We start from the raw sequence: 72,089 nt of genomic DNA, 5'->3' as shown, positions 1-72,089 counted from the left end.
AATCATGGAGACTTGAGTTCAAATTCTGCTTCAGATACTTCATAGTAGCATGACCTGTATAAGTCACTTGACAGATTACTATGATTTTAAAAGGTGTAACATAGAGATAATTTATAGAATGTATGCCTCAGAGTTATTGTGAGGATGAAATGAAATGATATTTTCAAAGTGTTTAGTATAGTGCTGGCATAGGATATAGTACACAGTTGGTTCTTGTTCTTAATTATCAAAGATCAAAATGCCATCACCATATCAAATACAAGTTGCCACTTGTCTGTCTGTGCCTGATCCGACCCAATATGAGCTCAGAAGGTAGTACCACAGGTTGGACAGAAGTAGTCCATGTGAACACCTGGCATAGGTACTCTAAACTTACGTGCTTCCTTTGACCTTCTTCAATTCTGCCTTCCTCATACAATGTAGCACCCTCACTGGTGAGGGCATGCTATGTTGGGTCAACCAGTGCCAGTGTCTCCCAACCTGTAAATCAATTCTAAATTTCTTCAGTGAGACCTTCAGAGTCTTGTGAGCACTTTTCCTGTGTGAGTTCTGCATAGAATAGCCTTTTTCACAAAACTACATCTGGCATTCTAACAACATGACCAGTCCATTGTAGTTGCACTCTCTGTAGTAAGGTTGGAATGCTGGGCAGTTTAGCTCAAGAAAGGACCCCAGTGCCTGGTATCTTCTTCTTCCAGGTGATCTTCAGAATCTTCCTAAGACAATTTAAATGGAAGCAATTCAATTTCCTGTACTATGGTGCTGCTAGACTGTCCAGGTTTCACAAGTTTATAGCAATGAGCTCAGCACAATGGTTCTATAGACCTTCAGTTTGGTAGTCAGTCTATTATCTCTGTTCTCCCACACTTTGGGAGCCTCCCAAATACTGAGGCTAGCTCTGGCAATGTGAGTGTCACCATCAATATCGATGTGTACCTCCTTGAAAAGGGCACTACCAAGGTAAGTGAACTTGTTCACAGGACTCAAAACTTTTCCATTTGCTGTCATCAATGGCTCCACATATGGATGATGTGGTGCTGACTGATGGAGCACCTGTGTTTTCTTGGTGTTCCTTGTTAGACCAAAATGAACACAAGCAGACGAGAATTACTCCACAGTCCATTGTGTCTCCACTTCAGAAACTGCAAGAAGTGCACAATCACTTGCAAACAAAGGTCACATGCCAGCACTCCCTCCACTTTGGTCTTGGCTTGTAGCCTTTTCAAGTTGACAAATTTATTGTAGTTCAGTAGCTGACCTTGAAATCATGGTCATCTTCAGGGAAGGAGTTTGATAGCATGGTTGAAAACATCATGCTAAAAAGTGTGGGAGCAAGGGCATATTCTTGTTTCACTCCATTGCAATTACAGCATATTTTAGAAGGAAAGAGAACATGCCTTTGTGGGACACAGTAGGTGTTTGTTTCTTTTTATCCTTAATTTTTTTTAGCTTTTTTTCCATGCAATTGGGTTTAAGTGGCTTGTCCAAGGCCACACAGCTAGGTAATTATTAAGTGTCTGAGACCCGATTTGAACCCAGGTGCTCCTGAGTCCAGGGCCGGTGCTTTATCCACTGCGCCACCTAGCCACCCCTGTCATTCATTTTCAAAGTAGACCATGCCATGAGAAGCATGTGAATTGTATTTGACTGAGGGGTGCCATGTTAAATCACCAGTCTCCCTTTCTCCTCAAAAGGCATTAGGTCCAGTGGCTAGATAATGAATCAGAATGACTAGAGATGGCCCTGGATGTGAGGCAATCAGGTTTAAGTGACTTGTCCAGGGTCATACAGCTAGTTAGTGTCAAATATCTGAGGTCACATTTGCACTCCTGTGCTCGTGACTCCAAGACCAGTGAACTATTCATTGCACCACCTTGCTGCCTCTAGAATTATACACAATGGCCTTCAGGATCCTTGAAACTTGTGACATGACCCTATTTTCCCTTCCTCCTCATCTCGTCCAACTCCAAACTTAGAAGTGGAACCAAGTTTTTGGAAGAAGTTACTTATGTCTTATATCTTCTTTGAGTCTTTTCCATGTGTTATATTTTACACACACACATACATGGATATATGTTCAACCTGGACAAGATACAGATGTGTTTATATACATGTATGCACACATATGTAAATCTGTCTATCATCTATCTATGTCTGTCTATCTATCTATCTATCTAGACATCCATTATCTATCTATCATCTATCTATCTATCTGATATATCCCTATCCTTAGAAGCATAAAAGCTTCTCAAAGGCAGGTTTATTTTCCTTTTGCTCTGGCATCCTCAACCCGTGTTTGTTGAACTGACCTGAATTTGTCAAAAGCCTCCTATAATGGTAAAGCTGGAATAGTGGATAGAGTACTGGTCTTGGAGTCAGGAAGACTTTTTCTTCCTGAGTTCAAAGCTGTCCCCAGACACTAGCTATGCAAACCTGGATGAGTCATTTTATACTCTTTGCCTCAGTTTATTCATGTGTAAATTGTGTAGGAGAAAAAAATGGCAAACCACCTCAGTATCTTTGTCAAAAAAACTCCAAATGGGATCACAGAGAGTCAGCCATAACTGGAAATGAGTAAACAAAAAGGCTGAACACTTACGGTGAGAGGAAAGTGATATTACAGTTATTTCAAACACAATAATATGTAAAATCAATGATCTGTTGTATGCAGTGAATGAAGCACATAGCTATCAGCCTCATCTCCCCAGGCTGTTGTGATTATCAAATGAGAGAATGCCTGTAAGTGTTGGTGTTGTTGTTTGGTTGATTAATCATGCTCGACTCTTCAGTGCCCCATTTTTTTTTTCGTAGAGTTACTAGAGTGGTTTGTCATTTCTTTTTCTAATTCATTTTATAGATGAGGAACCTAAGGCAAAGGGAGTTAAATGACTTGCCCAGGGTCCCATGGCTAGTAAGTGTCTGGGGTCAGATTTGAATACAAATCCTTCTGATTCCAGGGTCAGCACTCTAATCAATGTTTATAATGTATCTTTCAAATCTCATAGCTCTCTATAAAAATGTTTGATTACAACTACTGCTGCTAATATAACAGATTTAAATAATATTTTAGAATTTAAAAATGTCTTTTTCACAACTCTGTGAAGTAGATAGTGCAACTATTATAATTCTTAAATACAGATTGAGAAACTGAGGGTCAGAGGGATTAACTTGTCCAAGGCCATGTAGCTAGTAAATGTCAGAGCCGACATTGAAATGCTGGAAGATTTAGAGTGCAGGACTTGAATTCAGAAAGATTTGAGTTCAAATTTGACCACAGACACTGACTAGCTGTGTGAACTTTAATTTCTATTTGCCTCAGTTTCCTCAACTGTAAAATGAAAATTATAACAGTATTTATCTACCAGAGTTCTTGTGAAGATTAAATAAAATAATATTAGTGAAGTCCTTAATATGCTCCTTGCACATAGTCGGTATTATATAAATGTTTATTTCTTTTTTCTCTGCCCTCATCTGACTCCAATATACCAGATTACCTTTCTCAGGAATTAAATTAGTCATGTCATGCCCTGCTTTCTTTTAGGTGCTACCATTTAGGGCTAATGGTAACTGAGAAAACTGATGTCTAGAAAAATACTGTTCTTAAGAGCTCACATCTGCAGCAATCTAATTTGTTTTCTTTTCTGATCATTATTCCATTTCTGGAGTGAGTTATTTTATCTTTGTGCTCTATCTTCCAGTCACTGCACTATGATTTCTGGTTTTTTCATTTTCTGTCCAAGATCATTGCTGAATGCATCATTTTGGAGGAACCATACTTGGCTATTTAAGAAGAAAAAGAGCTTTCTGACATTCCTTCTGGTTCCCCCTCTTTCTTGCTCTTCTCCCTCTATTTCTTTTCTTCTTCCTTCCTTCCCATTGTAGTTTGCCCTGAGCAGCCAACCTATATTTTGGACTTTCTTTTCTGCGTGTGAAATATTTTCTTCCCCCAGAAATAAAATTGGCAATAGTTAAGTAAATCATAAGAATGTGTTATGATGTTTGCTGCTTTGTGACTATTGAATCTGGGTGTTCAGGTATGCTGAATTAAACAAAACCAGAGAAAAAATACTCCACATTGTTCTATTAGAAACCAGGAGGTATGGGAATTCAGATAAGCCTGGAGGGATTTGCTTGACCTGATGCTGAACGATATGCGCAGAACCAGAGCATTGTACACCCTAACATCAACATGGAGGTGACGATCAACCTTAATGGACTTGCTCATTTCATAAGTCCAACAATCAGAGACAATTTGGGAGCACTTGTGATGGAGAATACCATCTGTATCCAGAAAAAGAATTGTGGAGTTTGAACAAAGACCAAAGACTATTACCTTTAATTAAAAAAAGTTATCTTATTCTGTAATTTTGCTATCTCTCATTTTTTTTCTTAAAGATATGATTTCTCTCGCGATACATTCAATTTAGATCAATGTATAGCATGGAAACAATGTAAAGACTAAGACATTGTCTTTTGTGGAGTAGGGGGAGGGAAGTGAGATTAGAGGAAAAATTGTAAAATTCAAAAGTAAATAAATAAATTTTTAAAAAGAATGTTCCACAGGGCAGATGCATATTTAACTATTGACTGGTAAGGTAAACTAAATATTTTTGACTCTGTATATGTATGTGCTATATAGGATATGATATATTTGTCTATTTAATAAACATTTCAGAGGGCCTTTAACCCTATCAGAAAAGTAGGAGAAAATTGCCTATATTCACCAAACCATGAGACCAATGACTGCAGGGTCAGATTTAAAAAAATTACAATGTAAGAGGAAAATAGCAGCAGTCATTCAGCAGAGAAATTCAGAAGAAGCAAAATTCAAGGAGGCAGGGGAAAAAACTCCATGTTCTGAGTGGCTTATATTCAAATACACTTAGTATGGGTAGCAAGGAAGGTGACCCAGCAATCTCAATGCAAGGAAGCAAATTGAGCCTTATGGGTATTATTGAGACCAGATACGATGAACTCCAGGACTAGGATCTATTTGTTACTTATTGGAAGAATGATAGAGATAAGAAGGATGCAGGCCATGGCGGGAGAAGCAGAAACAAAGGCAGGATAGTTAACAAGGGGGCAGGATATAATGACTGTTATGAATGTTTATTTAAGTAAGGAAATTCAGAGATGTGAGGGGGACGGAGAACATCAGGGGAAGATCAATGGAATCAGAAAGAAGAGAAATATTGGCAATGGATACCTAAAAGGGAAGAGGAATAAATGAGTTCAGGAAAGAGATCTCAAACCTAGAACAAGATATATTATAGAAGAGGGATGAGAGAACATTTTATCAGGTATCAATCAGAGCACCATCTCTTCCCCAAACTGAGCAGCTACTAATATTTGACTTACGGTAATATTATTTCATCTTTCAAATGCTGAAGGAACCAATCAGAAGACCAGTGATTCTAGAGCAGAATCTAATTAAAAGGGAAGAAGTGGTTACTAAAGTTTTGAAATGATGGAAGCTATGGGGAGAAGACATTGCATCATCTTCACATCTGCTACAGAGAGAGGAAAATTGGGTAGGTATAGTAGCCATGGGGATAAGAATTTTAGAGAACAAATTCTAAAGAGTTCAGAAAAATAATTAGTGTCCTTTGGAATAAAATTCTTTAGCTCCGGGAAAAATGGCTAACTCTCAAGAATGATAATTTTAAGATTCCAAGTTCAAGAGTAGGTAAATCCAATATAATTTTTACAAGGACAATTCATCCTAATTAATCTATTTGCTCATTACTGTCCCAATTAAATTAGTACAAAAAATTATTGATTTAAAAAAAACATTAGCAAATTTCATTTGGAAGAGCAAAAGTTCATAAACTTCAAAGAAACTGGGAGGGAAAATATGTAAAGGAAGGAGATTCAGCAGCATCAGACTTTAAACTATATTAAAAGGTAAGAGTATTGTGGAAGTGTGAAGTGGAGAATTTTAATGTGTATAAATTAAAATTTTCCTATATAAGTAAAATCTCTGAAGCCAAGAGTAAAAAGAATGCAGGAAAATTTGGGGAAAAAACTTCCATAGGTAATGTCTTGGAAAGGATGTGATTGGGTTGGAATATTGCGGTGGTGTTGGAAATGATGAGCTGGTTGAGAGTTGTATTTATGAAGGAAGATGTTTTCTACCTTTAAAGAAACAGATGACAGGTGGAAATCAACATACAACAGTCTTATGAGTGAGTATATATAAAGATATATTTTTAGTTTTCTTTGTGAATATATAAGCATATATACCTTATATATATAGATCTATATATCCCTATATCTATATCTACCTACCTGTCTATCTATCTATCTATCCATCTATGTATCTATCTATCTATTCCTGTTTAGTTGTAGCCTTCTTAATGGTGGAGGAGAATGGAGAGAAAGTAAAAAGTGCACAGCAGAGAAGAAAAGAAAATTTACAAGGAAGCAAAGAAAAGGTGGGAAACTTTGGAAACAAAGTGTAATAATTATCGATTTTCTTGATATGGAAATTTATTGTTTTATATTGCATCTTCTCTTATATTTTACTGTGTAAAAAGTAATGTTTATTCTTCACTTTCTTTGTATTAAGGCTTAAAAGAAAAAATTTTAAAAACTCAAAGAAAAAGAATTTTATCAGAGAATAAAAGTGGGAGTTGTTTAAAAGGACCATAAACCAATGATCCAGGCTCATGAATTAAACTGTATTTTAAAGAGATGAAGAGGAAATGAAGGAAAAAGGATGGAATTAAAGGATCATTGTAAAATTTTGACTTGGTCTTGTAAGAATAGTGTTAAGAGGACTAAATTTCAATATATGATGAAACTGGTAAGGAATACCAAGGACAGGAAAATATGGGTTTTTTTTTTAAGTTAGAGTAAAAAAACAGATCAAAGAAAGAATACAGTGTTGTGGGGGAAAGCAACGAAGGAAAGAATATACCCCTTATTTTGTGACTCTTTTCTCTTTTGAAGAATATAAATGCTCTTTGAATAGCACAAAAATGGCTAATGGGAAATTGGTATCCAGGATACATACGTGGTTAGCAAGGGAACATTTAATTTCCCTTGTTGTGTTAAAGTCACCAAGGACTTTTTTTTTGATAGACAATTGCATTTTTTGGATAGACAATTGCAGTTAAGCGACTTACATAGGGTCACGCAGATAGTAAGTGTCCAATGTCTGAGGTTGTATTTGAACTCACGTCCTCTTGATTCCAGAGCTGGTGTTCCATACATTGTGCCACCTACCTGCCCGTAGTCACCAGCATTTTGAAAATAAACTGGTAAATAGAACTGGGAAAGAGGGATATGAAAGACCTTGAATAGTTGCCTCTATTTTAAAAGAAGGAAAGAGAGAAGTCTGCTAACTACAGGACTTTGAACATGACTGTTTCCTGGAAAAGTCGGCCTAGGGGTGACTTGAGTTTATCTTTGTATTTGCATCTTGATGACTGGAATCAAGGACAAAAGATGTGGGATTGTAAAAGATATCTTGTAATGGCTCCTTAGTATTTAGTGCTTACCTTCCCCAACTGATAAATTTTCAGGGGAGATTCAAGGAATCTTAATCAGGCTGAGGAAAACCTTATTGTCTTTGGCCTATAATTTTTTTCAATTTTTCCAATGCAAGTATCTGAAATGGTTTGAGAGTAAGTATAGGTTGATGCCAAGGAACCAATTGGGGTATAGGCAATTTTTTTTTTTAGTCAATAAACTATGGTTTATTTATAAGTGGCCAATATAAAAGAGGTAATTACAGGAAATAAGATTATTAAAGGGAACCTGGAAGTCACAATCATCCCAAAGATCAAAGGAGCAAAATTTAAGATCATATCATAGATAAATTAAAATTCACATTTTAGTCATATGTAATGGATCAGCAGAAGCCATCTAGATGTTTATGACAGAGTCTTTTGGTCCTATCATATGTAATTCCAGACATATTCTAGACCTCCACTGTTCTGGACCAGCAAATCATAAAAAAAGTGCTGATAACTTTGCGATATATCTTTGAAGCTTTACCTGTAACTTTGGGGTAATTTGAATATGTTAATGAATTAACCTTAAAGTGACACAAATAGGAGTTGGTCTATCTTAAAAAGAGAAATCCCTAAATGATAAGACCTCATACTTCTTCCTCCTTATATATTCTTCAATCTTCATTGGGTCCAAGTTGCTGAATGCTCCCAACTCTTCTTTTTTTTTCTTTTTTTAATTTATTTTTTATTCTCATTTTGTACAAATTTTTTTTACATTAACAAAATATTCTGGTTTACAAGTAAACAAAATACCCCTCCCCCCTGAATATAGATAGACTTGCGTGGGCGAAAAAAGTAAAGGGGAGAGAAAAAAATTAAAATAAAAAATAGTAATAATTGTAGGTATGGCCAGGTGGCACAATGGATGAAGCACCAGCCCTGTAGCCTTGAGCACCCGAGCCCACATTCAGCCCCATAGACCCAGCAATCACGCAGCCATGTGACATGCAAGCCACCCAATCCCCACTGCCCTGCAAAAACCAAAAAGAAGAAAAAAAAAGACCCGAAATAAAATAAAATAGTAATAATAGTAGAGGTGGCTGGGTGGCAGACCGTGCATTGGCCCTTGAGCCAGGAGCATCTGGGTCCAAATCCGGCCCCAGACACCCAAAGATCACCCTGCTATGTGGCCCCAGGCAGGCCACCCAACCGCACTTGCCCTGCACCCTCCCCCAAATAATAACAAAAAATGTGCTTCAGTCTTTGTTCCAACACCAACAACTCTGTCATGGGTGGATTACATTCTTTATGATAAGTCCATCACAAAAGTTACTTGCATATTTTCCCAAGGTTGCCATTGCTGATTGCAACTCCCTGCTTTCTTATTTCTCCACTACCATGTACTATATTTTCTCTCTCCTTTCACTCTGACTCTGCTGTAGGGTCGCTAAGTGGCACAACAGATCGATCTCTGGTCCTGGGGCCAAAGAAGCCCTGAGCCCCCATGCCACCCCTTAGGCTCAGCATTCACCTGGCCCTATGGTCCTGGACAGGCCTTCCAATCCCAGCCCCTTGTAAGAAGTAAAAAAGAAAATGTGTTATATCTGACCACTGTCCCCCCATGGTCCATCCTCTCCTCCTTTATTCACATCCCCACCCCTTCCCCCTGCTCCCCCCTCCTTCTTACTCCAGTTGTCTATACCCCATTGAGTATATTTGCTGTTTCCTCTCCTAGCCATCTCTGATGAGAGCAAAGGTTCCCTCATTCCCCCTTGCCTCCTCCCTTCCATATCATTGCAATAGCTCATTGTAATGAAAAAAATCTTATTATGTGAAATATCTTGGACTATTCCCCCTTTCCTTTTTCTTTCTCCCATTCCATTTCCCTTTTTACTATTGACTCCATTTTTACACCATATTTTATCTTCAAATTCAGCTTTATTCTGTGCTTCAACTATAAAAGCTCTCTCTACCTGCTCTATTAATTGAGAAGGTTCATATGAATATTATCAGTGTCATTTTTCTATGCAGGAATACATGCAGTTCATCCTCATTAAGTCCCTCATATTTCCCCCCTCTCCTCCAATCTCCATGCTTCACCTGAGTCCTGTATCTGAAGATCAAACCTTCTGTTCAGCTCTGGCCATTCCAAAAGGAACCTTTGAAATTCCCCTGGTTCATTGAAAGTCCATCTTTTTCCCTGGAAGAGGACATTCAGCCTTGCTGGGTAGTTCATTCTTGGCTGCATTCTAAGTTCTTTTGCTTTCCGGTATATTATATTCCAAGCCCTACGAGCTTCCAATGTAGCTGCTGCTAAGTCCTGTGTGATCCTGACTGCAGCTCCACGATATTTGAACTGTGTCCTTCTGGCTGCTTGTAATATTTTCTCTTTGACTTGGGAGTTCTGGAACTTGGCTATAATATTCCTGGGGGTTAGTTTTTTGGGATCTCTTTCTCGGGGGGATTGGTGGATTCTCTCCATTTCTATTTTGCCCTCTGATTCTAGAATATCAGGGCAATTTTCCTGTAGTAATTCTTTGAAAATGATGTCAAGGCTCTTTTCCTGATCATGACTTTCAGGTATTGCAATAATTTTTAAATTATCTTTTCTAAGTCTGTTTTCCAAATCAGTTGTTTTTTTAATGAGATATTTCACATTTTCTTCTAATTTTTCAGTTTTTTAGTTTTGAAGTATTGATTCCTGATTTCTGGTAAATTCATCAATCTCCCTGAATTCTATTCTTCGCCTGAAGGATTTGTTCTCCTCAGAGAGTTTTCTTATCTGTTTTTCCATCTGGCCAATTTTGCTTTTTAAAGCATTCTTCTCCTCAATAACTTTTTGAACTATTTTATCCATTTGACCTAAGCTGGTTTTTAGCATGCTATTTTCTTCAGCACTTTTTGGATTTCCTTCACTAAGCTGCTGACTTCATTTTCATGTTTTTCCTGCATCTCTCTCCTTTCTTTTCCCAGTTTTTCTTCCAACTCCCTCATTTGATTATCAAAGTCTTTTTTGAGCTCTGTCATAGCTTGAGCCCAATTTCTGTTTTTTCTTTCGAGTCTTTAAATGCAGGAGCTTGTTCTTCCTCATCTTCAGACTGAGTATTTTGATCCTTCTTGGGCTCATTTACAAAATATTTTTCAGTAGTCTTCCTCTTATTTCTCTGCTTGCTCATTTTCCCAGCCTGAGCCTGGTTTTGGGGTGCTTCCTGAGCTTTTGGGACACTCTCACCAGGGTCTCAGTGTGTGAGGCTCTGTCCTCCCTCCTGGTCTGTGAATGACCATAAGTACCCCGTTCTGCCATGGGGCCGAGGTGGGGGGGCCCTGTTGTTCTATGGGGGGGCCTAGACTGGGATCAGGATCTCAATGTGGTCAGAGCCCCAGAGTCCTGTTCCAGAGGCAGAAGACAGAGCTAGGTAGTCTCTATCTCTTCACTCCTCTCCCTCAGCTCAATGGGTTCATGCCCTGGGGGCTCCTGCTTACCTGCTCCTGCTGCTTCTGTTCCTGGATCTGGGCTTCGGAAAGACCACGCTGCTCTCTGTGTGCCATGAGTGCTGGGCTCCACATACTCGCTCTGGCAGAGGTCCCCCGCTGTTCCCCCACTTTGTGCCCGATGCTCCTCGGGGTGCAGCTCAGGAGACTCCCCTGCTGCTGTGAGCCGGCTCCCAGCACCCTGGGGCTGTCTCCAGGAGGCTGAAGTCCTTTCACTCTGGTGGGCCACCCCTCTGGCTGGCCGCCTCTCTGATCCTGGGGAGCAGAGCCTTTCTGCTCTTTTCCAGGTTACCTTGAGTAGGAGCACTGCCTCACTGGGTCCCTCTTTGGGTTCTGTCTCTCGAAAGCTTACTTAGAGTCCTTAGCTGATGAGTTTTATCAGAGAGCTCCTAAGACTCGATCCCTTCATGTCACCATCTTGGCTCTGCACCCCCTTATAGGCAATTTTTTAATTCTATATTTGAAAGGCATAGAAAAGAGATTTGAGTTCAAACCTGTTAGCAAAAAAAAAAAAAGAAAATGATATTTCAAAAGACAGACTAAGTGTTGATGATCCCAAATTAGCCAGCTGACCCATTTGGGTTTGGCTTTGGATGGAGGCAGACCTCCACACATGTGCCCCACTTGTATATCCTTGCTCGCCACAGATGTTCCCTCTGTGATCTTCCATTCCCATGTGTTTAAGGAAGACTTCTTCAAATTTAAGAGGATAATTCTCTACTGTCCTTTTCTTACTCTGATATTTACTTGTAAATGCTTTTGTATGAAACTAATTGTGTCTTCTGGCTGACTAGTAAGAGCAGACATAGTGGTGAGAACTCTTGAGAAATGGTTTTTTAAATGGATGTCAAATGGTAATGTATCTTGAACCCATTTTCAAGCTGTTTAGAATGAAGGAATGTGCGAGAGCTAGTGCTACATCTAGAAAGTAGTATTATGGGAATGGTTAGGAAATATAGAAATGGAAGGAGTAATTAAAATGAAGCAGCATGCTCTTATCTAGCATGAGTCATTATGCCAGATTGACTTCATTTTCTTTTTTTTTTTGGACATTTTTTGACCTCATTCCGTAAGGAGATTTCATGAATGTGATTTACCTTCCACATTACAACTTTCCCCCTTTTGAAGTTTTGAAATTTTGTGGACCGGCATAAGAAAATAAAGGCGAATTTTTTGAGAGTTTTGCAGAAGCCACACTTGACATGCCAAGACCATCATATTGCATAGAAAAAGTTTAGAAATTCAAAAATGCACAAAATATATGTATGATATTATATTATATCAACATAGTTTATCTTTCAATATCATAATAATTCAGACTCCTCTTGTGTAAAGAGAGGGTGAAAAGATTTTACGTGGATTTTCAGATCATGAGGGAACCTCATCCCTAAGCCCCCAGAATGTGGAAGGGATAACTATACAATTAGTTGGATTTGGAAAAGGTACTCAAAGGGAAGTCTTTACAACTTGAATGTCAGCTTGGAGAAAAAATCTTTAACCAGCTCTGGCAGGAATCTCGGTTTTGATCTCTGCTGTTTCATATTTTTATTGTTTAACAAGAAATAGGGCAGAGATGACACAACTATGAAATTTGTAAATGAGATAAAGAGAGCAAGAAAAGCAAATTTTTAAAAATCTACTTCATCCATACAATATAATAGTTAATTTGGAAAAAAATACCTTTTTCTGTAGTGAACTACCAGCTTGCGAGTTAGCATTTCCATATCACCCTATGGTTTGCAAAACTTCTCATATCTGTTTTCTCATTTGATCCTCACAACAATCCTGGGAGGTAGGTGTTATTGTTACTCCCATTTTACAAAAGAGGAAACTGAGGTTGGGATAAGTGGCTTGCCTAGTGTCACGTGGCTAATGTCTGAGGAACTGTGTGAACTGAGATCTTCCCAATTCTAAAGCCCAGTGTTGAATGCAATGCAACACCCCGTTGTCCAAAGGAGTCAACAGTGGGACATAGTCTCCCTCAAAAACTACCTGGCAGAGCTGTTTGAAGGATCACAGGGGATAATAATTACCACAGTGCCTGACTGTGCCCTACATTAGTAAGCCATACTAGCTATTATTATTACTGGTAATCATACTAGCATAGGTTGTGTAGGATCCAACAGCAGGAGGTGGCAGCCCTGCGGAACTTCGCCCTGTCCAACACCGATCTGGATAACTGAACTTCACTCTGGATGCCCCAGTGTCAGAAGGACCTTCATGAGGAGGGTGACTAGAAAAGTGAAAATCTTGACTTTTTCATACTCTGTAGGGATCACCTGAAAGAAGGTTAGTCTAGAGAAGAGGAATCTTGGAGGGGCATGATAATTGTTTTCAAAAAGCTGAAGGGAAGTCATGTGGAAGAGGGGTCAAATTTAGGCAGATTTAGGAGCTGAATGGATGTTTCAGAGAGAAAGACTGCGAATGGACTTGAGGAGAGATGTCCTAAAAGAAGAGATGCCCTATAGCAGTTTGGTTAAGTCTGGAGGTCTTGGGTTCCTGCCTTCTAACGGGCTGTATAATATTGTATAATATTCCAGTGTGTGGGTGGATAAGATGACCTCAGGAGTTCTCTTCATTTCTGAGGTTCTGTGATTTCTCCATCTGCATCTGTAAAAGACACAGCTCTCTGGTTAGGGATTGGCAGGGGGATAGAAACAGCCAAAATCAGAAGCTGAAGGACTATTGCAAGGCAGTCTGATCTCCTGGCATACTTCCTCTTTTTCTACCCACTTCCTCGACCTCTTTGTTCTTGTGCAAGTGGCTTGAAAATCCACTCTTTTGAAATCACCCCAACCAGTTATTTGTGTAGATTTATGAGAATTGTTCTTGTCTTAGGAAGTCAGAGATCCATGACTAGAAGGGACCTTGGGGGTCAGACAGTATAATTTTATGAAATTAGGAAATAGTAACAGGCAGGTCATTTGGTTTTCCAGAGCTCACACAAATTCTCAGAGTTAAGATTTGAACTCTTAGGTTAGGGAGACTTGAGTTCAAATTGATTCTGGAAAAATCATTGTAGCAAAGGAGCTATCTTAAAGGTGTTCAGACCAGGAAATGAAAAATTCACTATGACTTTGGAGAATGAAGGAGTGAGGGAATAATGTAGTATTAACTAGGGATGAAGTTAGTTATTTCTCCTGAATTTCACACAGATCAACTGGAAAAGAGGAGTCTGGCATTAGAAGAAATGCATTACAGAGACTGTTAAGCATCCTTGAGATATAATATGGACCATAAAGCTCTCCTTTAGTTGAGAGAAACAAACCTGAAATAATGAAAAGGAAATCATCTTTATGGTTTTTGGTGCCATTTTTATTGATAATAACAAAAGATTGAGTTACAAGACAGAAGATAGAAGAAGGGAATGGTTATATACATTGAAAGATCAGAAACTAGTATAAAAGACATTTGAGAAGATAAATTTGTCAAAAGTTAAGGAATCATGATTATTTTTTCCCATTGATCTCATAAGTTTTTTAATGTCATTTGGATTGTGCCCACCTCTAATTGTTTTAGACACTTTGTTGTGTTCCTTATTGGAGGGCAGAATGATGACATCATAGTACTCATAAGAAGGTCACATAGTTTGAAGTAGCCACAGAACACATACTCACATTATGGGACTCAGATGATAATTCAAGAGAGAAGCAGAAGTTTGCTATCAAGAAAAGTCTTACCTTCCCGGATAACATGACCCCAGCAGTTTCTCTGTGGAGATCCAGACCTAATTGCTCCCTTCTAGCAGCAACATTGCTTCTTAACCACAACACTGTTGGCAACAGCATTTCTTTTGGCAGCAACCCTTGCCACACCCACAGCTACCACAGCCACAGCTACCACAGCCACAGCTACCACAGCAACACCTACGACAGCAGCAGCGGCGGCGGTAGCAGACAACTGTGGGGCTACAGCAGCCACAGCAGCCACAGCAACCAGAACAGCAGCCCCCACGGCGGCAGGTATAGGTGGTACAGCAACCACCACCACAGCTACCACAGCCACCACAGCCGCCACAGCCACCACAGCCGCCACAGTCACCACAGCCACCGCAGCCACCGCAGTCACCACAACCGCCACAGCCTCCACAACCGCAGCAACTCATAGTGTCAGTAAAGAGGTTTCAGGTGATGTGAAGAGAGAGGACTTAGGGAAAGTGAGTGAAGTCTGGTGCTCCCATCTTCAAGGCACCCCTTATATACCCTCCTGGGGGGCAGTTGACCCAGGGCACAGGTCACTTCCTCATTATTGTTATTACAGTTTCATGAAAGATCTCCAATTTTGCTACCAACCTCGCTTGATATTTTCAGTCTAATTAAATTACTCGTTAACAGTTTTCTTTTATTTAAAAACAATATTAGGGAGAACTAGAAATGAGCAAAACATCACATGACAAACACATTTTTCCCGTATAGCAGTGCTTTTGACCCACCATGCTGTGACCAGGTATTCAAATATTCAAATATTCAAATTTTCCCATCTCCTTTCCCACATCTTCCTAGAATGATAATGATTTATTCCCCTTAGTGGGTCTCCAAAATAAATACTTCAAAGTAGACAAAGTCTCCTTTATCAGTAAAGAATTTGTGGAAACCCCCATGTGAAGAAACTTTTCAACTGCCATATAACCTCAATTTTCAGATATGAGTAAATCTTGAACCTGTCCGGTTTGACCTTGCCTAGTATGTTTTTCTCTGAAAACCAACTTTTCTTTGATATACAAATTTTATGGCATTGATTTTTAAAATTTTTGTTTTGTTTTTGCAAGGCAATGGGGTCAAGTGTTTTGCCCATGGTTGCACAGCTAGGTAATTTTCTGAGATCAGCTTTGAACTCAGGTCCTTCTGACTCCAGGGCAGGTGCTCTTATTCACTCTGCCACCCAGCTGTCCTGACATTGCATTAAAACTCAGTTTTCTCTTCTGAATGCTAGTTCTCATTCCTAAGATCCTTGAATTAGCCACATCTATAAGCACAACATGGAATCTATAAAAGATTACTTCCTTAGGATCAGAGATAATTAAAATTCTGGATGCTTCCTAATGAAATCTATGTGTAAAATTAGGTCAAATATTTGGCTCAGTGATTGCCAAGAATGTCATTTCTATTCATATTTGTGTCATATTTCATCATATTCAGACAACTGAAATTAAGAAATTTATTCTGAAATTCAGAAAAGCCCAGGATGACTTCAGGTTTTGCCGGAGGACTTTATCTTTTAACTGTGATTTAGGGTGTATTGTCCAATATGCAAGAAATAAGCATAGTTTCTGTATTCATTTCACTTACTAAGGATTCTATTAGAATTACCAAAATGCAAATATACCAGATATTTTGTGTTAGTTTTAATTTTAACTCATTGGGCATGGGTCAAGATAGCCCTAAGTGATGGGAATACCATGTTAGTAGTTAGGTGATCATCATACACAAGAATTATTTAGCATCTAATGACTCATTGAATTGTTTAATCAACACATTTAGGTAGTAAAGGAGTGTTGAGTAATAGATTTTCATGTTTCCATGTGAGTATTGTTTCTAAGTGTAGACCACCATGTGAGGCAGGAATTGATGTGAAAAAAAGGCTCAGTGACTGATGGTCCTTCTACTCAACTAGGTAGGGACTTAGGAAATAGTAAATATTTCTATTAGGTGGTAGGGCATACACCTTTGATTGGAATCACAAAGACAATAGAGGTAACAGAATGTCCGAGTAGGGTTTTAATAGATCATAAGCTCAGTATGAATTAACAGTACAATATAGTGATCAAAAAAGGAGTTAATATCTTGAATACTGTATTTATTGTTAGATTACATCTTTTTAAAAGGACATTGAAAGACTGAATTCTATCCAGAGATGGGCAAACAGGATTGTAAAGGAACTGAATATGGTGCCAATCAATTCTAGTGAAAGGAAAGAGTTCATTAGCCTGGGGTAAAGACTTACTTGGGGATATAGCTGCTTTCTTTGAATATTTGTAGGCTTCTTCGACCCTAGTAGGCTGAATGGGAATAGAAGTTGTAGAAAAGCAGATTTATGCTTTGCATAAAGACAAACTTAAATTAGAACTATCCAAAAGTAAAATGGACTACTCTGTCCTTTCATTAAATGTCTTCAAGTATAGACTGCATGGATAATTGCCAAGGAAGGAGAGTTCTTCCTACTCAGAGACTTTGTGATCTCTAATGTCCTGAGGATTCCTATTATAGGTCACTGGATGCCAACAATAGGCTGTCATTTCCCTGCTCTAGTCTGACATCCTTCCCCTATCAATCCTGTCAGTATTTGAATTTTTTGAAAGCCATCCTAAGATGTTTTAGGAAAAGGAGTTTTCATTGTTTAGAATAAGATTCTTGACCTTGAAGATATTATCAATCTTTAGAATATTAGTTTGTCAAATTGATCATAAATATCACCATGGTCGCTAATTTGTATTTTAACAGTATGATTTATGATGGTGTTCCTAACATTTAATCAATGTTGTTTCTTTTTTTTGTCTTCTATCTTCATCCAAAAAGACAGACTTTGAAAAGTTACATGACGTTCCAACATTAATTGAAATATAAGTGTAATATGAAGGTATAAATAGAAGTGCAAGATGTAAAATTCATGAGGTCAGAGTTCAAAAGCCATGTCAATAGATTGTCAAGTGTTTGCTAGATAGCTCATATATAAGGGATTTGAAAGCTATAGTGGGTTGTAAGTAAGATATGAATCAATAGTGTGAAATGGTGTCCCAAAATGTTAGTTCCTTCTTAACAAACATGACAAGGTTGTTAGAATTCAGAAGTTTATAGCATTCTTCCAGGCTTAGAACAAATGTATGTTGTGCTTGATTCCAAGTGCTGTTTGCTAGGAAGGATGTTGACAAATCAGGTGGACAACTTTATATAAAAGATTGATTGATTGTTATCCTTTGTTTCAAAGAAGACCATGACATCAAGTGAATGATCACATGACATGCACATTATGTTGATTTAAGAGAGGGGAATGTTTTGTAAAGACATCCTTCTCACTGCCTCTTGCAGAACTGTCTTAACCCAGTGGCCTGATAATATATCCAGACTTCTGTTTTGGTCTGGATAAAATAGAAGACTTTGATCTATTAGATGTAGGTCTTTCTCATGTCTTCGAGGCACCATGGCCAGGTAGAAGGTCAGAATGGTATGTTTATGGCAACAAGCTTACAACAGTGTGGTAAAAGTAACTTGTCTCTCACTAGTCTAATCTTTAATATGGTAATTTTATGGCAAAAATCTTATCTACAGTAGAGTTAAGCTAATCTGTCACTTATTGGTCTATGCTACTCAGCTTCTGTAATCCTGCTCCCCACAGAATGACTTTGGTTTTCTGGAAGCTGCCAGATGGATCATGGGAATAACACTACATATTGCTAGTCAGCATCATTTATGGTTGCAACTATGACATCTCTGACTTTCAGTCTTGATTAATGACAACATTCTTGGAAAATGCTTACTCTCTGGTCCATCTTCTGCAGATCCAAGAATTTCACCTCTAGTGGCACAATATGAATTTCCATGACCACAGCTCTGATCTTGGGATTGAGTTGGTGGTCCATGGCTAGGCAGATAAATGGGTCAAAACACATGTAAATACCACATTCATGACTTGATTAATGACATAGGTTAATCAGTCACAAATAGAACTAAAATGATCAACACCAAATTGGTCATGGTGTTTCCTCTCATACAAACTGACTTACCTCAAAGGATTCTAGAACTACTGTCTCTGCTGCTTTAAGGTGATTCAGATTCATCCTATCCATCATTCCTTTAGCAGTAATGGATGCCTGAATAAGGAGCTGGCAGACTCTTTGGACTTTTCACTGACAAATGGCTCTATATGTCCCTGCCAAAAGACTAGAAGATGGAAGGTCCTAAGCAGACCTAGGACCTTATGATTTAATAAAAAAGACTACATTATTCTAAATAGGGTCAGAAGAATAGCAGAAACATGTATCTCTAGGGAGAACTGTATTTCTTTTAAGTGTTGTTTTCAGGTTTCAGTAGATCTTACCCAGCTGTGGGTAAGATTCCACTGGCTATTAGTTGATATGTCAAGGGAAGGAATTAAGAGCACTAATTCCATAAATTGACTTTGTTTGGCCCTAAGTGGAGTTTGACATTTTGGCATTATTCACTGAGAAATGAAAAACTCACTGTGGCTATATGGAAATAGTGAGGGAAGAGACCAGTATAAGCCATGCTTCTCTAAGAATTAAGATGGACAAAGCATGATGCTATTTTCTCTGGTTATAGCAGCAATGACCCAGATTAAAATCAGCTGGGAAAAAATGTCTAGCATTGGAAAAAATGCTCTAACAAATAGGGATTCTTAAGTTTACTTGGTTGATATTATGGAGCATAAAACATCCCTTTATTTGAGGGAGCAGACACACTGAATAAGGAAATGGAGACTTGGTTTTATGATCATTTGTTTTATTTTATTGAGAATAATGAATGACTAGGAAGGAGATAATAGGCAAGACTGGTAATGTACTATACACAGTGAAAGAACAGAAATAGTCACAGAAGAGGTAAAAGGGAATAAAAAGATTGAAGAATTATGATCTGCCCCCCCCCCCCAAACCAGGCATGTACATTGTTTTCAAGTAGTTTTTATGTGCCTGAATATCATGGCACAGGGGAGTTTGCTTTGGTTTATATTGGTACCAGGTTCTCTTAGGGCAGAACCAGGATATGGTATTCTTGAAAGAAGGGTATCCACAGTCCATGTGCCCACATTACAGGATATTCTGACAGCAAATCAGAAATGTTGACAGCTGAGAATGGAAAAGTTCTTATGTTCTAGAAAGAACTTTCTCAACAGCCCTTCTCCTAGCATCTCCACCTTCCCAAAAGTCTGAGCCCTGTTCCAGTTGGTGATAGCTCTTGCCATAGGAGCAGCCTTGGACAGGGTTGCTGTAGGAGTTGCCCCAGAAGTAATTATACAAAGGTAGTAGCTGGAAGAACAGCTCACCCACTGCAGTGACCAAAACCACCATAACTGCCACAGCAACCCACAGTATCAGTGCAGAGTTTGCATGAGGTGAGACTAGGAGAGAGAGGACTCAGCAGAGGAGAATGGAGATTGAGAATCTCTTGCAAGGCAGATCTTATATGTCTTACACTGATAATAAGAATTTGGAATGTCCCTCAGCAAGAATCTCTCAGTTTTCTCCATCTGTTTTTTAAAATTGGAAGTATTACAGTTAAGTCCATTTCTGTATGTGTTGATCTGAATGATATATATATGCCTTTGTGTGTATCTGAAAGGAGATAGATTTTGGAGATTTTTCTAGAGCTATTTCCGATATGGAGAAAGAAGAAAGATCATTAGGAATTACAGGATTATTGAACGTGGGACATGTCAAGAAGTCGGTATGAAGGAAGCCAGCCATGTGGCTCAGGGGAGAGAACACTGGATCGAGATTCAGGAAGAGTTGAGTTCCTGCCTCCCCATCCTCCCCCCTGCCCACTTAATAGTTGTGTGGTCCTAGACAACTCACTTAATCTCTATCAGCCTCAGCTTCCTCATCTGGCATATGGGGATAATATTAGCTCCTCCTTCACAGGATTGTGAAGAATGATTGAGATAATATTTGTAAGGGACAGCTAGATGATATAGTGGATAGAATATCAGCCCTGGAGTCAGGAAGACAGGCTTCAGACACCAGCTGTGTGACTCTGGGTAAGTCACTTAATCCAGTTGCCTCCAAAAAAGGGAGCAATAATATTGATAAAGTACTTTGCAAATTTTAAGATATTTTATAAATACTGCTAACTAGAATTATCATTATCTCACAATTCTGTGTGAAATAGATATGGTCAAATGGTTGCTGCCATTCTTTCCTTTATTATGACCCTCTCAACACAACCACCAGTAACCTCTCTTTAACATGAAAACTCTCTATGGCATAGATCCTCAGTGACTGAGTCCAGAGAAGTTATTTGCATTGATGCAAAACTGAGAACAACTAACATCTATAAACATTATATGCCAGGTCCTTTACAAGATGCATCATAATTTTGACCTCATTTAATCCAAAATTAAGGATCTTGCCCACAGTCACACGCTAGCTGAGGTCATATTTGAACTCAAATCTTTGTGACTCTAGAACTAGGGCTCTGTTCACGATGCCACCTAGCTGCCCAATGATACTAAGCAAAATTCCCAAAGCAGCCATTTCACACCTATTTGTAAGTCTTAACTGCCTCCTGCTTACTGGAAGCATAGCCTGGGAAGTGGGGTGAGGTGTCAGAGTCAAATAGAAAAATGGGTCCAGGGTTTCCTTAGTTAAGACTTAGGATGAAGAAGGTTTGTCTTGGCTTCCCTGTTGTGTGTTCTCCCCACAACTTCCTCCAATGACTAGTGTGTTCCTCCCCGGGTAATTCCATATTTTCTCTTCCTTTCCCATATGAAAACTAGTGCTAAGGAGTGGCCCAATACTCATTCCTATATAGCTATCATTATCTGTTCATAGTACCTAGTGACATACTATTTTTGCAGGGGCAATTATACTTCCACAGACCAATGAGCCAGTAATGAAATGGAGAGAAATGATGGTCCCTTCAGGAATTAGGAAGAGTATGAAAACAATTTTGAAGGTTTAAAATTTTTTTAAATTTTTTTTGGTGAGGAATGTTTCAAGGTTCCAGAAATGATAACAAATCTGACTTTGTACAAGGCTACTCCTAATCCCTGACAGATATGAATCAGGATGGGGAGATGATAAGAGGAGAGAAAACAGAATGAGAAGGGAGTTCAAGGTCATCTAGTTCAGGGGTTCTTAACTTTCTTTTGCAACATGTAATTCTTGTGGATCCTTTCTAAAGCTTGTATTTATATAGTGCTTTAATATTTTTAGGAGTTTAACGAATAGCATCTTATCCTCCAAACACTCCTGAGAGGCAGGTACCACTATCTCTATTTTGTTGATGAGGAAACTGAGGCAGGCAGAGATTTAAGTGACTTGTCCAAGGTTACACAGTTCATAGTTCATAAGGCATTCAGAGAGACTGGCAAATGTTTTGATGAAGTTCAGATATATTATGTCAATAGTTTTCTCCTGATAAACAGATTAGGAAAGGAAACGAGATTAGTCTGCCATGGTCTGGCCTTGATACTCTGCTAGCTCTTAGGAATCATTTCATTTTCTAAATGCTCACAAATTATCCCATTTAATACGATGTCCTAGAATTTTGCTGGGTATCAGAGTCAAACTCACTGGATTATGATTTAAAGTCTCCATCATGCTTTTTGGGGGAAGGGATGGAGGAAATTGGGGATGCAAGTTTCCATTATGCTATTTTTCCTTTGGATCTTTTTAAAAATGCCAGCCATGGTCAGTACAAAATGCAGCCTAGAGAATCATTATCCAATATGGATTTAAATTAAAATATTAAGATCTTAGAGGATTCCTAGGTGGATGCCACCACAGTGATAATTCTCCCTGGTCACTGAGGAAAAGGCAGAGATATAACTCTTGCCAAAGTTGATCTTGGCTGTCATGGAAGATTAGCCTAGCTGAGTTTTTTAGATCCTCCTGTTTGTGGGAGAGAATGATGATGCCTCAGGCCCCAGAATATTATTTTCCCTTTCAATGAAATTCATACATGTTTAAAATAATCCACATAAGCAAATTCAAGGGAATAAAAATAAAACAACTATTGTCTGGTTTATAATCTAGAATTGGCCAGAGAACTTGCTGAGTTACTCCATTAATTTAAAAGCTACTGCAGATGGAGAGTGATCTGAAATGATAATTTAATAAGGGGGGGGTAGACCGCTGCTTTTCAATTTTGTAGAGAAGCTAGAATTTAAATCATAAAGGCAGCTGTGGTGGCATAGTGGATGGAGCATTGGATTTGGGAGTCAGGATGCCTTGGATTTAAATCTTCTCCTGGTTACATATTAATTGTGTGAAAGCTAAGTAAGTCTTTTATTCTTTTCTCACCTTAGTTTCTTCATCTGTAACATGGGGATAAAATTAACACTTAGCTAAGTGCGTTGTTGTAAGGATCATATAAAGTGTTTTTGCATACCTTGAATATAATAAGATACAATATAGAATATTGATCCATTATATAACATACAATATAATATAGATATATTATATAATATAAGACACAATATGTAATATGATACTATATAATATTAAGTTTAATATTATATAACATAAATGCTAGCTCTCATTATTATGTAATGATTCTGTTGTTCATTATTATCAATGGGGTGCAAGCTTTCTGTTTCTCATTTGTACCACCTTGCATTTGCATTGTGGACTTCTTGTGACCAACTATGTTGTTTAGTCATTTTTCAGTTGTGACCCATTTGGGGTTTTATTGGCAATACTGGAGTTGTTTGTAATTTCCTTCTAGAGTTCATTTTGCAGATGAGGAAACTCGGGCAATTAGGATGAAGTGACTTGGTCAGGGTCACACAGCTAGTAAGTGTCTGAGACTGGATTTGAACTCAGAAAAATTAGTCTTCCTGACCCCAGGTCCAGCACTCTAAATACTATGGCGCCACCTGGCGGCCCTATGACTATGTAAGGACAGCTACAAATTTTCTTCTTTCTCCTTTGGAGGTTCCCTCTAGTGCCTGAACTCTTTGAGGGGTGTTGAGTTTTTTATTTATTTATTTGAGTTATTTATTTATTTTTTCTTTGAACTGATCGACTCTTCAAATCACCTGTACTTTTTAGTTTCCATTGCTGATGAAGGGAAGCTAGAATTTTTGATATGCCTTTTCCCTCCATTCTTATCCATACATTTGTTTTTTGTGGCCTTTAATCAGGTCAATGGCATTCACATTTTCTAATACATTTGCCATCTAAAGGCCAGAGGTTGATGTCATCTTCCAATTGCTCTCCGCAGATCTTTGATTACTCTTCCAAGTGTTTCTGAGAGTGCTTGACACCCATCTTTAGGGCTCATTCCTGAGCTAATTCCTATGGGTCTTACCATGACATTGGTTGTTGTACATAGGTCTGTTTGCAGTTCCTGAAGTATAGTTGCATTCTTGGTCAAATATTGTGGAAGAATATGCTTGTTCATTGTGATTATCATAGGTACTAGCTTCTTAAAAATTCTCTGCTTCAGGATAGACTAATGAGAGGAATATGGTCAGCCAAGGCCAAACAGAAATGGAGGATAAGAAACTACTGTAATCTTTCAGAATCACAGAGTTTAGCATTTTAGTCATTTCTGACCCTTTGTGATGCTTGTAGGATTTTCTTGGCAAAAATCCTACAGTGGTTTCCACTTCCTTTTCCAATTCATTTTACAGTTAAGGAAACTGAGAGAAACAGGGTCAAGTGACTTGCCCAGGGTCACATAGCTATTAATTAACTGAGTCCAGATTTGAACTCAGGTCTTCCTGTCTCCAGGTCTGGTACTTTAATATACAGCTACCAGAATAAATGTTTTCATGACTAAGTATTAGATGAATGATCAGCAATATCTTTTGATGGTTAACCAATTTTTTTAAATATACTTTTGTTAGAAGTTTTTTTATGTGAATAAGGGTTAGAATTTGGGATTTCATAGTTAGAACAAACTTTCTGGATCATTGATTCTCATTTCTTCATTTTATACATCAGAAAACTGAAAATCAGGGAAGCTGAGGAGCTTGTCTGATGTCATATGGGTGACTAAGGGCAGATTCCAGAATCAAACCCCATCTTCCAGATTCCAAACGTAGCATTATCCCTAAGTCTGATGAACAGCTCCTGTCATTTGCTTTGTGTCATATGTGCTGCATAAATTTCTAAATGCAAATTGACTCACCCTCTTCTATTTAAATATTTCTGAATTCTAAACATTGTAAACCTTTTGATGGTTCATCCATCTAATTGCATGTCATCTTCCAAATGATAAACATTTCCCTGCCATCTTTCTTGTCCTTCAAAGGGCAAAGGAAAGATCTAAGTTCATAAGCTCTACCATGCACAGGTCTTCTCTCACATCCCACATTTCCAACATAGTGTTAAATCTTGTTTCTACCAGGACAACATCACTCTTCTCTCAATCATACAGTCCCAAGTTGAGTGCAGTTCCTCATCTCGCTTACTTGACATTTTACAATAATCTACTAAATAACTGTTTCCATGACTCAGATTTCTCCCCTTCTCCTCTTCACTCAGTTGCTAAGGTGATTTTTCTAAAGCATAAAAGTGACAGCAACTAGCACTAATACAGTATGCAAAGCACTATTTACTATCTCCTTTGATTCTCATCATGGCTCTGTGAAGGTGCCATTGTCTCCATTTTACCGATGAATTTGAGAGAAGTAAAAGGACTTTCCCAGTCACAGAGCTAATAAATATCTCTGAAGCAGTATTTGAACTCAGTTCTTTCTGATTCCACAATCTGCATGAGTACGAACATGCCAATGCCCCCTTGCTCATTAAACTCCAGTGGTTGCCCATTCCTCTTGGATAAAGTATCAGCGTCTTTGTTTGGCATGTAAAGGTCCTTATAACCTGGATTTTTTCTGCTTCTCCAGTCTTTCTATACTTTTCTCCCCCTCTACACAATATACCTCTATTTATCTATTTTTCAATTTTGTCTTCTTTCTCCTCCTCCTCCTCTTCCTCTTCCTTCTCCTTCCTTCTTCTTTCTTCTTCAGAAACTGGGGTTAAATGATTTGCTCAGGAAGTACAGAGCAATTGTAGTTGCCTTAAAGGTGGTCCAGCACCAGCTCATCGATCATTTTCCAAGCATTGAGGGATGCCTGAAAAAAGAACTGGTTGAATCCTGTGCTTTTTACTGATAAATGAATCTAGCTGTGTTTGCCAGAAGTCAGGAAGGCAGAAAGTCCTACTCAGAAGTAGGACTTTGTGATTTAGTTTAAAAGGTTACATTATTCCACATAGGGTGAGAAGACCAGAAAAATACAGAACTCCATTTTTTTCTTTTTCTTATTTTTAAGTGTAGCTTTTGTTGTAGACAGAGAAATTTTCTTGCTAGAAGACCACCTTGATGTTAGCCAATGGGGACAAGGAAGGACATAAGAATCCCAGTCCCATAAATTCAAGTTAAGTGGACTTGACAGTTTGGCAATGTTCGGTTAGGGTAAGGAAATAATCATTTTAATGGCATAAAAATAAGAAGTTGGAGATAAGCTAGAGTCAACAAAACTATAGCAGGAAGTGCTACAGTGCAGGGGTGGAAAGACCTGAGCTGTTTGTTCACGGGTTGTAACAGAGATAGCTTATCTTGAAAAAAGCCAGTCGGAAATTTGGGGGGGGGGGAAAGCATTTCAAACAAATGGATTCATTAATTTTTTGGTTGATGTTATGAGCTATAAAAAAGAGAGCAGACAAACAGAAATAAGAAAAAGGAGGCTGGGTTTATAGTTATTTGGATGTTTTTATTGAGAATAACAAAAGATTCAGTAAGAAGACAGAAGAAAGAAGGTAACAATAATGTACTGTATATATTGAAAGAACAGAAATAGTGATGGAAAAGAGTAAAAATGTAATTTAAGGGAATATAAAAAATCAAGGAACCATAATCCTAGTTTTTGCTGATCGTATGAATTATTTTCCCAGTATTTATTCTATTTCTATTTCTCATTACTAAGGGGAATTTACGTTGGTTTTTTTTTTTTTTACAGATGTCAGAATCTCTTAACAAGTTGGTTGTTGCTATTAACAACCTAATCAAGGGACTGCACAACTTGGAGAATAGAAAAAAGTCTTACCTTCATACTGGGCAGGTGCCTCCAGTGAATCCTTTCCAGAGGCACTGATAGCTCCTCTCTAACAACAGCACTGCTTCTGGCAGCAGCATTTTTGTTGCCAGCAACCCCTGCCACAGCCACAGCCACAGCCACAGCCACGCCTACAACAGCAGCAGGTGCCGTGGTAGCAGACGACTGTGGGGCTACAGCAGCCACAGCAGCAGCCACAGCAACCAGAACAGCAGCCCCCACAGTGGCAGGTATAGGTGGTACAGCAACCACTGCCACAGCCTCCACAGCCACCACAGCCACCACAGCCACCGCAGCCACCACAGCCACCACAGCCACCACAGCCGCCACAGCCACCACTGCAGCCTCCACAGCCACAGAAACCCATAGTGTCAGTACAGAGGTTATAAGTGAGGTGAGGAGAGAAGAGTTGGGAGAGGTGAGAGAAGTCTGATGCTCTTTTTCTGCAGGGCTGCCTTTATATACCTCCTGGGGAAAGTTATCTGAAGACACAAGATCTTGTTGTTTTTCCTAGTCTCCTAGGAAAACTTTCTTATTTACTTCTTCATTTGACATCTTTAACCTCATTACTTATTTTAATTTAAATTTATTTTTATTAAAGATATTATTTGAGTTTTACATTTTTCCCCCAATCTTGCTTCCGTCCCCCGCCCCCGAAAGCACTCTGTCAGTCTTTACTTTGTTTCCATGTTGTACCTTGATCCAAATTGGGTGTGATGAGAGAGAAATCATATCCTTAAAGAGAAGAGAAGTCTAAGAGGTAACAAGATCAGACAATAAGCTATCTGTTTTTTTTCTAAATTAAAGGGAATAGTCCTTGCACTTTGTTCAAACTCCACAGCTCCTTATCTGAATACAGATGGCACTCTCCTTTGCAGACAGCCCAAAATTGTTTCCGATTGTTGCACTGATGGAATGAGCAAGTCCTTCAAGGTTGAACATCACTCCCATGTTGCTGTTAGGGTGGACAGTGTTTTTCTGGTTCTGCTCATCTCACTCAGCATCAGTTCATGAAAATACCTCCAGGTTTCCCTGAAATCCCATCCCTCCTGGTTTCTAATAGAACAATAGTGTTCCATGACATACATATACCACAGTTTGCTAAGCCATTCCCCAATTGAAGGACATTTACTGGATTTCCAATTCTTTGCCACCACAAACAGGGCTGCTATAAATATTTTTGTACAAGTGATGTTTTTACCCTTTTCCCTCATCCCTTCAGGGTATAGACCCAGTAGTGGTATTGCTGGGTCAAAGGGTATGCACATTTTTGTTGCCCTTTGGGCATAGTTCCAAATAGCTCTCCAGAAGGGCTGGATGAGCTCACAGCTCCACCAACAGTGTAATAGTGTCCCAGATTTCCCACATCCCCTCCAACAATGATCATTATCCTTCCTGGTCATACTGGCCAATCTGAGAGGTGTGAGGGTACCACAGAGAAGCTTTAATTTGCATTTCTCTAATAATTAATGATTTAGAGCATTTTTTCATATGGCTATAGATTACTTTGATCTCCTCATCTGTAAATTGCCTTTGCATATCCTTTGACCATTTGTCAATTGGGGAATGGCTTTTTGTTTTAAAAATATGACTCAGTTCTCTGTATATTTTAGAAATGAGTCCTTTGTCAGAATCATTAGTTGTAAAGATTGTTTCCCAATTTACTACATTTCTTTTGATCTTGGTTACATTGGTTTTATTTGTGCAAAACCTTTTTAATTTAATGTAATTGAAATCATCTAATTGGTTTTTGGTGATATTCTCCAACTCTTCCTTAGTCACAAACTGTTCCCCTTTCCATAGATCCGACGGCCTTGATCTTCTAATTTGCTTATAGTATTGTTTTTTTTTATGTCTATGTCCTGTAACCATTTGGATCTTATCTTGGTAAAGGGTGTGAGGTGTTGGTCTAATCTAAGTTTCTTCCATACTAACTTCCAATTTTCCCGGCAATTTTTATCAAAGAGGGAGTTTTTATCCCAATGGCCAGACTCTTTGGGTTTATCAAACAGCAGATTACTATAATCATCTTCTGCTTTTACACCTAGTCTATTCCACTGGTCCACCACTCTATTTCTTAGCCAATACCAAACAGTTCTGATGACTGATGCTTTATAATATAATTTTAGATCGGGTAGGGCTAAGCCACCTTCTTTTGCACTTTTTTTTCATTAAGCTCCTGGTAATTCTTGATTTTTTATTTCTCCATATGAATTTACTTACATTTTTTTCTAACTTGTTAAAGTAATTATTTGGAATTTTGATTGGTAGGGCACTAAACAGATAGTTTAGTTTTGGTAGAATTGTCATTTTTATTATATTAGCTCTACCTATCCATGAGCAGTTGATATTTGCCCAGTTATTTACATCTAATTTAATTTGTGTGAGAAGTTGTTTAGGTAGTTAATTGTTTTCAAAAAGATTCTGAGTCTGTCTTGGAAAACAGACTACCAAATATTTTATATTGTCTGAGGTTACTTTGAATGGGATTTCTCTTTCTAGCTCTTCCTGCTGTTTCTTGCTAGACATATAGAAAAGTTGAGGATTTATGAGGGTTTATTTTATAATCTGCAACTTTGCTAAAATTGCTAATTGTTTCCAGTAGTTTTTTAGATGATTTCTTGGGATTCTCTAGGTAGACCATCATGTCATCTACAAAGAGTGAGAGTTTTGTCTCTTCCTTCCCAATTCTAATTCCCTTAATTTCTTTTTCTTCTCTAATTGCTGCTGCTAACATTTCTAATACAATATTGAATAGTAGTGGTGATAATGGGCACCCTTGTTTGACCCCTGATCTTATTGGGAATGCCTCAAGCCTCTCCCCATTGAATATAATGCTTGTTGATGGTTTCAGATAGATACTGCTAATTATTTTAAGGAACAGTCCATTTATTCCTACACTCTCTAGTGTTTTTAATAGGAATGGATGCTGTATTTTGTCAAAAGCTTTTTCAGCATCTATTGATATGATCATATGATTTCTGATAGGTTTGTTGTTGATATAATTGAGCATACTAACAGTTTTCCTAATATTGAACCAACCCTGCATTCCTGGAATAAATCCTACTTGATCATAATGTATTATCCTAGTGATGACTTGTTGTAATCGTTTTGCTAAGATTATTTAGGATTTTTGCATCTATGTTCATCAGGGAGACAGGTCTATAATTTTCTTTCTTTGTTTTAACTCTTCCTGGTTTAGGTAACAGTACCATATTGGTTTCATAGAAAGAGTTAGGCACAGTTCCATCTTTCCCTATTTTTCCAAAGAGTTTATATAGGATTGGAACCAATTGTTCCTTAAATGTTTGGTAGAATTCACTTGTGAATCCATCAGGCCCTGGAGGTTTTTTTTAGGGAGTTCAGTAATGGCTTGTTGAATTTCTTTTTCTGAGATAGGGTTATTTAGGTATTTAATCTCTTTTTTCATTTAACCTGGGCAACTTATATTTTTGTAAATATTCATCCATTTCACTTAGATTATCAAATTTATTGGCATAGAGTTGGGCAAAATAATTTTGAATTATCACTTTAATTTCCTCCTCATTGGTGGTGAGTTCACCTTTTTCATTTATGATACTAGCAATTTGGTTTTCTTCTTTCTTTTTTTAAATCAAATTTACCAGCGGTTTATCAATTTTATTGGTTTTTTCATAATACCAACTTTTGGTTTTATTTATTAATTCAATAGTTTTTTTGCTTTCAATTTTATTAATTTCTCCTTTAATTTTTAGAATTTCTAATTTGGTACTTAATTGGGCATTTTTGATTTGTTCTTTCTCTAATTTTTTTAGTTATGTGTTTAGTTCATTGATTTCCTCTTTCTCCAATTTATTCATATAAGCTTTAAGAGCTATAATATATCCCCTGAGAGTTGCTTTGAATGAATTCCATAGGTTTTGGTATGTTGTTTCATTATTATCATTATCTAGGATAAAATGGTTAATTCTTTCTATAATTTGCTTTTTGGTCCACTCATTTTTTAAAATGAGGTTATTCAGTTTCCAATTTGTTCTGGGTCTATATCTCCTTGGCCCAGTATTGCATATGACTTTTATTGCATTGTGATCTGAGAAAGATGTATTCACTATTTGTGCCTTTCTGCAGTTGATCATTAGGTTTTTATGTCCTAGTACATGGTCAATTTTTGTATAAGTTCCATGTACTGCAGAGAAAAAGGTATATTCCTTCCTATCCCCATTCAGCTTCCTCCATAAGTCTACCATATCTAATTTTTCTAACAATCTATTTACCTCCCTAATTTCTTTCTTTTTTGTTTTATGATTCGATTTATCTAGATCTGATAGCGGGAGGTTGAGGTCTCCCACCAGTAGAGTTTTGCTGTCTATGTCTTCCTGTAATTCTTTCAGCTTCTCCTCTAAGAATTTGGGTGCTGTCCCACTGGGTGCATATATATTCAATATTGAAATGACTTTATTGTCTATGGTACCTTTTAGGAGGATAAAGTTTCCTTCCTTATCTCTTTTAACGCTATCATTTTTGCTGCTGCTTTGTCTGAGATAAGGATTGCTACCCCTGCTTTTCTTACTTCAGCTGAAGCAAAATATATTTTGCTCCAACCTTTTACCTTTACTCTATATGTATCTTTGCTTCAAATGAGTTTCTTGTAAGCAGCATATTGTAGGATTCTGGCTTTTAATCCACTCTGCTATTTGCTTACGTTTTAAGGGAGAGTTCATCCCATTCACATTCAAGGTTATGATTACTAATTCTTTATTGCCCTCTGTGCTATCTTCCCTCTGTTTGTATTTTTCCCCCTTTCCCCCCCTTTTATCCATATTCCCCAGTCTTTTGTTTCTGAAAACCACCCCCTTCAGTGTGTTTGCCCGCCTATATCACACCCTCCCCTTTCTTTCCTCTTTCCCCTTTCCCTTCCCTTCCTTTTGTTATTTCCCCTTATTTCCCCCACTTCCCTTCCCTTTCTCCATCCCCCCTCCCCTTTTCCCCTTTTAATACTTGAAAGGTTAGATGTTTTATAAGTTAACTGAGTATGTGTAGGTTAACTTTAAGCCAAGTCTGATGAGAAGAAGATTCAGGTGTTTCTCCTCTGCTCCCTTCTTCCCCACTATTACCATAGGTTTTTTGTACCTCTTAGTGTAATGGGATTTACCCCATTCAATCCCCCTCCCTCCTCCCATCTCTTTCCTGTCCCCCTTTTTAGGGCAGTAGTGTTTTTTTTTAGATCCTTCTATCTAAGTCATAGAAAATTCTGAGTGTCTGTCCCTTCTAGTTCTGTACATTCTATCGAATAGAGTCAAAATTCCTGAGAGTTATTAGAGTCTTTCTCCCAAGTGGGGTTAAAGCCAGTTACATCTCATTAGATAGTAGTCTCATGGATAGGTCATGAATGTCCATCATTTCTGGCTAGGTGTATCCTCTCTGTTAGAGTTACATTTCTCAAGGTTTATGAGAATCTTTTTTTTTTACCCCCATGCTGGGATATAGCCAGTTTCAACTTACTGGATTGCATTTTTTTCCTTTTACCCCCCCCCTTTTTTTTTTTACTTTTTCATGTGTCTCTTGAACCTCCTGTTTGATGTCCAAATTTTCTGTTTAGCTCTGGTCTTTTCATCAGAAATTTTTGGAATTCTTCCATTTCGTTAAATGTCCATCTTTTTCCCTGGAAGAGAAGGCTCAGCTTTGCAGGAAAGTAGATTCTTGGCTGCATTCCAAGCTCCCGTCCTCTTCGAAATATCTCATTCCAGGCCCTTCAATCCCTTAAAGTTGATGCAGCCAGGTCCTGTGTGATCCTTACTTTGGCTCCTTGATATTTAAATTGTTTCTTTCTGTCTGCTTGCAGGATTTTCTCTTTTATCTCATAGTTGTGCAGTTTGGCCACAACATTCCTTGGTGTTTTCATTTTGGGATCTTTTTCTGGTGGGGATTGATGTACTCTTTCAATAACTACTTTGCCCTTCGATTCCATGATATCAGGGCAGTTTTCCATCACTAGATCCTGTAATATTAAGTCTAGGCTTTTTTTTCTCTTCAATGTTTTCAGGAAGTCCTATAATTTTCAGGTTGCCCCTCCTTGATCTATTCTCAAGGTCAGTGGTTTTGTTGATGAGTTATTTTGCATTTGCTTCTATTTTTTCTACTTTTTTGATTTTGTTTAACTGATTCTTGCTGTCTCGTGGAGTCATTAGTTTCTGTAGACTCCATTATTTTTGGGGGGAAGGAGTTTTCTTCATTAACCTTTTGCAACTCCTTTTCAAGTTGGTCAATTCTACTTTTGAAAGAGCTTTCCATTTGACCAATTGAGGTTTTGAGGGAATTAATTTCTTTTTGCATTTGCTCATTTGAGGATCTGAGAGAATTATTCTCATTTTGTAGTTGTCCAATTGATGATCTGAGAGATTTATTCTCCTTTTGTGTTTGTCCAATTGTACTTTCTAAAGTTTTATTTTCTTGTTTCAAGGTATTAATTGTCATTCTGAAATTTTTAAGCTCCTTCCTTATTTCTTCAAGGAAGTCTTTCTGTGCTGGAGACCAGATTGTATTCTCCTCAGAAGTTCCAGGTCTCTCTGAGTTGGGGTCTTTCCCTTCCAGGAATTTTTCTATGGATCCACCTTTCCGCTGACCCTTCTTCATTATGCTAAGACCTTGAGTTGGGGGGGCTGGTTCACCTGGGCTTGAGATCGCTAAAGCCTTTACTGAGTGCAGTTTCTCTGGCTGGCCAGTAGGAGGTGCTGGTTGCCCTCTCTGGAGTGTCTGTGACCTTGGTTGGGAGGCCTTCTCCCTTTGCCTGAAGGCAGGAGTTGGAACTATTGAATTCTTTTGCCTTCAATCAATGGTGGGCTTTACCCTGGCCTGAGGTCGTTCCTCAGCTGGGCTGGTTCTTCTGCTCACACACCTGAGCCTGAGGCAGAAGTAGTTTGCCTTTGTTTGAGGAGAGGCCTCTGTGCAATGGAGGTGTGGACTCAGAGTTTCTCAGACCCGAGGAGCCTAGGGATGGTGTCTGCAGCTCTCCTGCACCAGAACACTTCCCCCAGCCTGGTCCCCGAGCTCCAGGGGGACAGCACCAACACCAGCGCCTCTGCTTCCCCACGGACCCAAGCCCCTTTCGTCCAGCCCCACCACTGATCCAGCAGGTCCGGCTCTCGGGCCCTCAGACTCCTGGTTCCAATTCAGCTGTTAATCTGGCTGATCCGGGGCTGATCCTCCCTCTGAGCCCAGACTCACCCACCCGGATTCTTCCAAGGCTGCTGCGGGAGACAAATCATGAGGTAGATGTTCTTTCTCCTGGCTTTTCTTTCTGGGTTTTCTGGATCAGATTTCTTTTAAGAGGTTTGTTTCATGTGATAGATGGGGAAGAGATCAGGAGACTTTAAAACTGTGCCTGTCTTCTCTCCGCCATCTTGGCCAGAAGTCCTCATTACTTATTTTAGACTCTTAAATTTTTCATCTATTTCAAAGTCACATTCCAGGGAGCTATTGAGGATTAGTCATTCAAGATGGAGCACTAGGTGTTTTCAAGGGTGTCAAGCTCATCTTAAACCTCTCAAAAGCAATGGAAGCATCAAAGAGACAAAAAAAATAGCCCAAATAAACTCACATGCTACTGAGTAACTACCAAAATATAAAATAAGCCAAGGAAGAAGAGCTCTGATGCCTCAAAAATACTGTGGAACAAATAAAACAGTTAAAATCTCAGAAGTAATATACCAGGCAAAAAGATGGAAAGATGACTTAGGAGATCTTGTTTAGTGGATGAGTGATATGTATCTAGATCTAAACAAGAATTACCATAGATAAGAAAATAACAAAAGAGCTTGGATAAAATATTTGAAAACTATAGTCAAAGCTAAAAGTATAATTAAGATAGGAAATAATGGAAAAAATAATGGAAAAATGAAAAAAAATCCTTAAAATGACCAAAAGAAGCAGCAAAACTTGTCAAAGCCAAAACAGAATTTCAGATCATATAACTAAATAGTTTTGTTATTGAAAAATTATTTGAAAAAATGCAGATATGAATGATAGAAATGTAGAACAGATCAATGTGCAATAATCTCAGGATTAATGGTTCTAGGAAATTATGAAAAGAGACATAGCTAAGAAATCTTAGAATTAACAAATTTAAGTCACATGATACAAATAGAATAAATTAGACTCCATGAGGATGAACTCCATGAACCCTCTCTCTTAGACATACATTAGATAAAATTTACCATAACAAGTAAAAAAATCATTAAAACTCTTCCAAAATATGAATATGACATATGATTGAATAGAAATCTAGATCACTGTGGTCTTCTCAAAAATTACGAAGAATGATTTAAAAGTTGGAATATGACATAAAAAATTTAGAAGCATGGATCATGAACCCCAAATTACCTCTTTGTTCAAACTTTGTATGCTACATGAAAGCAAAAAATGTTTTTATTTGTGAAGCCTCTGGATCTTGATGAGTTTTCAGGAAGCCACAGGTCTTTCAAATAAGTAACCAAACTTTAATGCAAAAAAGATAATCACTTACAACAATTTGCATTTTTCAAATAAGAAAATTAATTGCTAACCTCCTTCAGACTGTTGTATGGGCTAAAAAGGCATTTCATAAAAATAAAAAAAGGGAAATAAAATGAGGGTGGAAGTGGATGGGGGAGGGTAATCCCAACTGAAACTCTTACGCTTTGATGAAAGGGAAGTTCATAGTGGCAAAAATCCAAATAGTTGATTGTTTATTAAACAAAGGAATTTGGTTTAGAAGGATTTTGCTAAATTTGTTTTAAAAACAATAACACAAAAGATTGAAGCTTATTGTTTTCTTCCATTAAATTTCAAAATAACTTAAATCTTAAAATAATTTTATAATATAAATGAAAAAATTAGTATTTGAAACATTAAGTGTAATTGGATTGTTATCAAAAAAGAGAAAGAGAATATCAGGAATATATTAAAAATTAGAGTCCAAAAAAATTGTTTATGGGAAACATGGGATCATTGTTGGATCAATAGGGGCAATGGTAGTAATTTGCTTGTGCTAGCCATTGTTCCTGCTCCGTAGTGAATTGAGCCTGAAATCTTTCAATCTCCATCATTCTCTTGTGTCTTTTTTTAAAAAAATTATATCCTTTAGAACTTTGTCCTATTGTTAATAACTCTTCTTCAGATTAGATATCTTTTTCTTACATTTCTTCCATTTGTTGAGTCTTACTGAAATCACAGTTTTGTCCTTAAGACAATACAGTTTTTGGTCCTCTGTCCCAAGTTGTTTAGTTTTCTTTCATGCCCCTTTGGAGACGTTCACATACACCTTACTCCTCAGTGATGCTTTTAAGTACTTTTTTCCTCCATCTCTCTGCAACTATCCCTCCTTTAAACTTCAACATAACCAATTTTCATCAATAGATGTCCAATAGACTTTCCCTTCTCCTTAATAAGTTCAGCACTTGACTCATAGTTCTCACCACCTCTCTCTCTCTCTATTACCTTTAAATCAGATGTGGCCAACCTGCATAAGACCCAATGGCATAATTGGAGAATGAAGGACTGGGCAAGAGGATGTACCAGTGTTACAATATCACAGATAAAGTAATGTAAAACATGAAAAATATGCAGCACTAATTGCCATTTTGTCACTGGACATTGAGAATAGATTTCAAGATTTTAGGAAACACCAACTATATTTCAGTATATTTGCTACTCCATTTTCAGTTGATGGCAATATAATACCTGCAATCTAGCAAGTAGAATGTACAATGTTGCAATGACATGCAAATTAAAGAAAATTTGTTCCAGTATCTTTATTAGGCTTTTATAAGTTGTACTAGTCTAAAGAAAAATTTACAGCATTTCACCAACATGACCTGCTTATGATGTCTCTTTTGGGGAGTATGTATTTTGCAAGCAACTTTTTTTCCAATATAAAGAATGCAAAAAGTAAAAATAGAACAATAATTTCAGATGAATATCTTGAAAATATTCTTTGCATCACTACAACCTTCACAAACCAAGTATAGATGTGCTGGTTTCAAAAAAACAGATTCAGTGTTTACATTAAGATGATGTGATCTTATTTTTTGTTTAAACAGCAAATGTTTCATTAATATACTTTATTATAGTATTACATTTTTTCCTTATACACAATGATAGGGTTAGGGTTAGGGTTAGGGTTAGGGTTAGGATTAGAATTATAAATAAATATTAAATTCTATAGGCATCCTTGGACAAGTTTTTTTGGGTGATAATCAGCCCAGAATAGCTAAAAGGTTGGACACTCATATAAATACTCCTAGCATTCACTTTCTCTAACTCTTCAGCACCTATGATCTTTGTCTCCCCTTTATTCACACATGTACAGATTTGGTCATATTTTTTGCTGTCATTTCTCACTTTTCATGTAACCAAATTTTCCTAAGATGTTACAATTCCTAATTACATTTCTTTACAATAAACATTACACATGATTGGTTTCTGCATCTTAATAGTGTAATTCAGGAAATATTTGTATAATATATGGTATACTCAATTCAACAAATATTGAGATACTCAAATCCCAGTCATCAATGGAAGGATCTTAGCATATTCCACTCCGATTATTCTGAAAGGCAAGCATGAGTATACCATAGAAGGATTGGCTAAAAGAACTGGGCATGTTCATAAGCTAGAGAAGATTTTAAGGAACCATCATAGCTGTCTTCAAATATTTGAAACATGACAATATCGGAAGATGGGTCAGACATTTTTTGCTTGGTTCTGAAGGGCAGATCTAGGAGTATTGGACAAAAGATGCAGAGTGGCAGTTCTCAGCTTTATATAAGGAAGGGAACCTTTCTCAGAAATTATAGCTATCCAATAATGGAGTAGGCTGCCTTGAAAGATAGTGGATTTCCCAACACTGTTGTTCTCTTAGTAGAGGTTAAATGATTTAAAAAGGGTCTTGGGGAAGGAAGTTTGTGTTCTGGTATGGTTAGATGACCTTGGAGGTCCCTTAGAACAGAAATTTCTGTGATTTTTGTGATTCTAGTAGTTGTGGGTTTTGATTCAATTAAATCATAGTTTTATAAGTTCTTTCTGCTACAGGCTACCAGAAATTTCTCCTATGATTTAATTACTTGAAAATACTTTTTTCTAAAAGTTTGTAGGCATGTAACTTCTTCCCTGAGAACACTCCTTCAGTTTCAAAGCTAACTTTGGTTTTCTAAATGCTGATTTTGTTTCTAAAATAGATCTCAAATATCACCTCCTGCCTACTCTGCTACTGTGGAATATTTGTATTGAGCTCATTTACATTTATCAATGTAACATTTTTTTCCTTTCTATTTTCATTCAGAAATATATAACAATAGCTAGAAGGATAAGGATAGAGACTGTACCTATGATTTCATTGGTATAGGAAAAGGGGGGGAGGAACTGGACTAATCCATATTTGGAATCTTTTCTGTAATTTATAGACTTGGACTATTGAGATGTAAAGGCCCTTGTTTGGGGTCATGCAGCATATAACTCAAAGGTGGGACTTGAAGCTTTCAGGTTAGCTCTCTATCCTGCCAAGATGCCTCTGATTTAATGTGTAAAATCAACCAGTCAGTCAAGAAACAATTCTGAAGCATCTACTCTATGCCAGACACTGTATTAAGTGATTGATTATGACTTCACGGCTAAAATCATTATATATGAAAAAAAATTAACTATATAAATTCAGAATTCAGGAGTCTTGAAAAGAATCTGGGGGTTGTGAGTCACAAGGTCAATATGGAATAGTGAAAAATACTGATTCCACCTTAGACAGTATTTAAATAAGCAGTGGCCAGGTTGAGGAAGATTCCAATTCAAAATTCCTCTACTCTGGCCAAATCACATTTGGAGGATTGTGTTTAATGTTGGCTCCATATTTAAGCCAGGAAGTCTATAAATTGGAGCTTAGAGGACAAGTTAAATATAAACTCCTTGAGAGTTTCTCTTTGTATCTCCAGAATCTAACAGAGTGCTTCATACATAATAGCTCTCTTATAAATGTTTGTTGATTTGATTAAAATTGAACAAAGGGATTTGAAAATCTATGTAATAAGACTTGTTACTGTTGTTGTTTGTCCTATGAATAAGACCGTGAATGACATCGGGGGGTGATGCCATGACATTCAAGTGAATTGAATTTGAGTGAGGGGATGCTGTGCTAAGTCACCAGCCTTATTTCTTCCCTTTGGAGTCATCTAAGTCCAGTGGTCAGATATAAATAAGGATGATTGGAGATGACCCTGGATGCAAGGTAGTTAGGATTAAGTGACTTGCCCAAGGTCATATAGCTATTAAGTGTCTGGGGTTAGAGTTGAAAACAGGTCCTCCTGATCCCAGGGCCCTTTCTACTGTGCCACCCAGCTACCCTTGTTAAAAGAGCTGGAGAGGAAGAGATATAGGGCAACTTTACCCTGGACAGAAAAAGATTTAAGACAATATAATTGCTATCTCCGAATATTTGGCAAGCTGCCCTGTAAAATAGGCATTAGACTTATTTTACTTGTCCCCAAATGACAAAACTATGAGTACTGGGGGGAAGCTGCAGATACAGATTTCAACTAGAAACAAGGAAAATCTTCCTAAAAATTGGAAATGTCTAAGAGTAGAACAAACTGTTTCAGGAGATATCACTATACGTTCTTTATCACTAGAGAGGGAACCTAAATGACTGTTTCCCAAGGATGTTGTGGAGAAGATTTTTCCTGGTGGAAAGGCCTGAATAAATGACCTATGGAAGCTGACATTCTGTGATGTAGTCTTAGGTTTCCATTGGCCTCATGGAAATGGAAAAGTTACAATAATAGCAATAATAATGATCATAGATTTTATTTATATAAATCTCTACAGTTACAAAGAATCTTCTTTAATTAGATAAACATAGAAAACTTTTGCTTAAAGACTATGTTAAGAGACATTGTCAGATTGAAATTACTTATAGGTTCCTTATCCTGAATTAGGAAAGACTCAAACATAGCTTTATGTAAACTCAAACAAGAAAAAGAGGTAGTGTGGTAAAGTGGAAGGAGAGCCAACCTTAAAGAAGAGCTAGCTTCAGTTCTGCTTTTGATATATACTAGCTGGGTTAATAAAAAATATTCATTAAGCATTTTCAGTGTGCTAGGCACTGTGCAAAATGTATGAAGTTGCATTTGAACTCAGGTATTTTTGACTTCAGATCCAGGTGCTCTATCCACTGAACCACTTAGTTGCTGGAAAAGCAACAACAGCAAAAACAGTTGGCAAGTCATCTAAGCTCTCAATAAGACTCTAAGGTACTGGTTTATACTGGTAACCTACATAGATGAAAATATGGGCTGGTCCTCTTCCTCAAGCTAGAAAAGGGAAAAAAAACGCAGTATGCAACATCATGGATTTCATAAGAAATGGTATAATTGAATTCGGTAGATATTTAGTAGGTTCCTATCATGTAGGAAAAAAGGGGCAGCTAGATGGTGCAGTAGATAGAGCTCCAGGCCTGGACTGTCACTTGACACTACCTGTGTGACCTTCGGCAAGTCACTTAAACCTGACTGCCTTGTACACAGGGTCGTCCCCGGTAGTCTGTTGACCCAGATGTCTCTGGAGAAGAACATGTGACTGGTGACTTTGCACAGTACTCACATCCAATTCATGTGCATGCTATGATGTCATAGTCTTCTTTGGGAATGAAGGATCAAGAACCACAACAACCATGTGCAAAACACCAAGACTGTCTCTAGGTGTTCGAGGATAAAAATAAAAATACTACCTGCCCTCAGGGAGCTTACATTCATTCAGAATGACTCTACTTTTCCCTCACCTCCCTTCCATTTTCTTTCCTCTGGTTTGTTGACATGGCTTGACCTCATGTATCTTAATTTTACTCCTGTCTCTTGTGCCTCTCATCTGCAATGATACTCTTTGACCGTGATTTTGATTTCTCTTGGCCCCAACAGCATCACTGCTTCTGCTGTTTGCTTTCTTTTTTTTTTTTGAGAATTCTTCCCTCCTTACTTTTAAGGCTAGCCTGACTCCTGCTATCCTCTAATCATAAATTATATTCTCCTCTTGGAGGAATGGATCTCATTAGCTGACCAGGTCTTCTGAACATAGCTAATCATGAGAGGTCTAAGTTGTCAGGGCAGGGTTGACTGGATGGCCACTTGTCAGAGTTCTGGTAAGGGAATTCCTATAATTGTAAGGCCATATGAACTCTGAGGTCCTTTCCAACCTTCACATCCTATGTATGTGTGTAAAATGCCATTTTCTTGGAGCATATATTTCCAAACATATGAGTCCAAGACTCTTTTCATTTCTCCATATCATTATTCTTTGAAGACTTAGAAAAGTAATGTTCCTGGAGCAAGATGAATATTTGAGATACAAGCTTTTTACTCTTCTTCCTCTTGTTAAAGGAAATAGTCGTTTTACTTTAGAGTGAAACAGTGGGAAGTCAGACAACAAAACTAAGTCTAAACTATCATGCCCTTTCTGTGATTTGGGAGAAAATATGAGTCTGTGTTGAATAGACTAGAACTTGTTCAGAGGAAGACGGACCAAAATGGTGGTGGCAAAGATAACTGGAAAGAAGTAGGAGTATTTATCCTGAAAGAGAGAAGACTTAGGGTATGAAGGTGAGGTATGAAGACTATATCTGAAGTATTGTCTTATGGAAGAAAGATTTGTTCTGTTGGGTCTCAGAAGACAAAAGAAGGAGACCTGGGTGGTATTAGAGAGTCAGATTTCAACTTTATATGAGGAAAGACTGCCTCACAGGCAAGAACTACCTCAAAGCAGATTGGCATAGAGAGAGATTGTAGATCTTAGATTTAGAACTGGAAAGAAACTTGGAAGCCATCAAACCCAACTTCCTCTTTTAAGGATGGGGGCCCAGGCCCTGAGTCAGGAGGACCTGAGTTCAAATCCAACCTTAGACACTTAATAATTACCTAGCTGTGTGACCTTGGGTAAGTTACTTAAAATCCCATTGCCTTGCAAAAAAAAGGGGGGGGGCATGAGAAAACTGAGGAATAGAGAGATGAAATGATTAGCCCAGGGTCAAATAGCTAGGAAATGTCAGAGGTAAGATTTGAACCTAGCTTTCTGAATCTAAGTCTAGTTCATTATTCACTCTCACACATACCTGTCAAATAATAGATTCCTAATCACTAGAGGTCAAAGTTATTAGGGTTGACTGGATGACCACTTGTCAGGCTTATGGTATACCAACCAATAATTGGTTGGTAAAGCCAGATCTTGAGATTCTGGATATTTATGTGAAATGTCAATTTTCTTGGGGCATATATTTCCAAAATTGTATTTACCATGTCATTTTCATTTTAAGAGAATATGTGATGTGTATTTTTTCTTTTTCTTCCTCCTACCCTTTTTTGTATCAGTTTATTTCAACCACCAAAACTTAAAAAATTAATACATGATATTAATACCTAAGTACTTCTACAGAAGGATAAAAAATCTTGAAAATGTTTGCTTATTTTTTTATTTTTTTATGTTTTTGCGAGGCAATGGGGTTAAGTGGCTTGCCCAAGGCCACACAGCTAGGTAATTATTAAGTGTCTGAGGCTGGATTTGAATTTAGGTACTCCTGACTCCAGGGCCAGTGCTTTATCCACTGCATCACCTAGCTGCCCCACAAAATGTTTTCTTATAAATGAATTTTTGGGATGTTTTCCTTATTGGGTTATTTTAGGAAAAACTGCACATTTGGCTGCATAATGGAAGAGAAAACTCATTGCAAAAATGTTCTATTTTTCCATCTCTGCTGTTTAAGCAATCCAGGGAGTCAAAATATCACCCTAATCCCTTTGATATCAAATTTTAAACTGACATAGAAAGGAGCACATCACCTAGTTACATCACTTGAACGTATCCTTGTAGAGAATTCATTGTTTAGAGATGAAGCTTATTTTAAGCTCTTTAGGTGAATCCCTTATTGTCCCTGAAAAATAAGGAACACAAAGCATATTAGGAGACCTGAAACAGGAGGTGGAGAAGGAATTAATAACGTAATGTTATAGCTCTGAATACATGACAGATGGCTTTTAGTCCCAGAGAAACTGAGGCTCAGCTATGGCTGTTCTATATCCTAAGAGTTTAAATTTCTTTAGAAGGTGCTAGGAGTCTGACTCTGTGTCTTTCTCTCTTTCTGTTTGTCTCTCTGTGTCCCTCTCTGGACTTCTTTCTCTCTCTCCCATCTTGACCTCCCTCCCTCCTTCTCTCTGCCTCTGACTTTATCTCTATGTAAGTCTCTCTGTTCTCTGTCTCTGATCTCTTCTTCCCTCCCTGTCTCTGTCTCTATCTGTGTCTTTGGTGTCTTCCTCCTTCCCTCTTAATCTCTGTGTCTCTCCATCTTTCCTCACTGCCTCCTCCTCCTCCTTCTTCCTCTCTCTCTCTCTCTCTCTCTCTCTCTCTCTCTCTCTCTCTCTCTCTCTCTCTCTCTCTCTCTCTCTCTCCCCTCTGTCTTTTTCTCCCTCTCTCCTTCTCTTCCACTTTTCCCTCTCCCTTCCCTCTCTGTGTGTATCTCTCACTCTTCTCCCTCTGTCTCAGATTCCGCCTCTCTCCTCTTCTCTCCCCCACTCATCATGAGTTGGCACTCATGAATCTACACTTAACAAGACATTATCAGCCTTTCTTTTTGAACAGCCATCATCATATTTTTACACCTTTTTAGAGAGTTGCTACAATACTAACAAAGCTGAATTGTACACCTTCCAAAGAGAAAGAGAATATGGTTAATAGCACCTTTAACTTTCTTGGTTCTAAAGATAAAATATATAACACATATTCTATTATTCACAAAAGTGGAAAAAACCAAGATTTTATCTTGTTTTCAAACTGTAGTGACAAAAAAGTATGACTAATATACTTACAAAGCTGAATGGTACAACCTACTTCAAAAGGAAAAATAGAACATAGTTGATAGCTTTTTTAAACTTTCTTTTAATTTTGCTTCTAAAAGCAAAATATACATATATAGTCTACAAATCACAACAATGTATTTAGGAAGTTTCCTTCCTAAAGAAGGTAATATAAGGAACCAACAGATAAGAAAAGTCCATCTATTAGATATTGCTCAAGTCAGTCACCACAGGGAGGACTTCTCCTTCCAGAAACTTTAGACTGGCACCATCTCCAGGACTAACATGACTGACTTTTTCTTCAGTGTTCCATTTGGCACAGCAAGTGGCAGTATCCTCACCAACTATGACCATGATGAAGCATGGGAAATGAAAGAGCTGATGAACCAGGTTGTAATAACCACCATTAAGATTTTGTGTCTTTTCCAATTAATTAAAGGGTTTCTTAGATATTTTGTGGACCTCCACTCCAAGAGGAGGTATTATTGAAAGGAGGGAATGTGGGTCAATATTAGCTTTGCATTGCCCTTATAATTATTCCTGTCATGTAAGTGTGTCAACCTGAGAACAGGAAGAGTGGTTCATTTGGGGTCTGGCACAGATATAAAGGTGATTTTGATGCAGTGATTATCTTTTAAGAAGACCTACATTTCCAGGGATAAGGCTACAATATCTTAACATCTAAGAAATTCTTAATATAACATGCAGTTGTAGGAAAACAGTTCTTAACATTAATGTATAAGCAAGGACCATTTCTGATAGACTTCCCAAGGTAAAAATGCATACCAATGGTGATTAGTGGTGTTCTTCAGCATGGGAATTTGTGTAATCTATGAACTCAGTGATCCATAGCAACCTGATACTGTGGAAAAATCCAGTCCTCAAAAGGATATGACTATGCTTATCTTAAGCTAGGGTTTTCCATACATTTAAGCAAAAAAAGGAGCATGAACTCTTTTTAAGCTTTTAAATTTATTTTATTTTTTTTCAATTTCAAAACTATTCAAAGGATAGTTTTCAGCATTCACATTTTATAAGATATTTAATTTCATATTTTTTCTCCCTTTTTTCCTCCCTTCCCTCCCCTCTCCCCTTGACAGTGAGTAATATGATATAGGTTGCACATATACAATTAGATACAAGAACTTTTTATGGTAGCTTTTTGTTTTGGGATTTTATTGAGAAAGTTATTAACGATTTAGAAAGAATCCAGAACAGCAGAAAAGTAAATCAATATATAGTACATATATAGAATGAACAAGATTAAAGGTAGGGAAAAAATAGAAGAGAACAAAATTTACTGAGAAAAGAAAATATTAAAAAATAATGATTCCATTTTGGTTGGCTCATAAGCCTGACTCATTCTCCAGTAGCTGGTCTGTGTCCATTTCTCATTATCTTGGACAGTTTGTATTGATAGCCAGGTCTCTTAGGGAGACAGATCTCTGCTGCAACATTGCCTTTGAGAAGGGGTATTAAATTTCAATAGCCCAAAGGATTATATATGATCATGGATGCACCAACTCTTTACAGGTCAGAAAAGATCAGAAGTGATTCACAGCAATCAAATCTTGGACTTGGCAATGACTTCAGAGTTAATCTTATTCAAGCCTCTTATTTTGCTAGATAAGGGAAATGAGATGGAGAAAAGGAACACTGACCTCTCATGTCCCTTCTATCTCTGAGATCGATTTTTCTCTAAGTCTATGAAAGAGACCTTCATGAGGTTTGTATAGCAAGTGACAGGATGAGGACTAGGACCTCACCTTTTAAGTCTCCGGCCAATGCTTTGTTCCTAAGTCATTGTGAGATCTTATCAATTTTGGAGAGGATGCCCATCTAGCAGCAACATTGCTTCTTACAGCAGCACTGTTGGCAGCAGCATTTTTGTTGGCAGCAACCCTTGCCACAGCCACAGCCACAGCCACAGCTACCACAGCCACACCTGCGACAGCAGCAGGTGCGGTGGCAGCAGATGACTGTGGGACTACAGCAGCCACAGCAGCAGCCACAGCAACCAGAACAGCAGCCCCCACGGCGGCAGGTATAGGTGGTACAGCTACAGCCACTACAGCCACCACAGCCGCTGCAGCCACCACAGCCACCACAGCCACCACATCCGCTACAGCCGCCACCACAGCCTCCACAGCCACAGCAACCCATAGTGTCAGTACAGAAGGTTCAGATGAGGTGAGGAGAGAGGACTCTGGAGAGGTGATATTTCTTTGTTATTGTTTATTCCAGTTTTGATGACTAGTGAGCTCTACTTTCTTGTTTATTTCCTCCTTTCGGTCTCCCCTTCCTCATAAAAATATTTGCTTTAAGGCTTCCTAATTATTATATTATTCCTAATTCTAGTGAAAAGTTAAAAAAACTGAAATATTTATACATAATCAGGGAACTTGAACATTTGCTATTGCTTATGAGAGGGAATAATACTATTGTGAAGATCATTGCTTTTACTATTAGAATTGTGGGAAGAATATTGGACAAGATGTCAGGAAATGGGTTAAAATACTGTCTATAATTCCCTATCTCTCATTCTTATTGTTTATTTAATCTTAGGAAAGTCACAGCCTCCCTGAGTCTCAGTTTTCTTGTCTGTTAAATAAGGGGGTTGGGCCAGATGGTTTCAGAGGGTTCTTCCAGTTCTACATCTACATCCTTAAGAGTCTATTATTCTATCTTAACCCTGCCTTTTACTTGCCCTATAGGCCAGAAACTCAATTTCTTTTATCTCTTCATTCTTTACTTGTAAAATGGGGGAAGGGAAGGAAATACCAACTATGCTCTTTGTCTCATAGAGATAGGATTGTACAGGGGGCCAAAGAGAGAAATTTGTAAACAAAGAAGGAAAGAGTCAGGTTATAGAGAGTTTATGTCAAAAACAGGAGTTTAGATTTGATTCTAAATAGTTGAGTAAAACCTTTACACTAGTTTGTCAAAGTAGCTTAATAGGGAGCCATTGGATCGAGCAGGAATGATATGGTTAGACTTGAACTTGATGGTTCTAGGGAAAACAGATTGGAGTAGAGATTTTAAGTAGGAAGACCAATAAGAAGACTTTTGCAATAGTCCAAGTAAGAGGTAATGAGAGTTTGAATTATCAGGGCATATTGTCTGATTGGAGAGAAGAGATATAGGGTGAGAAATGAAAGCCAGAGAAGAAGTAGACATCAAGAAGGAGTGAGGAACAGTTTCAGAGAATGGAGAATGGTCAGTAGTGAGGACTGAGAAGAAATTATTATATTTGACCTTTAAAATCCTGATGACCTTGGAAATAGTGATTTCAGATGAGTGGTAGGAATGAAAGTCAGGTCTTAGGGAGTGAAGGTATGAGTGAGTGGAGTAGAAGTTGGAGCCAGTGAGTGTGGATCACTGTTTCCAGAAGCTTAGTAATGAAAGGGAGAAGATAGATAAGCTATATTGGAGAGTAAGCAGCTGAACTAACAGAGAGGATTCTGGTTATTATTGAGGATATAGGAGACTTAAGCTGTTTTGTAGAGAAGAGGGAAAGGTGCTAGGATCACAGAATCACAGAATTATAGAGATTGGAAGTGAACTCAGAATTCCTCTATTCCCATCCATACCAGATAAAGAATCCCTACTACTAGCATCAATTTGGTCATCTAATGTTTGCTTAAAGACCTCTAATTAGAGGGAACCCACTTAGGCATAGCCTTAATTTTTATAACATTTTCTGTTATAGCAAACTTAATTTGCTTCCTTGAAACTTTTATTCATCAATTCTAGTGAAGCTCTCTGGGCCAATAAGTATAAGTCCGATCCTTCTTTCCTATGATATTGAACTTGTTCTGACTTGAGGCTTAACACCATTCAATTCCTTCAAATGACCTTATCATATGGACTACAGGCCCTTCACTATCCTGGTTATATCTTCAGTAAGTGCTTTACCTTATAAACATCCTTTCTTTAAAAAAAAAAAACTTTAAGGAGGACTTTTTCTAAAACCATTCAATTAAACAGCAAGTATTAATTAAGCACCTAGTACACATCAGATGCAACACTCCAGCCACTATACAATATGATGTTTTCACCATATACTGGGTTTGTTGCCAGGAAATAATGCTCTGGTTTTCAGAGACGAGGCAAAGTCTACTCTCTCCAAAATCCAAACTTAACTTTCAGGAGTGATCCTAATGTATTAGAATTATTAAATAAAAAAAAGAAAACAAAAGGAGATAGGAAAAAAACAATGACCCAACAGAAAGATTACTGCAACAGTCTTATAATTCAAGGAAGTGTCTTGGAATCTTGGAATCAACACCACCTACTGGAATATATAAGGGCTGCCCTGCAGAAGGAGAGCATCAAACTTTAAAAAAAATTTCCATTTTAGTCATGTTGTCAAAGAAAATGTCCCCTCCTCCAAAAAATCATGAAAAAAAGTGAATAAAAAATAGCATGCTTCAGTTTGTATTCAGATTCCATCACTTCTTTCTCTAGAAGTGGATAGCATTTTTCATCATGTGACATATAAAAAGTTATAGAAACATAGTTCCTGGGTAATTAATCATTTTCTTATTTAAAGCTAGTAGATAATTAATAGAAGAGATCAGTGGAACTCTTGAATGCCAAAGACTCCTCGTGGAACAAAATCAATGCTTAAATGCCTCCTGGAAGACTGGATGTTCCTGAGGGTGGAAGTCAATTCTGATTGGTTAACAAGTAATGGGAGGATCAATATTATAATGAGTCACCCATGGGTTTATTCTAATGAAGGCATGAGGACATGCCTCTGATAACTCAATCTTGGACAAAGAGACTTATTTCTTCCCAGACCACCTCAGTCTAAGAAAATCTAGACAAAGGGGGGGTAACTCCTTCCATTCAGATCTGTCCCACTAAAACACCATTGGGCCAGAATCCACCAATTCACTTAAACTAGTTTTCCTGGTTGTTTGGAGTCTGAACAAGATTAAGGAGAATGTTAGAGAAAGAGGAAATAGGAAGGAAAAAAATCATGTATCTCTCTAATAGTAAATGACTTTTTATTGTAAGAGTCATAAGTCCTTTGGAATTGTCTTAGATTGGTCCATTGCTGAGAATAACTATGTCGTTCATGGTTGATCATCATAAAATATGTTATTTTGTACAGTGTTCTCCTGGTTTTGCTCACTCCACTTTGCATCAGTTAATGTAACTCTTTCCAAGTTTTTTCTGAAAGGATCCTGCTTGTTATTTCTTAGATCACAATAGTATTCCATTATAATCATATGCTACAACTTGCTAAGTCATTCTCCAATTGATGCCTTTTCCAGTTACATGACTCTTTTTGATAGTATCATAGAATTCTAGTACTCAGTAGAATATGTCATCCATTTGCATGTTGGTAGGAACAATTCGATCAATTATTTTTCAATGAAAACTCTTTATTCACAGATATCTCTTCATATACCCCATCTTAGGGCCACTTGAATGACAGCAATCATTGCTCTGAAGTTCTCTGAGATGATTCAGGTTGTAGAAAATAAAAGACCAAGTCCAGCTGAGTTCACACATTTACTGTTAACAAATATAGTTCTAGGTTTGTCATGAACCTATTGTTTTCCTGAGACCTATGTCATAGATTCAATGCCAGCAATATATTATTTCCCCACCATGTTGTATCCTGCCAGCCCTACTAGTCCTAGGGGGGTGGGGTAAGATATTGGATAAATGTCAGAACTTCTGAGTAGAGCAACTAGCAAATAATATTGAGGTATGTTGAAGCTGGGAAGGATTTTGAAAGATATAGTTTCATAGATGAATTTTCAGGGAACTTAAAGGCCGTGGAGTTCAATACCTTCACTTTAGAGATGAGATGAGGAAATAGTCTCAGAACAATCACATGATTTGTCCAGAGTCACACTATTTGTAAGTGTGTGCATGTTTGTGTGTGTATGTGTGTGTGTATGTGTTCCCATCTCATGGTAAAATTTGAACTCAAGAACTCCTAGTTTTCAATGTACTCATTTTCCAAGTGAGAAAACTGAGATCCAGAATGCTCAAGTAACTAAATCAATATCACATAAATAATTAATATTAGAGCTGGTATTAAAACTTAGGTTCTCTTATTTCAAATTTTATGCTCTTTTTAATAAACCCTGTTGTCTTCTTAAGTAAAATACCTACTTAGGGCAGAATAATAGTGTGTTGAATTGAAGGGAAGGGGAAGATCTATTTCTTCAAAAAGAAAGTCTATAGATTTAGTTCTGGGTGATATAAAACCATAAGCATGTGGTTTTTCCAGGATTTCCTAAGGCAACTCATTGCCTGTTTCAAAGGGTCATAATGGGGAGCATGTCAAATTTATATTGCATCATCGTCTCTGGGTCCATTGCCAACTTTGAACTAAGATTGGGTTCTTGGGGCATGAAAAACAGTGTAGAGAAGTAGGCAAGCGCTAATCTGAACCACAGAGAATTTAAGTGTGGGCACCTTACTATTTCAAGGCTCATAGTCACAGATGAGTTATTGATGAAGTGATGTCAAGGTGGACACTACTTTGAATAGTGTTTGGGTCTGGTTTTCAAAGCTCTCAGCAGCATCTGTGAGCGTAAAGGAGAATAAGTTCAATGGGTTCTCAGACAAGAGGATTCTCTGGTGACCAGCTACAGGAAATTGAGAGTAATCCTAATCATGGTTAAATCCATCAGAAGGTTGGGAAGAATATCTAACAATGCATGATGGAGGGAAGGAAGAGAGGAGGAAAATCAAAAGTAGACTGGAAATTTGATAATCAGCTAGTTATGAGAATAATCTTATTTCCAGGGATGATGTAACTCAATATATCAATAGATATTTATTAAGTGCCTGTTGTATGCAGAGCACTGTCCTTGGTGATAGAGAAGATACATGTCTTCCTTCAATGATTTAAAAATCTAGTGAAGAGTGGAGGCCATAAACAGACATAAAATAAACAATATTGCATGATGAGTGTGATAGGGTATTACAGGACAAAATGTGTAGTGTGAAGTACAAAGTCATTACCAATAATCAAGGGAAAATTTCTGAACAAGGTGAGTTGTGATTTGTGAATTGGCTTTAAAGAGTGGGAGGGGTTCAATAGGTAAAGGTGTCAGAGGGAGAGGTACAAAGTCATGGAGGAATGAGAACACAGTGCACATTCAGGGCACAAGAAGATTCTGAATTGGAGTGAATAAAAGGGAGTAATATGAGATTTTGGAGGGGCTTGACTGTCAGTCCAAAGAAAGGGAACTCCTCTCAGTAGACAATAGGGAGACAAAAAAGATTTTAGAGAAGAGGAGTGACATGGGCATATATTTATGCCTCAGAAAGCTTATTTTGTTTTCAGAGGAAAAAATTGGAGGAGGGGAGAGTATAATTGGAAGACTGAACAGGATACTATGTTAGTAAAGAAAATGTAAGATCAGAGAAGTGGGAATGGATGGAATTGGAAATAAGGAATATAAGAGATAGTCAAAGAGAATCTCGGGTTGAAATGGATGGTGATAACACAGACAAAATCAGTGAATTCAAACAGGTTTTGGAGAAAGCATAATGAACCCAGTCTTGGAATTCTGATTGTGAAGTTTTGGTACATCTGTTTTGCACACAAGTTGGAGATGTAGGTTTGAAGCTGACCTTGCTCCTAAATTCCTCCTACTTCCTCCACCTGTGATAGGACTATGCTGTGCCATGCTGGAAAGGGGAGTCAGCTTGATAGGGAGGGCATTATGGCAAAAGAAGGTGCTATATTTAAATAGAGAAGATATGACCAATTCTATTTTGTAAGTACAAGGGCATAGGGCAGTTTGTTTATAATAAAGTAGAAGGAAGGTGCCCAAAGGCTACAGTGCAGTAGAAAAGGACTGGGTGAACTGGGTTAAAGTGGAACTGGGGAGATTGACGAATCATTTGTTTTTTTAGGCAAATGGGGTTAAGTGGCTTGCCCAAGGCCACACAGCTAGGGAATTATTAAGTGTCTGAGGACGGATTTGAACCCAGGTACTCCTGACTCCAAGGCCGGTGCTTTATCCACTATGCCACCTAGCTGCCCCCAATTTATGAATCATTTGAAAAGAGATGAAAATTCAGAAAGATAAAACACTTATGCCACTCATATCTGGGGACTGTAAGGTCAAACTTGCAGAACCTGTCCAACAGGATGTCAATGGGGTGGCAGCTGGTTTGTATACAATTAGTTTGTATTTAAGGAACTGCTCTTGAGTCAGCAATGTCAGTTTGCAATAAAAAGTGGTGGGTATTACTGAGGGGAATAATAGAGTATGAATTATAAGACTGTTGCAGTAATCTTTCTATTGGGTCATTGTTTTTTTTCCTATCTCCTGTTGTTTTCTTTTTTTTTTATTTAATAATTCTAATACGTTAGGATCACTCCTGAAAGTTAAGTTTGGATTTTAGAGAGAGTAGACTTTGCCTCTTCTCTGAAAACCAGAGCAGTATTTCCTGGCAACAAACCCAGTATATGGTGAAAACATAGTATTGTATAGTGGCTAGAGTGTTGCATCTGATGTATACTAGGTGCTTAATTAATACTTGCTGTTTAATTGAATGGTTTTAGAAAAAGTCAGGTTCAAACCCATTTCAAACTTACTCAGTTTTGGTTTACTTGCTAATGTTTGCTGTGACCACATCCATCATAAGACTTCTTCTTTTTGAGACCTTAAGACCTGCTCATCATCAAGACTTTCCATTTTTGGCTCAATCCTTTCCATTAGATTAAGCTTTACCAAGGCATTTTAAAAAAACAAAGAAGCAAAAAACCAAACAACTCTGTCCAATGGATCCATGATTTAATAAAGCTATGAACTTCTTCCTTCATGGTGCAGATTATACCTTAGTCAAGTCTTTTTAACCTGTGAGATTTTGGTCTCCATTCTCCCACAGATTCTCTATATATATACACACTGGTGGACCCCTTCTTCCTCTAAATCAGTAAATACTCCAAAGGTATTAGTTCTACTTTCAGCCTGCCCATTTGTTATCTCTAGTTTCTTAGTGAATAACTAGCTCAATTTCTTTTCTGATCATACATTTCCTTGATGATATCTTTTGCTCAAAGGCTGCTATAAAAGAGACCTGAAGAAATACATGAAAAACTTGTTGAGAGTTTACCAGAGAGCCATTAAGTTGATTAAAGGGTAAGAAAAAAGACCTTAGGAAGGGTATGTTGCTAAAATATACAGTGAAGAGAAAAGAGGTTGTCAGGTGACAATAATTATCCTTGAACATAATAAGCATTGTCATTCACAGATGGCAAACATTGCATCTGTCTCCATTAAGGGAAGAAATAAGTTTAAAAGACCTATTGCGTTGATTGCAGAATCAATGAAAAGTTAAATTTAAGAAAGATTTTCCTAATGAATGAATCTTAGTTACTAAACAAAGTGAAAATATGAAACTGTTTTCTCTAAAGACCTTTAAAATGTAGATATCATTTCTTTGAGAGAAGTTAGGTAGTTCTTGGGTATTAAAAGATGGAAAATATGAAATATCAAAGACCTTCTATCTCATTTATTATCAGGTTATGCTACCTTTTATTAACAAGAAATAGAAGCCAAACAGAATATCTCATTTCTGCCATGAATACCCAAGAGAAGTGTGGTTATGAAAGAGAAATAGGAGTTTGTTGACATAGACAAACAGAACATAGGCCAGTCACAATACAAAAACATGATGCATTTACGTGAAAGACACATGAAAAGGTAAGATCCTTCACATGAAAGACATTGCATTGGACGTCCTCATAGGATGAGCCAGATCTTCTACTTCCTTTTTCTGACATTCACTAGCTATGCAATCTCAGGTAAGTTATGTAACCTCTCGAAATCTCAATTTTATCATCTGTGAAAGCAACGATAATGGTATCTGTGACACCTTACCTCATAGGATCTCTGGGTGACTCAAATGAGATAATAATAATGGCTCACATTTGTATAAATATTATTTTAAGCTTTGAAAAGCTCATAGAAAAGTTTTCTCATTTGATCTTTATGACAACAAGGGAGGGTTGGTCCTATTATTATTTCCATTTTACAGATGAGGGAACTGAGGGAAGCAGAGTTAGTGTCAGGCCAAATCTGAATTCAAGACTCCTTGACTCCAACATCCATTCAATGTCCCACTTAACTGAATATAAAATGCTTGGCAAACTTTAAAGTACCATAGAAATGCTATTTATTGAAATAATAGATAATAATATTCAATGAATAATAAAATATTGTTATAATAATAGATACTAATTTAAAGACTAATAACATTATTATTATAATAGATAATAATTTAACAAATAATAAAAATTCTTCTTCCACAGTGTACAAATAAGACAGTCCTTTTGTGGTAGTTGTCTTACGACAGCTTTGGGATGATTAGTCAAAGTTAGGCCATAGGACTGATTTAAATCAGGACAAGTCTACTGTCCAGTATGTCATGAACTTCATAAAATAAGGGAAAGGTTTGGCCACTTAGCAAAACCCAGACTACAAGCCAGCCAGGGAAACAAGGACAAATTGATTTTATAAGCTGATCTCTTAAGAGGCAATGGAAAATCCTTTTTCTCTAAGATTTCACAAAATTGACTTCAGTTCCCAATGACCATTTTATTGAGATTTATCAGACCTGTGATTTGTAACACCCTGCAATCCAGAGAGAGGAGCCCAGCAGGTCTTCCCACCTATATAAATGACTTATGGTGATGTTAACCATCTTGATCATATAAAAATATTCTGGCTTTCATTTGATTGGGTGATAAAGACATGGAGATCATAGGTCAGTGTTATTGAGAATCCAAAGTCTCCATCTGATTTGGGGTTATTTTTTCCCCCTTTAAAGAGTGGGTTTTGCTTCTTAATATTTTCAGAACAAACAACCCCAAGAAAACAGTTTGAAGGGACTCATCTAGAGTCTGGGACTTGTGTGTAGCTGGTTGGATGCTTACAGGTATACCCATCCTTTAGAGGGTCTGCCAAGAATCCTGTGTTTTCATATTCTCATCTCCTTTGTCTTATTTTTGTCATTGCCTTATTCAACATGGAGGACCAGTTAGATCTCTGCTGTCCTTTGAGAAATAGAGTCCAAGTTAAGTGTGTGATATCTATTATCTTTCCCACCCACTTCATGTTTCTTGTTCTAGTGGGTGAAAATAAAATAAAATTATGTCTTGCTGGAGAGAAAATGCCCATTGTGAAATACTCTAGAATCCAGGGAGAAAAATACAAACAATTAATTGGAGAAAACTTGTGAAAAATAAATAAATAAGGGAAAGGTTTTAAAATAAATCTGATATACTCATCTTAGGGCAGTTAGGTGGCACTCCAGGTTTAGAGTCAGGAAGACTCATCTCTGAGTTCAAATCTGGCCACTTTCTAACTGGGTGACCCTGGGCATATTACTTAACCCTGTTTGCCTCAGTTTCCTCATCTATAAAATGAATTGGAAAAGGAAATGATCAACCACTCCAGGACTTTCAAATATGACTGAAAAATGACTAAAAAATTACTCATTATTCTTGAGAGGTACCGTGGACTTAACATCCAGGAAGGCCTGGTTTAGATACTACCTGTGACTCTCACTAGTGGACTGACACTAGAAAATCACCTAAAGTTCTGACCTTCAGCTTTCTCATTTATAAAAAGGAGCACAATAGTCTGCTTTCCTATCTCAAATATTTACAGGCTGTATGACTCTGGCTGGGCATTTCTGTAACCTTTCAGCACCCCAAGTAATTCTCAAAAGTCTCAAGTTTTAGGGGGCAGCTAGGTGGTACAGTGGATAGAGCACCAGCCCTGGAGTCAGGAGTACCTGATTTCAAATCCAGCCTCAGACACTTAATCATTACCTAGCTGTGTGGCCTTGGGCAACCCATTTAATCCCATTGCCTTGCCAAAAAACCCTAAAAAAAAGTCTCAAGTTTTAGAGAAATGGGATGGGAAATTCTTCAATGTAAGAGTCCTAAAGCAATGGAATTTCTAGACTCATCTACACACACAGACATACACACATGCATATGTATGTAGATATGTAGATATACATGTACACACATACATTTATAGTCACAAGATTTGCATATATACCTCCTGGTGAAGAACTTTCCTTTCCAATATTACCAGCATACCTAACCAAGTATGGATAAATAGATATGGATATAGCGTGTCCCAAAAGTCTTAATGCAGTTTTAAGCTTTAATATCTATTATAATACAACTACTTAGAATAATATAATACAGTCAATCTTCAACCTTTATAGGGGTAATGTTCCCAGAAAATGGTTCAGAAATTAAAAACATGAATATTGATACATTGAACCAATGCAAAACAATGGTTAGGTTTTTGCAACAACCAAAAACTATAACCATTCACTAGAAATTGCTAAAAATACTTTTTATAACAAAATATTAATACTGATAATATGAAGTATTCCCAACATAGTAGTCAAGAATAACCCATAAGATGCAGTACACAAAATAAAATTGTTTACATGTAAAACATTTTTATTGCTAGTAATTCCTGAGAATTTTGTGACCTTTTGTACTAACATCTCAATAAAAAACATCACATTAATTTCAGATAATATTCACTTTTTTATACACATGAAATCTACAGTATCATAAATATTATATAGCAAATAACATTCCTTTTTTTAGGTTTTTGCAAGGCAATGGGGTTAAGTGGCTCCCCCAAGGCCACACAGCTAGGTAATTATTAAATGTCTGAGACCAGATTTGAACCCAGGTACTCCTGACTCCAGGGCCGGTGCTTTATCCACTGCACCACCTAGCCACCCTGCAAATAAAATTCTTAAAGCTAAAATAATTTTTAACATGAATCTTACCTTCCACTGTCTGAGATGGCAATGGGAGGGTGTTGTACTTTATATTATCCTGCTCTGAACATCTCTACTTTGGTCCCATGTTGCTGAGACTTCAGTCACTGCTGTCAGAAGTCATCGAGACTGGTGTGGTCTAGACATTGGAAATGTGGATGGCATTAGAAATCATGAAAGATGCACTAACTTGAAATAATCCATCGGTGTTGTCTGCTTTGTGTTGCCACTAAAGTAAGGGTCTTGAACTATGGGAACATAGCAGAAGCAAATTGACATTTAACCTTGAGGTTGTGATTATTGATGGGATCAGCAGCCTCGATATCTCTAGCCAGCTGGTTGATTATGGCAGTTCACCAGCCACTCCATATTGGATCTGCCATTTTTTTCTCTCCCGCACCTAGCTGTGAATATGTGAGGCTGCCAATCTGGAAGTGAAATGAGGTTTCTAATAAAATCCCATGAATACTTGAAGTTGCAAAAAAGTTAAATATGAGAATATTGAGGACTGACTGTACAACATAATATAAAATAATATCACATTACAATATAACATAAAGCATCATTATTATGATATATTTTTAATAGTTAATTACTATCAAAGCTCAAAATTGCATTGACTTTGGGGATACTCAGGATGTAGAACCTGCTTCAAAGGATTTTTTTTGTGAAACTTAGCCAAGATAATGTGTATTAAGTAGTTTGCAAACATTTTAAGGACTTACAAATGTGAACAATCCTTATTTCTACTCCTGGTCATGCCCCCTTCTTGCTCGCTCCTTCCCCAACCCCTTTCAGTGCCAGGGTAATGTAGGTTTTGCTTCCACCATGCCTTAGGTTCCCTTTGGAGTGACTTTTCCTGTAGAGTCTCCCCTGCCCTGCCTATGTCTATGGCAACTGGACCAGGCCATGTAAATCAGCCCAAGGCTTCCTCAACACAACCTAGGATAAAAGGTTAAAATAAGAGACTGCAGTGATTCCCAAGCTGGGAGAGGGAGAGAAAATGGACACACCTTTGAATTATATAAAGATGCTTAGAATTGGCTTTTTTTCCCCTGTTCAGTTGCTATTAGCAAAGATCTTCCAGAGGCAGGGCCTTAGTCCAGGGTTTGAGGGTCCAGTTCTAGGGACCTCTCATGTCAGCCTAATGACATTGCCTCCTCTTTATGTCAGCTAGCCCTTGACTTGACCAAGTAGTGACAGCTACTCTTCTCTGCTCTTTCCTCTTCCCTACCAACAGAATTCCACTAAAAACAAAACAAAACAAAACAATACACTATTTCACATTTACACAGATATCCCCAGAGCCTCAGACTGGTTTAAAGGCTTAAGAGATCAAAACTTTACAGCTTTACAGCTGACAACAGGTTTTCTTTATTACCCTGGCAGGCTGGCAGCACGTGCACTATTTTTCCCATTTAATCAGTAAAGAGACTAAGGTTCTGTTTCAAAAGAATTTTTGCTCATAGTTACACAACTCAGAAAACAGCAGAACCGTTTATTTCTGGACTTTGGAGCCAGCTTTGCTGACTCCCAGTTCATTGCTGTTTCACCTACTAGGCTGAGATCCCTTTCAATCCGCAGAAGGAAAGCCAAAGGGTTTTCCCCTTTTCTTTCCCCACTCTCTAAAATAACACATCAACCTCTCTAGTATTTTAAAGGAAGACTGATGATTTAGCATTTTAGTTCTCTCTCTTTTTTTTTGGCAAGGCAAGGTTAAGTGACTTGTCCTAGGTTACACAGCTAGGTAATTATTAAGTGTCTGAGGCTAGATTTGAATTCAAGTCCTCCTGACTCCAGAGCTGTGATTTAGCATTTTAAAGGAAACCTATCCTGGTGTAGATGGTGGAAGAAAGGATGATGCTATGATATTCATATGATGTTATGATATTATTATATGATATTTATTACATAATCAAAGATTTTTACGATTGAATCTCAGTCCGTACCTGAGGACTTCTGGCATGTTAAAAATCTGTAGTTGATTCCTTTTGTTTTGGTATCAGTTTTCACATATCCCTTCACTCTTGAGTTTTCTTTGAAAGAATAACAGTTGAGTAAAGACAAGTGCCATAGTGATTACATCTGACCATGTATGTCATAAGAGAATATAGGATTGGAGGTCCAGCTCTAGAAAAGTGAACATTATTAGGACTAAATATAAGGTTTTACTTATATTTGGTTAGGGTAGCTAGGTGGCACAGTGGTTAGAATGCTGGTCTGGAGAATCTGAGTTCAATTCAGGTCTCAGACACTAATTGTGTGATCTTGGCCAAGGCACTTAACCCTGTTTGCCTCATTTTCCTCATCTGTAATATGAGTTGGATAATGAAATAGCAAACCACTTCAGTATCTCTGCCAAGAAAACCCTAATGCGGTCATGAAGAGTCAGACACTACAGAAAACAAGAGATCAGCAAAAACACTTGAGTTCAAGAAGTATACTTTACATAAATATAAGATGGAGCCAGTTGGACATTTGTCTGAAAAAGATCTGGGATTTCGAGTTGTCTGACAGTTAAGAGATTTAATGGGATCTCTCTTATAAAGATCTTTTGCAGTATGGTTAAGAGAGGAGGGTATAGAGAGGTGATAATCCTGCTGTCCTCTACTTTCATCTGGATCAGTGTCATTTTAGGTGTCATTTTTATTCACCTCAAAGTAGGCTGAGGAGCTTCTAGAAGAGGGCAAGCTGGGAGTGAAGGATCTGAAGATTTTGCCATATGAAGACCTGGTGAAAGAGTTAGGAATGTTTATTTTGAAGAATGGAAGATTTAGAAGGGACATAATAACTTCTTCCAAGAATTTGACAATCAAACTGTAATGTGTTGGTGGTGTCCTTAGATTTTTTCTTACACTTAAGTATTTATTTTTCTCTCCTCACCTTCTCTCCTCAATGAAAAAAAAGAAAAAACTCCAACACCTTGCAACAAATTTGCATAATTTAGCAAAACAAATTTTCACAATAGCCACAGTAAAAAAAAAAGCCTCTGGGTGGCTAGGAGGCGCAGTGGATACAGCACCTGCCCTGGCGTCAGGAGTACCTGAGTTCAAATCCAGCCTCGGACACTAAATAATAATTACCTAGCTTTTGTGACCTTGGGCCACTTAAACCCATTGCCTTGTAAAAACTTTTTAAAAAAAGGGCTCATTCTGCATATTTAGTCCATGACTCTTCTGTCAGGAGTTGAGTAACATTCTTCATAGGTTCTCTGGACTCATGGTTGATTACTGCAGTTGATCAAAGCTCTCAAGGCTTTTAAAGTTTTTAATTTTTATAATTTTTTATTACAAGTTTAACTCCACTTACTTCACTCTGCTTCAGTTCAAATAAGTTTTCTGAGGTTTCTCTGAAACTGTCGCCTTCATCATTTTTTTTAATAGCACTCCATTCTCATAAAACTATATACCAGAGTTTGTTCATCCCTTCCTCAATTGACAGGCAACTTTTTAGGTAGCCCAGAATTCTTATACAATTTGGAACTTGCTTCCACACTCAGTTTGGGCTGATCAGAAGTTGAAAAGCATAAGTTTTATCCAATAACAAAGATTGATTTCCTAATAACACTTTATTTGCATAGTGATCACTTTCTAATGCTTCATTTGTACATGGATGCAATGCTTTAATGAACCTGTTTAACTCCAGATAAACTTCTTTGTCTGAATTCATCTGACAAGGATTTGAAATCATTTTTGTACCTAAGAAAGGCCCCAAGGAAAGAATCCCCATATGAACTGAGAAAAATATCTACCTCAAAAATACCTACCATGTCTTGATTTAGTGGAGTATGCTAGATTCAGTAAATATGGCAGAAAATCCTTCCTAACCTTGGAGTATCATCAAATCTATTGAAGGATAATGGGGAAAACATCTTTCATCAGAAAATTTAGCAGCAGAAACTTACAAGGATGTGTTGGACCACACTTAAAGAGCTTATCAGAGGAGAGGATAATAGAGAACCAAGCTAAAATGGAATTGGATTCCACTAAAAGAAAAAAAAAATTATTTGAGATCAGAATCTACCTTGACTCCTTTAAGTTTTGATCGTTCTTTTCTTCTTTCTTTTAAAATTTTTTCCATTATTTAAAAAAAATTTAATTTTTATTTAAGGCAATGGGGTTAAGTAAGTCATACGGCTAGGCAATAACTAAGTGTCTGAGGCCAGATTTGAACTTAGGTCCTCCTGACTCCAGGGCTGGTGCTCTATCCACTGCACCACCTACCTGCCCCCCCCTTTTATTATTTTTTGATTGAAATTTTATTTTATTATTCCAATTGCATGCAAAGGTAGTTTTCAACATTTATCCATTTGCAAATTTATGAGTTTATTTTGATAATTCTTTATAAAGAATTCCAGTTTCCTGATTGAACCCTTTAGGGCTAAGTAAAACAGAGACCAATGAGCCATTATGGAGATAAAATCTGAAAATTCTATATGTGTGTGCCTATATGTCTCTCTGTCTCTCTGTCTCTCTGTCTCTGTCTCTCTCTCTCTCTCTCTATATATATATATATTATATAATTTACATATATATTATGATATAATAGCTATAGTCCCTTTCTGATACATACTCCCTGTTAACCATGGTCAGGTCAGTTAATGTTTTAATGTCCCAGATAACTCTGCAAGATCATAGGTAATAAAGGAAGTACTGACCTGCATTGGGACAGAAAGTTGCTCTTCAGGAAAGGCCTACACATTTTTTTTAGGTTTTTGCAAGGCAAACGGGGTTAAGTGGCTTGCCCAAGGCCACACAGCTAGGTCATTATTAAGCATCTGAGACCAGATTTGAACCCAGGTACTCCTGACTCCAGGGCCGGTGCTTTATCAACTACGCCACCTAGCTGTCCCTCCAAGCCTACACATTTTAAATGTTTGGTTTGGCCCAAATATGTATATGTTTATTTCATTCACACAGGCATAATTTGGCATATGGTACTTTCTGAAGAGGAATTTCCCAGTATCATCTAATATATTGAAAATTCATTTGATCAGTTCTTTCGAAATCAACTTTGGTTGCTTTAACCCATGTTAAAAACTATTCTCCTAGACTTGAATTAAGTAGTCCAAGACATCATTAAGAGAAAATTGCTTCTTAACCCATTTAGAGGTCTGGAAATAGGAGCTACCATGATTTCTGATCTCTGAATATAGAATATGAGATTTTGTTATTCTATATTCAGAGATCAGGAATCAAGAGAGATCCTATTTCCATAGCCCTAAACAGATTAAAGAGCAATTGTCTCTTAGTGATATATTGGACTATTTAATTCAAGTCTAAGAGAATCAGAGGTCACTTAATCTGACATATTACTTTGCATTCCAGGGGTGCATCAGTTTGACAATCAGTTCTTCAAAAAAAATAATAGAAAACTTAACCAAAACCAATCCAAAAACCAAAAAAAAGTACAAATGACAGACTTTTAAGTTTAAACTGTTATTAGTATTTCCCATCACTTTTGTAAATCTAGACAATCAAGGAAACACTTTTCAAGCCCTGACTTGTAAAATGTTGCTCATTCTTAAGGTTTAGTTTATGCTGAAAATTAATAATAGTAGCTAGCATTTTATATAGCACCTATTATATTTCAGACACTGTGCTAAGTCTACAAAAATTATCTCATTTGATTCTTACAACAACTTTATTTTTATTTATTTATTTAGGTTTTTGCAAGGCAAACGGGGTTAAGTGGCTTGCCCAAGGCCACACAGCTAGGTAATTATTAAGTGTCAGAGACTGGATTTGAACCCAGGTACTCCTGACTCCAGGGCCGGTGCTTTATCTACTATGCCACCTAGCTGCCCCCTTACAACAACTTTAAAAGGTAGGTATTATTATTATCATGCCCATTTTACAGTTGAGGAAACTGAGGCAAGCAAAGATTAAATGACTTGCTCAAGGTTGCCTAGCTATTAAGAGTCAAAGGCCATATTTGAACTCAAGTCTTCCTCCAGGTTCAGTGTGATGTGCTTTAGGTTGTTCCTAGTCATCTCTAGGAATTGAAAGTTGGCGTGAGCCAATGTCTACATATATACTCAAATTTTGGCCATCTAGCTATTATTTCAAGACTTTTAGATAGGGGAGAACTTGCTGGAGAAGTGGTCGCTAAGGTGAACTGTTCCACTTTTTGTTAGAGTTAATTGTAAGGAAGCCTTTCTTTCCATCAAACTACACTATCCCTCCTAGAAACTTGCATTCATTGTTCCTGCATGGTCCCATGAGAAACCAAAGAAGACTGAAGACAGTGAACATACTACATATTCATGTCAAATCCCCCCAAACCCTTGCTTCTTTTCTTTTTTCAGATTCAACATCCCTGAGAGTCAACATGACTTGGAGTTTGGAAGACCTGAATTCAAAATCTACCTCTGATATTTATTAACTGTATGACCAGGGACGGGACACTTAACTGAAGGGGAGATGGGAGTGTGGAGAATGACCAATGTCTTTTAAATCAAATAATTTATGAACCCTAATTCTTTTAGGTAATCCTTCTGTGATGTGTCTTAAGATGCTCCGCCCTTTTGTTCTCCTTCTGGATACACCTTTAAGTACCTAATTTAAATATGGGATTTGAAGGAGTAATTCTGAATAAAAATGAAAGTGTTTCATTATCCTTTTTCCCACTTGGGCACCTACCCATATTCTGTGTGTATTTATTGTTGGCAGAAACTTGAGTTCTTTCAACCTTAGGAGATGAAAAACACAGAAACAGATGGGGACAGCTCTTGTGCAGAAACAGTTGGTGCTGGCAGATCTATATGATGACAGAGTGGGCTGGCCAGCCCAGGCTGCTAGCAAACCATTTGGAAAGCAGTGTGAAGCCGCTGAAACAAAGACATCCACATGATTGGAGGGGCATGGATGTGGCAGACTTTGAACCCCTTCACAATAAAGTAGATAGGATCTGTTTTAGAAATTGATGCCATATCAGCCAGAGATAGGGGATAGTTCTTTGCAGCATTTTACAGCATAAATGTTGAGGTCCCTGTCCACAATTTAAATTTTCCTTCCAGAAGAAGGAAAACACATTAAACATTCACAGGAAACTGTCATATTGTTCATGAGGGAAGGCTGAATTTTCATTAGCATATTTCAGACAGGGGTATTATAGAAATATAAATAATGTGTGAAACATGAGGTTTCTTGGGAACTATATAATCCAACTCAAAATATATGGTTAATGCATTTTGTTATCCTTATTTGTCATGAAGTAAAGAGATTCTGAAAGATGACAATTCTATTCAATTCCAGAATTATTTATAGTCAGGCTATAGTGACACACACTGACAGTCTGAAGAACAACCTGGTTAGTGGACAGAGAGAGCCAGAAATACCCGAGTTCAAGTGCTGCCTTGAATATTTCTTATCTATATGACCTCGTGCCAAGTTATTTTTCTTTTCTTGGCGCCTTATTTCTTATATGTAAAATGAGGGTATTACCCTTGATGACTAGAGGCTCTATCTCTCACCCAGAAGCATTGGCATGTGGCAGGAGAGAGCTGATGAGCTAAACCTCCTTAGCTGTCTCTATGGTGACCAAATAGAGATCTGGCTACATCCCTTCTGTGTGTGCCAGATACTAGGAAAGCTGAGTAAGCTCTGAAAAGATGGTGTATTCTGTAGGGCGCCAAGGCAAGAAAATAACACCAAACTCTCTTTATTCGTTAAAAAACAGCTCCCCCAAAACCTTCATTGGGAAAAAGGCATTATAGAAATGAGATCATTAATTAGAACCAACCATTTTGTTGATGAAATTTGTATAAACTCATAAAGGATTTTAAGTTTACAGCCAGAAAGGACTAACCCTTTAGGTTACATCTGAGAAAACTGAAGCAAAGATATTAAGGTCATACAGATAATTCAAATCCCTGAACTCAGGGACTTGATTCTGAAGTCACTGTTGTTTCCATTGTGTACCCATTACCTCCTTGACAAGTGGCTATGTATGTCTTTGTTTTATTTTATTCTTCATAATATTTCTTGTATGACTTCATTATATTTCTTATGTGATTATTATCTATTTGCATATGTGTCCTGTACTTTGAAAACAGGAACCATTTGTGTGATATCTTTGTATCGCCCCCAGAGCTGATCATAGGGTATTACATATGGCAGTAATTGGGCATGGGCAGTAGGGGTTACACGAATGAACAAATAACTCCTTAACTAGTTCTTGAAAAGAAATATCCCTAAGAGAACCCATAAGTTGATGGAAATGCAGGTTGCTTATTTTACTTACTGAAAAAATAGACAAGAGGGACATGTCTTCTTCTAGAAGGTAGGTGAATTTGCATAAGCTGCATATGTGATCTATGCTCTTTAGCCTACAAAATCCATGCCCTAAGGATACTTTATAATAATAACTATCTTTATATCATATATCAGCTCTCTTGAATTAGTAATTCCAGGGAACCAGAAAGAAGGTGGCATACATTTCAGGGCTTTCTCTCTCTCTTTTGTTTCAGGTAGCCAATACAATATGAGATATGACAGATTTTAGAAATGTGCCTTCTTCAGTTTGGATTTTCATATTATCTCAGGTAGCGTAGTATATTAAATAGGATGTTTATTTTGGAAGCTGGAGGACTTGAGTTCTAGTCTTGTGTCACTAGGGCAAGTCACTTGACTTTTCTCAGACTCAGTTTCCTAATTTGTAAAATGGGAATAATAATTGTTCTTACCTCTCAGGGATGTTAAAGATGAAAAGAAGATTATATGCAATATGTTTTATGTCAGCTCTTTTGTATCAGTAATTCCAGGGAATCAGAAAGGAGATGACGGAAATTTCAGGACCATTTTTTTTTCTTTTGTCTCAGGAAGCTAATCAATAATATAAGATATGGTAGATTTTAGAAATGTGGCTTCTTCAGTTTGGATTTTCACTTATCTCAGACAGCATGGCAAATTAAACAAACTGTTTATCTTGGGAACTGGAAGATTTGAGTTTTCATGCTGTGTCACACATGTACCACCTGTGTGACCTTGGCTAGTTGATTTTTGTTAACCTCAGTTGCGTCACTTGTAAAATGGGGATAATAATTGTTCCTACCTCACAGGGCTGTTGCAAGGATCACAATGGATATATATATATATATATATATATATATATATATATATATATATATAATGTATGTAACATGTAAACATATGTAATATATGTATTTATTATATTTTTATATTATATTTTATTATATTTATATTTTATATAATAAATATAGTCTACATATTATATATTATGTGAATAATATGTTTTATAATAATTACCAGGATTTGGGGGACATCATATAAATGACTGTAGAAAGGAAGAGTCTTTATTCTTAACAACAATGCAAAAGGGTAAAGTTATATGAATTTAGGCGAGTCCCTCTATGGACTTCTGTCTATTTATCTAAAAAAAAAGGCAATTAGATCAGATGGTATCTGTAAGAATCTTGTGAAATCGGGCTCTAGTCCTTCTATAGGATCTCTCAACTAATTCGGGGCAAATGTCCAGTTTTCCCTCTTTAAAAAAAATGAGTTTATCACGAATTACTTGTTATTTTGTTGCAAATATGATTTAGAGTTAAGCAAGAAGAATAGATAGTATTAAATTAATCCAGAGAAGTCCACTGAGGAAGAAAACAAGAGCCAAAAAGTAAGAGATTCCTATGGAAACTGGGATAAACAACAATAAGGAAGTGTCTTGTGACATCCTGGACCAAGTCCCCCTGGGGAGGGGGCTGCCCTGAAGAGCATCAGACTTCACTCACCTCTTCTGAGTCTTCTCTCTCTTTAACTCACCTGAACCCTCTGTACTGACACTATGGGTTGCTGTGGCTGTGGTGGCTGCAGTGGCTGTGGAGGCTGTGGTGGCTGTGATGGTGGCTGTGGAGGCTGTGGTGGCTGTGGTGGTGGCTGCGGTGGCTGCAGTGGCTGTGGTAGCTGTGGTGGCTGCGGTGGCTGTGGTGGCTGTGGTGGCTGTGGAGGCTGCGGTGGTGGCTGCGGTGGCTGTGGTGGCTGTGGTGGCTGTGGAGGCTGTGGTGGCGGTGGTGGCTGCGGTGGCTGTGGTGGTGGTTGCTGCTGTACCACCTGTACCTGCCGCTGTGTGGGCTGCTGTTCTGGTTGCTGCCCCTGCTGCTGTGGCTGTTGTGGGGGCTGCTGTAGTCCCACAGTCGTCTGCTGCTGCCGCACCTGCTGCTGTGGCGGCTGTGGCAAGGGCTGTGGCTGTGGCAAGGGCTGTGGCTGTGGCTGCCAACAGAAATGTTGCAAGAAGCAATGTTGCTGCTAGAGTGGAATGACCAGAGCAGGACCTCTGAGAAGCATCTACTGGGGACATATGCATAGCATGAAGGTAAGACTTTTTTCCTTTTCAACAAATCTGCTCTTTTCTTTCACGTAAGTTATCTGCATATATCCTAGCACTTTGAACTCTGTCTCAGATTCTGGTCTTTATAACCCCAATTTAACTACAAGATACTATTAAAAATTGTTCCATTTGAAAAATATCTAAATTGACACTAACCATTGAGAGCAGAAAAATGGGCACTGGTCCAGCTACTGAATAGTGGTTGGACTTAACAAAGTACATCAAATCATGAATTTTATTCCTTGGCTATGTTTATTCACTCTTAAAATTCTTGTGCTTTGCTTTGCACTGTCTGTGCACATTGCTTCCTATTTTCTTCTTGCTTTTCTGAATTGCTAATTGTTGTACCACTATTTTCTAAGTCTCAATAAAATAAACAAAACTGTTTTGGAAAGAGTCTCTGCTTTCATTCATTTGTCCACCGAGTATGAGTCCTAAGTATTTTCAGACTCTTTGAAGAAAGACCCATATTGACTTAGAATGGCAGCAAATAGAGTCAAAGGTCATTCTTGTTTCTGGGACAGCTCCTATACCACTGCTAGGCTAAGGGTGACTAGTTTTTTAACAAATACTTCTGGGAAAATAAGCTTCTATATTTCATACAAAAGAAACAGCATTGCATGGAGAACAGAGAGGTAGTTTTGAAGTTGGGAACACCTGGGTAAAAGTCCCATCTCTGACACATAATGATAGTATGATTCTTAGCAAATCTTCTAACTTTTGTCTATGAATAAAAATTGAAGAGAAGATTCTTATCCATATTGTTAGAGGGAGTTTACTCACTTGGGTATCATACCAGTGAATTCACAGGGCAGTCCCTATCTCTGTTTAGGGCAAAATAAGTCACTTAATCCTGTTGACCTCAGTTTCCTCATCTGTTAAATGAGCTGGAGAAGGAAATGACAAATCATTCCAATATCTGTGCCAAGAAAAGCCCAAATGGAATCACAAGGAGTTGGACACAATTGAAAACAACTGAATAATAATGGAAAAGACATTTTCTTTACAAATAGATTTATTTTGGAATCCTTTAGGTGGCATGCTCCCCTGAGGCATTTAAAAATACTATTTTATCCAATAAATATTCACTAAGTACATTCTACATTCAATGCATAATACTAGGAAATATTACACAAAAAGAAGAATGAAAATAGTCTCTGCCCTCCAGAAGTGTACATAGTACTGAGAGGAAAAAGAATAGCAGATGTTAAAAAAAACAACAGAATATACACATAGATAATTTAAAGTAGATTTAAATCAATGTAAATTGAAATCCATCCACAGTTGCTCTTGCCTGTGTGCTCCCAATATACTTGAAACTCTATGCAATTTCCTCCCCCCATCCCACACACACACACACACACACACACACACACACACACACACAGACACACAAAAAGTGGGAAGACACCAATGAGGATATTGGGTTTTCTACTTGCCATCCCTTGCTCTTGTGATATGACCAATCCATCTTCTCTTCCTATCATATCATCCCTTAATATCTTTCACATTAATTCATCTTCTAAGTTCCTCCTTGGTTATGTGTTGTAGTCTCTTCTTTTAATCTTTGATCTTGGACTAAATAGTAATTTTTATTCAGTCATTCATTTACCTTTCTCAATATCATGGGAATCCTGAACTTCCTTTTCCTTCTCTATTCCCCTTATCTGAATTAGGATAAGCTCAGCATGTTTTGAATGTTGAAAAGTTTCAGAATCACTTCTAGGGTGAATTGTAAAAGTTCTTTTGGCTCAACTCAAGGAGATTCGGAGCCAAATTAATTCTTCCCCACTTTGACAGAAGTAAACAGTCCAAAGGTCAACATTTTGCTACTTTCTATTTCTGTTGGCAGAGTTCAACTTGGAAGTGAGACACAGAAGGGAGGAGGAAGTTGGGGACCTTGAAGACTATAAATTCCCCATTAATCAAGCTGGAGCAGAATTTGGGAGAAGAAGCATGGATGGTGAATAGAAGCTTAGCTGTGTAGGCAAAAGTACTGGGTTGATTTCTCTCCTCTGATAAACATGATGATGTGACCAAGAATAAGTCACTTTAACATCTTAGGACCTCCAAGGACTGAGTCTCAGAGACTAAATTATAGGTATGATGATGATGACTCATGCAAACCTGTTGTCTTTTCCACTACACTGTGTGACCTTGGCTGAGACCCATCCTCATCTATGAAATAGGGGTACTGCAACAGATAATTTTTTGGGTCCCCATCTACTCTTAATACTGAAATGGGGTCTCATGGATTCAGGAATTCCTTCTGATGATGCATATCACCAACTCAACCATGATTACTCTTCCTGTGTGACTCTTGATCATATTCTCCCAAAAGTTCATCTTAGGAGGGCAACCTAATAGTGACCAGCAGTTATGTAGGTTTGGGAAGCACTATATACATACTATACATACACATACACACATGAATACACATATATGTAAATACACATACAACCTTGGAAGGTGAATGATATTATGATCTCCATTTTACAGATGATGAAGCTAAGGCTTAGAGAGAGTCCAGTGTTTTACCAAGGGCCACCCAGTCACTAATAAGTGCTAATAAGTGACTAAGGCAGCATCTGAAGTTGTTTTTTTTGATTCCAAGTTCAGTGCTCCATCTGCAGCTCCATTTAACTGCTCCAGTGGGCTAGAAATAGTCTTCCCTTTCTCTCAACATCAAGAGATAAGAGAATACAAATGGGGCAGTGGAATACTCTCTCTGTCCATCTGTCACATGTAAGAAGTTCCTGCATCAATGAGTCCTGGACCAAAAATGGGTGGGATGGGAGGTGGGGGGGCAGAGAGAGAGACAGACAGAGAGAGAGACAGACAGACAGAGAGAGAGAGAGAGAGAGAGACAGAGAGACAGAGAGACAGAGAGACAGAGAGACATAGACATGCAGACAGATACACACACACAGACAGAGAGAGACAGAGACAGAAAGACAGAGACAGAGAGAAACAAATACAGGGATTGGACAGAAACAAAGACAGAGAAATACACAGAGACAGAGTAAAAGAGGCAGAGAGATTGAGAAGAAAGACATAGACAGAAAGACAGAGCCAGAGAGCCAGAGAACCAGAGAGAGCCAGAGAGAATTTATCTTTTAATTTTAAAACTATTTAGAACAGGAAAAAGTACACAATGTCGATGTAACTGATTGGAAGTAGTAGTTCCTTTTGAGACTTCTAATAGTCATGAGGAGGAATAGAGTTTGGAGTATCACCCGATGAAGATGTAAGAACTTAATAGTTATTTGTCTTGACACATGTGAAAAAGATGATGTCATCACATGACAGACATATGAATTGGAATAAGCCACACTGGACAAGTAGGTGTTTATCACAACATTGTAAGTATGGGACAAAATGGCTGTATTTAAACCATGTGGTCCTAATGGTCATAGTAAAGAAATGGTCCATAAGTTGTTCTCCATAGTGTTTCTAGGTGACTCACCCAAGGGAGCAGATGGTTCTTGTTAAGCTTCATGTGCAAGTGAACTAACCCTATGGTGATTTGGATAAGACCACCATCTACTCCTTCATCTTCTTAGAATCTTCCTTCTGGATCCTCGTGTCAGCAGTCAACTCCTGTATCATAAGACCTTGTACTTTGTGCCCTCTTTTCATCTGAGTGGTCTAATATGGCCAAATTTCTATGTACCCTTTCTTTTCTCTCCTTTTCACCAAACCCCTTTGGCTTCTATAATTTTTTTAGGCTATTGACTCTGTGGTAATAAATTGAATTGCAACGGAGTCCTGAATCCAAATTCTTTCTAAATTCTTTCTAAATCCTTGAGATCCAGTAAACTGTCTTTTAATTTGAGGTCCTATGTCCTATGTCCTAAACTTCTCTACCATTTTTTTTTTTGCACACAACTAAGATTTGGGGTCATGACATGAGAGGCAGGGATTCCACTACCCCTCACATATTTCCCTAGGGTGTCTCTTTTTCTGCAAATAACTGCCAATCATGACTAGCAGTGCTTGCTGTTGTTGAGTTGTTTTTTGGTCATGTCAGCGTGAGAGTGGTGTACTATAGGCTATACTGCCATAAGCCTCTTTAGTTATATCTCCCATGGCCTTTACATACTTTTCTAGGTGATGTCTTATCAGCATAAGACTTTCATTTACTTTTGCTGTTTTTGTTCAGTTATTTTCAATCAGGTCTGATTCTTTGTTGTCTCCATTTAGGGTATTCTTTGCAAAGATACTGGAGTGGCTTGCCACTTCCTGCTTGATTTCATCTGATGAATGAGGAAACTGAGATAAACAAGATTGAGGGACTTGTCCAGGGTCATACAGTTAGGTGTCTGAGATGAATCTTTCTGAATCCGGACTCAGCTGTCTCTCCTAGCTGTTAAAATAGCTTAAAAATGATAATAAACTAATATGAACTAATATGGAATACCTGGATATTAAACTCTCCTACTAAACAACAGCAATGAAAAGACAACACAGATAATTATCATAGTATACAATTTGCATATCATGTAATGGTTTAGAAAGTTCTTTACACATACCACCTTATTGATCCTTAGATAATTCCTTGAGTTAGGTAATATAATTCATTATTTTTATTATTATTATTATTATTATTATTGTTATTATTATTCCCTATTTTCATTTAGAGAACATTTTGATTAGGAGAAATGAATGGAAACGCCCCATATCATGTAGTTGATACGGCTCTGAACTTTGACTTGATGTAATGTCAGAAAAGGGGGAGGAAAATTTCCAGCATGTTGGGTTGATCCATGGAAATTAACTTGAGAAAACCTGGACAGTGGTCATAAAGGAAGTGTAGGCATGGATGGCATTTGATTTTCATCACTGAAAAGAAATTTCTTATCTACTGACTTCAAATCTGCTTTCTTTTCAGGACAAAAGTTTGTATAAGCTCTTTGGATCTCAGGATTCCCCATATGTACAAAGGGAATGTTGTATTAGATAATCTTTGAAGTCCAAGTTTTGTGATTCTTCTAGGCAACTAGGTGGTCAGTGAATAGCATACTAAGCCAAGAACTTTGAAGACCTGAGTTCAAATCTGGTCTTGGACACTTAGGAATTGTGTGACCCTGGACAAGTCACTTAGCCTCCATCTTCTACAGTTTATTTAACTATAATGGGAACAATAATATCACCTGTTAGGCTTGTCGTAAGAGATAATATTTGTATGGTTTTCTATATGTGTTATATCCTTAATTCAATATTTTGCAGTGTCAGAATCTGAACATTTCCTCATTTACCTAACCACTGCCTCCAGCATCTATCTCCTCTAGCTAAACTTGGTATAATCCAACTTCTTTGTCCAACTTTGTTTGCTTTAATGTCATTTTTATATCCTTTTAAAGCTCTTTGAGAACTATGTTGTTGGAGTCTAATTACCCTCAAAGAAAGA

This window comes from Macrotis lagotis, chromosome 6 (genome assembly GCF_037893015.1).
Source record: "Macrotis lagotis isolate mMagLag1 chromosome 6, bilby.v1.9.chrom.fasta, whole genome shotgun sequence".
In the NCBI taxonomy this organism is placed as follows: domain Eukaryota; kingdom Metazoa; phylum Chordata; class Mammalia; order Peramelemorphia; family Peramelidae; genus Macrotis; species Macrotis lagotis.
Note: the sequence above shows the minus strand (reverse complement) of the source record.